This window comes from Hordeum vulgare, chromosome 3H (assembly GCF_904849725.1).
Source record: "Hordeum vulgare subsp. vulgare chromosome 3H, MorexV3_pseudomolecules_assembly, whole genome shotgun sequence".
Lineage (NCBI taxonomy): Eukaryota > Viridiplantae > Streptophyta > Magnoliopsida > Poales > Poaceae > Hordeum > Hordeum vulgare.
Genome location: NC_058520.1, coordinates 434,668,062 through 434,740,150, shown reverse-complemented (window position 1 = coordinate 434,740,150; position 72,089 = coordinate 434,668,062). Strand labels below are relative to the sequence as shown.

Sequence of the window (72,089 nt, the reverse complement as noted above, 5' to 3'; positions counted from 1 at the left end):
TTGCCGAAGCATCGACGTGCAAGTCAATATTAATTATTACAACATGATCATCTCATACATCCAATATATCACATCATGTCTTTGGCCATATCACATCACAAGCATACCCTGCAAAAACAAGTTAGACATCCTCTAATTTGTTGTTGCATGTTTTACGTGGCTACTATGGGTATCTAGTATGATCGCATCTTACTTACGCAAACACCACAACGGTGATTTGCAAATTGCTATTAAACCTCGCTCCAAGGACTGCCTCCATCAAATCCAATTCAACTAAAGTTGAAGAAACATGCACCCGCCAGACATCTTTATGCAACGAGTTGCATGTTAGTCGATGAAACCAGTCTCTTGTAAGCGTACGAGTAATGTCGGTCCGGGCCGCTTCAATCCAACAATACCGCCAAATCGAGAAAATACTAAGGAGGGCAGCAAATCGAACATCAACGCCCACAAAACCTTTTGTGTTCTACTCGAGATAACATCTACACATAAACCTAGCTCATGATGCCACTGCTGGGGCAGGATGCATGGGAAACAAAAAATTTCCTACGCACACGAAGACCTATCATGGTGATGTTCATCTACGAGAGGGAGATTTCATCCACATACCCTTGTAGATCACTAAGAGGGAAGCATTAAGAAACGCGGTTGATGTAGTTGTACAACTTCGTGATTCAAATCACCGTCGTCCCATGATCGTTCCATGATTCGTTCCGATCTAGCGCCAAACGGACGGCACCTCCGCGTTCTACACACGTACAGCTCGATGATGATCTCGGCCTTCTTGATCCAGCAAGAGAGACGGAGAATTAGATGAGTTCTCCGGAAGCGTGATGGCGTGCCGGTGTTGGTGATGATTGACTCCGTAACAGCAGACCTTCCCTTGCAACGGCACTAGAAGAATGCTGCTAGCACTCTCCGGTAATCGAAACTAGAAGAATGTTGTTGACGGCCCACCAGCGCGTGGGATCGTAGCAGTTTTCGAGGGTAGAGTATTCAACCCAAATTTGTTGGTTCGCCAGACAGGAGGTGAGAGGATACTCTCAAGTATTAGTAGTTGAATCTATCAGATTCAAGCACACCTGAAAGATTAGTATCTGCAAGCAAAGTATCAGTAGCAAAGTAGCAAAAGTAACAAGCGACAGTAGTAGCAACAGTAGCAGCAGAGCAAGACAAGTAACAGCAGCAGTAGGACAAACTCGTAGCCAATGGGTGGGTGATTTGTATGGATGATATTCATCATGCAACAGTTATAACACGGTGAGATATGTGGCTAGCTCCCATTCGTCAATGTGATGTAGGCATGCATTCTGTGTGTCGTCATACGTGCTTAGGGAAAAGAACATGCATGACATCTATTGTCCATCCCTCCCGTGGCAGCGGGGTCCAAAAGGGAACCACGGGATATTAAGGTTCTCCTTTCAATAAAGAACCGGACCAACGCATTAGCACTCGGTGAACACATGAACTCCTCAAACTATGGTCATCACAGGGAGTGATTCTAGTTATTGTCACTCCGAGGTTGCCGGATCATAACACAAAGTAGGTAACTACAACTTGCAAGATCGTATCTAAAACACACATATATTGGTGACAACATAATAATTTCAGATCTGAAATCATGGCACTCGGGCACTAGTGACAAGCATTAAGCATGGCAAAGTAGTAGCAACATCAATCTCAGAACATAGTGGATACTAGGGATCAATGCCCATCAAAACTAACTCGATTACATGATAGATCTCATCCTACTCATCACCGCCCAGTGAGCCTACGAATAGATTACTCACGAACGACGAAGAGCTTCATGGATTTGGAGAGGGAAGAAGGTTGATGATGACGATGGCGACGATTTCCCCTCTCCGGAGCCTAGAACGGACTCCAGATCTGCCCTCCACATGAAGAACAGGTTGTGGCGGCGCCTCCGTATCGTAAATGCGATGAAATCTTCTCTTTTTATTTTTTCTGGGACGAAAGTGAACTTATAGACCTGAGATTGGGGGCGGCAGAGCCGTGTGGGCCCCACAAGCTTGTCCACCGCCACCAGGAGGGTGGCGGTGGCGGGGCTTGTGGCCCACTGGCCCACCCCCTCAGGTGGATCTTCGCGCAGGTATTTTTCATATTTTCCAAAAATGCTCCCCGTAAATTTTCGGGACGTTTGGAGAACTTTGATTTCTACACAAAAATAACACCAAGGCAATTCTGCTGAAAACAGCGTCAGTCCAGGTTAGTTCCATTCAAATCATGCGAATTAGAGTCCAAAACAAGGGCAGAAGAGTTTGGAAAAGTAGATACGATGGAGACGTATCAACTCCCCCAAGCTTAAAACCTTGCTTGTCCTCAAGCAACTCAGTTGAGAAACTGAGAGAGAAAGAAAAACTTTGACAAACTCTGTTTGATCTTGTTGTTGCAACTATGTCTAACTCATAACTAGGATTTCAGCAAGATCACAAGTTAACCACATAAGCAAGTGACACAACGGTCTCACCTAAACTAATATCAATGGCATAATCATCTAACGAGAAAATAATAACGAGTTTCAAATACCAACAATTCAATCAAAACAAGCATGAAGCAATATGAATAGGTGGTATCTCGCTAGCTCTTTCTGAGACCGCAAAACATAAATGCATAGCACTTTCAAAGATCAAGGGCTCACTAAACATTGTAATTCATAGCAACGAAGATCCAGTCATAATCATACTCAATATCAATCATAAGCAAAGCATAAAAATGACAGAGGTGCTCTCTAATTGGTGCTTGTGAAAGAAGAGGATGACTCAATAGGAAAATAAATAGGCAGGCCCTTCGCAGGGGGAAGCATTGATTTGCAGAGGTGCCAGAGCTCAAGCTTTGAAAACAAAGATAATAATTTTGGGTGGCATGCTTTCATTGTCAAAGCAATGACCAAGAGTTCTCAATATCTTCCATGCTACTCATGCTATAGGCGGTTCCCAAACAGAAAATTAAAGTTTTAACTCCCCCACCACCAAACAATCACACTCCACGGCTAGCCGAATCATCGGGTACCGTCGATACTAACATCAATCCAGGGAGAGTCTTGTTTTATAGTTATGTTTTCGATTTAAGCGTGGAACTGGGCATTCCATTTACCGGCTCCTTTCTCGTGAATGACAGTGAATAAACACATGTTGAGAATAACACTCCTAGCATGGAAGATACCAATAGCCCCCTGTCACCACATGAGCGGTTCGGGCATGCAAAACAGATTATTTCTTGAATGTTTAGAGAGTGGCACATGCAAATTTACTTGGAACGGCAGGTTGATACCGCAAATAGGTAGGTATGGTGGACTCTCATGGAAAAAAATTTAGGTTTATTGAAGTGGATGCACAAGCAGTATTCCACTTAGTACAAGTGAAGGCTAGCAAATGACTGGGAATCGACCAACTAGAGAGCGACAATTGTTGTCAAGATGCAATGAGTTTGACTAACATTGAATGCAAGCATGAACAAGATATAAATCACCGTGAACACGAACATCATAGAGGCTATGTTGATTTTGTTTCAACTACATGCATGAACATGCGCCAAGTCAAGCCACTTGAAACATTCAAAGAAGAATACCATCCTATCATACTACATCATAGTCATCTCAAAATCTATGTTGGCATTCAAGACAAACCATTATAAGCTCTCAGCTAAATAAGCATGGCATCAGAAACTATGATCTCTAAGTTGTCATTGCAAACATGGTTTTCTCACAACAAAGTTGAATCTAGGTCGACAAGCTAGTCATATTTACAAAAACAAAATAGATAGAGTTCATACCAGCTTTTCAGTCTGAGTCACTTCATCATATATTATCATTATTGCCTTTCACTTGCACGATCGAACGATGTGAACAATAATAATAGTGCTTGTGCATTGGACTAAGCTGAATCTACAGGCAAACACAAAGGAGAAGACAAAGTAATATGGCTCTTTGAAAGCTAAATAGGTATGCATGCAAGAACCACTAAACATTGTAACCAACATCTTCTACCTTGACCCAAAGAAAAAGAAAACTATTTACACGAGAAAGCTCCCAACAAGCAAAAGAAGAAAGAAAAATCTTCTTGGGTTTTCTCAAAAGGACACAAAACAAGAAAACAAAAATAAACTAACATGGATAATACAGTGGCAAAGTGTAAACACCGGCTAACAAAGTGAAAGCATAAGCATGAATGTAAGGACGGTGAGAAAACGTACTCCCCCAAGCTTAGGCTTTTGTCCTAGCTTGATCTACTCCCATGGTGGGAAATAACCAGCTCCAGGATACTCCGGAGCAGACTGTGGATGCCACTGCTGTGTGAGCTCCTCTGGCTCCCACTGATAAACTGGCGCCTGGTACTCGACCGGAGGCTCGGGCACGGGCGCCTGTGGTTGGGCCAAGCCCCAATCTGCGTAGATGTATGAGGGAATAATAGTGTACCTGCCTGCATGAAGATCGAACAAAGAAGGAGCAGGCAAAGTAATAGTCACTCGAGTACCCTGACTAAATACTAGGTTATAAATCATCCGTCTACTAGCATCTCTATCCAGAAAATCATGGCGAACCATGCTGTCATAATCCAGATATTTCTCAGGGAGAAGCATCTCTCCTTCCTCTCCCAGTGTAACGAGTATCTCAAAGTGTCTGGCAAGACGGGTAGCATAGATACCTCCATAGACGACACCCTTGGAACGGTTGGTGTTCAACCGCTGGGCCACTATAGCACCGAGGTTGTAAGTCTTATCGTTATAAAGGCCTTCGTGAAAAACCGCAAGGTCTCGAGAACTAAGTGATCTAGCCTCCCCACGGCCAATCAAACATTTTCCCACAAATAGTGAGAAGTACCGAAGCACAGGAAAATGTATGCTAGCAATTCTAGCGCGAGACACTCCTCTCTCCTCTCCAACAACAATAGTACCAATGAAATCCTCCAATTCCCATGGAGGAGGGTCACGGATATCCCCAATATAAGGTAATTTGCATACATTGCAAAAATCTTGTAGTGTCATGTACTGGGGAACATCGTATATCATGAACTCAACCATGGGAGGATTATTCCTCGGATAAAAGTTGAAGCTTTGAACGAAAATATTGGTGAGGAGGAGGTATTGTGAGCACTTATCTTCAACGAACGTAGTAAGACCTGCGTTCTCCACCAAGTAATAAAAGTCTTCATAAAGTTCGGCGGCGCGCAAAAAATCATCACTTGGCCACTCGCACGCTCGAACTTCTGTGACTCGAGGGACTACGTACTTGGGGTGGTTCTTCTCATCCTCCTTGGGGTGATGGCTTGAAGAGCCTCTCAAGAACCTCCTCATCTTTTCCTTTTTCTAGCTCTGAAAAATTCTGAAATTTTTAGAGACTTCGAAAGAAAAGTGAATAAAGATTAACCCAACTTGTAGCAACTACTCCTACTAGTGCCTAGAGACCGTATCACGCGCTAAAACTATTTGGGACCAGCTAAAATCAACCTTCTAGCTCAAGAACAGGGTCACCAAGGTAGCAAGAATACGCGAAAGATAAAGCACTAGAGCAAAAACTAATTGGACCAATGGAGGAGTCACTTACCAAGGAGTAATTTCCCCAAAATGGTTCAGAAAATGGTGCTTTGAGCAAGGAGATCGAAAATCACAGCCAAATGAGCAAGAACACGGGTTTGAGCTGCGAAACAATTTTTCTGGAGGTGGAAGAAGAGGCTCGGAGCTGGAATGAGTGGAGGGGGTCCCTGTGGGCCCCACAAGCTTGCTCTCCGCCACCAGGGGGTGTCGGTGGCAGGGCTTGTGGCCCACTGGTCTGGCCCCCAAGCCAGCTCTCAGGCCCAGTAATTTTCAAAAATTCCAGAAAAAATCATACTAAATTTTGAGGACCATCGGAGAACTTTTATTTTCGAGGTATTTTTCTCCGGGACGCTAAAACAGAAAACAGGAAAAGCTAAACTAAATCTATCATTTTTCTTCTAAGCAACAGAAAATGAAAGCTCAAAACAGAGGTATGTGACTCTTTGATTCATCCATTTCATGGTCATCGAAAGAAATCCGTCAATGGGGTTGATCAAGTCCTCAAGACAAAACCTTCTCGAATCACAAGAGAGAGTGGAGAATTTTCGAATAGCCACTAAGTCACCTCAATGGGGATATGTATCTCCCCAACAAGCAAATCATACTTCATCTTGACACGAGGAATAGGGCATTCAAAGCTCCCAATAAGAATCGATGAAGTCTTTTCGATAGCATTGATGCAATGTACTTGATATCGTTTCTTCGGAAAGTGCACGGTATGCTCATTACCGTTGACATGGAAAGTGACATTGCCTTTGTTGAAATCTATAACAGCCCCTGCAGTGTTTAAAAAGGGTCTTCCGAGGATGACAGCCATGGCATCGTCCTCGGGAATATCCAAGATAACAAAGTTTGTTAAGATAGTGGTATTAGCAACCACAACAGGCACATCCTCGCAAATGTCGATAGGGAAGGCAGTTGATTTGTCGGCCATTTGCAGAGAAATTTCAGTGGGTGTTAACTTATCCAATTCAAGTCTACAATAAAGAGAGAGCGGCATAACACTAACACCGGCTCCAAGGTCACATGAGGCAGTTCTTATGTAGTTTCCTTTAATGAGCAAGGTATAGTGGGCACTCCGGGATCACCAAGTTTCTTAGGAGTTCCACCTTTGAAAGTGTAGTTAGCAAGCATGGTGGAGATCTCAAGATCTGGTATCTTCCGTTTATTAGTCACGATATCTTTCATATACTTGGCATACGGAGACATTTTGAGCATATCAGTTAACCACATCTGCAGAAAGATGGGTCTTATCATCTCAACGAAACGCTCAAAATCCTCATCATCCTTTCTTTTGGATGGCTTATGAGGAAAGGGCATAGATCTCTGAACCCATGGTTCCCTTTCTTTACCATGCTTCCTAGCAGTGAAGTCATTCTTATCGTATCTCTTAGGTTGTTGGTTATCAGGATTAACCGCAGGTTCAATATCCACATCCTCATCATTGCTAGGTTGAGCATCATTATGAACATCACTGTCCATTTTGTCACCAGGTTCATGTTCATCACCAGATTGTGTTTCTGCATCAGACGCATAAATATCATTAGGTTCTTTAGGTGTGACAGTATTTGGTGAACTGGCATGTAGGTTTCTATCATCCTTCTTCTTCTCCTTAGGATGACTGGGTGTATCAGCATTGATTCCTTGAGAATCTTGATCAATTCTCTTAGGATGACCTTCAGGATACAAAGGTTCCTGAGTCATTTTGCGTCCTCTAGTAATGACTCTGACAGAGTTCTCATTTAATTCATTGAGCAAGTCATTCTGAGCTTTAAGTGCTTGTTCTACCTGAGTACTAATCATAGAGGCATGTTTACTCAGAAGCTTCAGGTCGTTGACATTTCTACCTACACAAGCACTTAAATGGCTAAGCATACGAGTACTTTGTTCCAAATGTCTTCTAACATAATCATTGAAACTCTGTTGTTTGGCAACAAAGTTGACAAATTCATCAAAGCATAGGCTAGCAGGTTTGTCCAAAGGAATATCACTCTCATCAAACCTACGCAGAGAATTCACTTCTACTACCTGTATCGGGTTATCGAGACCATGGATCTCTTTGATGGGTGGTAGATTTTTGACATCTTCAAATCTAATGCCTTTCTCTTGCATAGATTTCTTGGCTTCTTGCATATCTTCGGGACTGAGGAATAGAATACCTCTTTTCTTAGGAGTTGGCTTAGGAGGTGGTTCGGGAATAGTCCAAGCATTATCGTTGATCAAGATGTTATTCAGTAGAGTCTCAGCTTGTTCTACAATTCGTTCCCTAAAAACACAACCGGCACAACTATCTAGGTGGTCTCTAGAGGCATCGGTAAGTCCGTTATAGAGGATATCAAGTATCTCGTTCTTCTTAAGTGGGTGATCAGGCAAAGCATTTTGTAGCTGGATGAGCGTCCCCCAAGCTTGTGGGAGACTCTCTTCTTGGAGTTGAGCAAAGTTGTATATTTCCTGCAAGGCAGCTTGCTTCTTATGGGCAGGGAAATATTTCTCACAGAATTTATAGACCATATCCTGGGGACTACTCACACATCCAGGAGCAAGAGAGGTGAACCAGGCTTTAACGTCATCCTTTAGAGAGAAAGGAAACAGCTTAAGGATATAGTAGTGGCGGATCTTCTCCTAAATAGTGAAAAGGGTGGCTATATCCTGTAGTTTGGCAAGATGGGCTACGACCGTCTCAGACTCATAACCATGAAAAGGATCAGATTCGACTAGAGAGATTATCTCAGGATCGACAAAGAATTCATAATCCTTATTGGTGATAAAGATAGGTGAAGTGGCAAACTTCGGGTCGTATATCATCCTAGCTTTCAGAGATTTTTCGTTCCACTTGAGAAGTAATTTCTCACCGTCATAGGCATCCTTACACGCAAAAAAATCCTTAGCTATCTCTCCCTCCATAACGTAACCCTCAGGTATATCAGGCAATTCATATCTAGGAGAGCTAGATCTAGCAGGAGCAAAAGAAGGTTCTATCTCAATAGTATCGGCAGTTTCAGAAGCATCACGAGCATTGGCAGTAACTCTAGCAATATGAGCAACAAGGAACACCCCTAGTGGAACATCAGGCAAAGTAGCATCTCTAGCAGTATCAAGCATAGCATCATCAGGCATAGCATCTCTAGCAGTATCAAGCATAGCATCTCTAGCAGTATCAGACAAAGCAACATCAGGCATAGTATCAAGCATAGCATCTCTAGCAGTAGCATCGTAAGCATCATCAAGCACAGGCGACATATCAAGATTTCTAGCAGGAGGTGATGTCGCAAACTTACTCATAACTGAAGGTGAATCAAGTGCTGAGCTAGATGGCAGTTCATTACCTCCCCTCGTAGTTGAGGGCAAGACTTTGGTTTTTGGATCCTTCAGATTCTTCATAGTGATCAGCAGATGTGAATCACAAGTAACTCAGAGAATATAGCAATACCTCCCTGGCAACGGCGCAAGAAAAATGCTGACTCCGTAACAGCAGACCTTCCCTTGCAACGGCACCAGAAGAATGCTACTAGCACTCTCCGGCAGTCGAAACTAGAAGAATGTTGTTGACGGCACACCAGCGCGTGGGATCGTAGCAGTTTTCGAGGGTAGAGTATTCAACCCAAATTTGTTGGTTCGCCAAAGAGGAGGTGGGAGGATACTCGCAAGTATTAGCAGTTGAATTTATCAGATTCAACCACACCTGAAAGATTAGTATCTGCAAGCAAAGTATCAGTAGCAAAGTAGCAACAGTAACAAGCGACAGTAGTAGCAACAGTAGCAGCAGAGCAAGACAAGTAACAACAGCAGTAGGACCAACTCGTAGGCAATGGGTCAGTGATTTGTTTGGATGATATTCATCATGCAACAGTTATAACACTGAGAGATATGTGGCTATCTCCCGTTTGTCAATGTGATGTGTGCATGCATTCCGTGTGTCATCATACGTTCTTAAGGAAAAGAACTTGCATGACATCTATTGTCCATCCCTCCCGTGGCAGTGGGGTCCAAAAGGAAACTACGGGATATTAAGGTTCTCCTTTTAATAAAGAACCGGACCAACGCATTAGCACTCGGTGAACACATGAACTCCTCAAACTATGGTCATCACCGGGAGTGGTTCCGGTTATTGTCAATCCGGGGTTGCTGGATCATAACACATAGTAGGTAACTACAACTTGCAAGATCGGATCTAAAACACACATATATTGGTGACAACATAATAATTTCAGATCTGAAATCATGGCACTCAGGCTCTAGTGACAAGCATTAAGCAAGGAAAAGTAGTAGCAACATCAATCTCAGAACATAGTGGATACTAGGGATCAATCCCCATCAAAACTAACTCGATTACATGATAATCTCATCCTACTCATCACCGCCCAGCGAGCCTACGAATAGATTACTCACGAACGACGAAGAGCTTCATGGAATTGGAGAGGGAAGAAGATTGATGATGACGATGGCGACGATTTCCCCTCTCCGGAGCCCAAAACGGACTCCAGATATGCCCTCCAGTTGAAGAACAGATTGCGGCAGCGCCTCCATATCATAAACGCGACGAAATCTTCTCTTTTTATTTTTTCTGGGACGAAAGTGAACTTATAGACCTGAGATTGGGGCGGCAGAGCTGTGTGGGCCTCACAAGCTTGCCCACCGCCACCAGGGGGTGGCGGCGGCAGGGCTTGTGGCTTACTGGCCCACCCCCTCAGGTGGATCTTTGCGCAGGTATTTTTCATATTTTCCAAAAATGCTCCCCGTAAATTTTCAGGACGTTTGGAGAACTTTGATTTCTGCACAAAAATAACACCAAGGCAATTCTGCTGAAAACAGCTTGAGTCCAGGTTAGTTCCATTCAAATCATGCAAATTAGAGTCCAAAATAAGGGCAAAAGAGTTTGGAAAAGTAGATACGATGGAGACGTATCAATGATCTATTCCTGCAGGGCTCCGCCCGAGCTCCGCAGAAATCTAATCTAGAGGAAGAATTACGAGCTGTAGGTTTGAGTTGCACGTGGCAAAGTTGTGTCTCAAACATCCCTAAACCTCATGTATATATATGAGGAGCCAAGGGGTGGGGCATGCCCTTAGGGCGCCGGCCAAGAAGGCCTCCTTGGGTCGACCGACTTGGGAAAGGGAGGAGTCCTTCTCCAATCCCACTTGGATTAGGACTCCTTCCTTATTTTCCTTATATGAGGAGCCAAGTTTTGTTTTGAGCCTCATGGTTATCAATGACTTGACAACCATTGCATTTATAGTACAGAACAAAAACATTAATTACAAACTTGGAAATTAATAATAACATTTACTATTGCCTCCAGGGCATATTTCCAACAGACATCTGTAGCAAGTCTCGTGTGTAAAAAAATAACAGGGGAGAGGTGCTCAGGGACTAACCTTATCAGAGATGTACCATTTCGCATTGCTGTCGCCCACTAATACGTCCATTTTGCATCAAGATTTTATGTTGTTATTTATCGCTTTATGGCTGTTATTACACTTCACAATACAATACTTATGCCTTTTCTCTCTTATTTTACAAGGTTCACATGAAGAGGGAGAATGCCGGCACCTGGAATTCTGGCCTGAAAAAGGAGCAAGTTTGAGATACCTATTCTGCGCAACTCCAAAAGCCATGAAAATCAACAAGGAATTATTTTGGAATTTATAAAAAATACTGGGCGGAAGAAGTACCGGAGGGGAGCCACCAGCAGGCCACGAGCCTGCTAGGCGCGGCCTACCCCCTGTTCGCGCCTAGGGGGCTTGTGGGCTCCCTGTTGGCCCTCTGGCTCCCATCTTTTGCTATAAGGAGGGTTTTGTTCCAGAAAAAATCAGGAGGAGGATTTCGGGAGGAATCGCCGCCGCCACGAGGCGGAACTTGAGCAGAACCAATCTAGAGCTCCCGCAGGGTTGTCCTGCCGGGGAAACTTCCCTCCGAGAGGGGGAAATCGCGCCATCATCATCACCAACACTCCTCTCATCGGAGGGGACTCATCACCATCAAGATCTTCATCAGCACCATATCATCTCCAAACCCTATTTCATCTCTTGTAACCAATCTCCGTCTCGCGACTCCGATTGGTACTTGTAAGGTTGCTAGTAGTGTTAATTACTCTTTGTAGTTGATGCTAGTTGGATTACTCGGTGGAACATTATATGTCCAGATCCTTGATGCTATTCAATACCTCTCTGGTCATGAATATAATTATACTTTGTGAGTAGTCACTTTTGTTCCCGAGGACATGGGATAAGTCTTGCTATAAGTAGTCATGTGAATTTGGTATTCGTTCGATATTTCGATGTGTTGTATGTTGTTTTTCCTCTAGTGGTGTTATGTGAATGTCGACTACATAACACTTCACCATTATTTGGGCCTAGAGGAAGGCATTGGGAAGTAGTAAGTAGATGATGGGTTGCTAGAGTGACAGAAGCTTAAACCCTAGTTTATGCGTTGCTTCGTAAGGGGCTGATTTGGATCCACTAGTTTAATGCTATGGTTAGACTTTGTCTTAATGCTTCTTTCGTAGTTGTGGATGCTTGCAAAAGGGGTTAATCATAAGTGGGATGTTTGTCCAAGTAAGGGCAGCACCCAAGCACCGGTCCACCCACATATCAAACTATCAAAGTAGCGAACGTGAATCATATGAACATGATGAAAACTAGCTTGACAGAAATTCCCATGTGTCCTCGGGAGCGCTTTACCTCCTATAAGAGTTTGTCCAGGCTTGTACCTTGCTACAAAAGGGATTGGGCCACTTTTCTGTACCTTTGTTACTATTGTTACTTGCTACTTGTTACGAATCATCTCATGACACAACTATCTGTTACCGATAATTTCAGTGCTTGCGGAGAATACCTTGCTGAAAACCACTTGTCAGATCCTTCTGCTTCTCGTTGGGTTCGACACTCTTACTTATCGAAAGAACTATGATAGATACCCTACACTTGTGGGCCATCAAGACTCTTTTCTGGCGCCGTTGCCGGGGAGTGAAGCGCCTTTGGTAAGTGGAATTTGGTAATGAAACATTTAAATAGTGTGCTGAAATTTATTGTCACTTGTCACTATGGAAACTAATCCTTTGTGGAGCTTGTTCGGGGTATCTTCACCTCGAAGGGAAGCAGAAGGAGTTTCTCCTCAACCTGCTGCACCTACTGAAAATATTTTTTATGAAATTCCTTTGGGTATGCTTGAGAAACTGCTGGCTAATCCTTTTACAGGAGATGGAACATCACATCCCGACTTGCATCTAATCTATGTAGCTGAAGTTTGTGGTTTATTTAAGCTTGCAGGTTTTCCCGAGGATGAGGTCAAGAAGAAGATCGTTCCCTTTTCTTTGGGGGATAAAGAATTGACATGGTATAGGCTATGTGATGATACTGGATCATGGAACTACAACCGATTGAAATTGGAATTTCATCAAAAGTTTTATCCTATGCATCTCGTACATCGTGATCAGAATTATATCTATAATTTTTGGCCTCGTGACAGAGAAAGTATCGCTCAAGCTTGGGGGAGGCTTAAGTCTATGTCATATTCATGCCCCAACCATGAGCTCTAGAGAGAAGTTATTATTCAGGACTTTTATGCTCGGCTTTCTCATGATAATCGCACCATGCTTGACACTTCTTGTAGCGACTCTTTTATGAAGAGAGATAGTGACTTCAAATGGAATTTATTGGAAAGAATTAAACGCAACTCTGAAGATTGGGAGTTTCATGAAGGTAAGGAGTCAGGTATGAATCTTAAGTTCGATTGCGTTAAATCCTTTGTTGAAACAAATACTTTTTGTGATTTTAGCGCTAAATATGGACTTGACTCTGAGATAGTAGCTTCATTTTGTGAATCATTTGCTGCTCATATTGATCTTCCTAAAGAGAAGTGGTTTAAATATCATACTCCCTTAGAAGTCAATGTAGTTAAACCCAATCCAGTTGAAGAGAAAGTCATTGCTTATAATGATCCTATTGTTCCTAGTGCTTACATTGAGAGACCACCTTTCCCTGTTAGAATAAAGGATCATTTGAAAGCTTCAACTGTGATACGTAGGGGCTACATTATAACACCTACACCCCTGAGCAAATTAGAGTTGAACCTAGCATTGCTATTATCAAAGATCTCCTGTCCTTTAATGTTGATGGCCATGATATTCACTTCTATGAAGATGCTGCTAGAATTACTAAACCTCATGCTAGAGACAAACATAGGCCTGTTGTTGGCACGCCTGTTGTTTCTGTCAAGATAGGAGATCATTTTTATCATGGTTTATGTGACGTGGGTGCTAGTGTTAGTGCAATACCTCAAGTTTATATGATGAAATTAAAGACGAGATTGCACCTGTCGAGATGGAACCTATTGATGTCACTATTCAGCTTGCCAATAGAGATAATATCTGCCCTTTGGGAATAGTTAGAGATGTCGAAGTCTTGTGTGGTAAAACTAAGTATCCTGCTGATTTCGTCGTTCTTGCTACCACACAAGATAGCTTTTGTCCCATCATATTTGGCAAACCTTTCCTCAATACTGTCAATGCTCATATTGACTCTGAGAAGCAAACTGTCACTGTTGGCTTTGAAGGTGTGTCACATGAGTTCAGTTTCTCCAAGTTTGGTAGCCAACCTCATGAAAAAGAGTTGCCTAGTAAGGATGAAATTATTGCCCTAGCTTCTATTGTTGTGCCTCCTACTGATCCTTTAGAGCAATACTTGCTTGAGCACGAAAATGATATGCATATGGATGAAAGGAATGAGATAGATAGAGTTATCTTTGAACAACATCCTATCCTTAAGAATAATTTGCCTGTTGAACTTCTTGGAGATCCACCCCCACCAAAGGGTGATCCTGTGTTCAAGCTTAAACAGTTGCCCGATACTCTTAAGTATGCTTATCTTGATGAAAAAGAGATACATCATGTTATTATTAGTGCTAGCCTTTCACAGCATGAAGAAAAGAAATTATTGAAAACTCTGAGAAAGCACCGTGCTGCTATTGGATATACTCTTGATGATCTTAAGGGCATTAGTCCCACTCTATGCCAGCACAAAATTAAAACCGATCCTGATTCCAAATCAGTTGCTGATCATCAACGGAGATCAAATCCTAAGATGAAAGAGGTAGTAAGAAAAGAAATACTAAAGCTCCTGGAAGCATGTATTATCTATCCTGTTGCTCATAGTGATTGGGTTAGTCCGGTGCATTGCGTCCCTAAGAAGGGAGGTATTACCGTTGTCCCTAATGATAAAGATGAATTGATCCCAGAGAAGATTATTACTGGCTATAGGATGGTGATTGATTTTAGGAAATTGAATAAAGCCACTAGGAAAGATCATTACCCTTTGCCTTTTATCGACCAAATGCTAGAAATATTGTCTAAACACACACACTTCTGCTTTCTAGATGGTTATTCTGGTTTCTCCCAAATACCTGTTGCACAATCTGATTAGGAGAAAACCACTTTCACCTGCCCTTTCGGTACCTTTGCTTACAGACGTATGCCTTTTGGCTTATGTAATGCACCTGCTACCTTTCAAAGATGTATGATGGCTATATTCTCTGACTTTTGTGAAAAGATTGTTGAGGTTTTCATGGATGACTTCTCCGTTTACGGGTCTTCTTTTGATGATTGTCTCGGCAACCTTGATCGACTTTTGCAGAGATGTAAAGATACCAATCTTGTCTTGAATTGGGAGAAGTGCCACGTTATGGTTAATGAAGGCATCGTCTTAGGACATAAAATTTCTAAAAGAGGTATTGAAGTCGATAAGGCTAAAGTTGATGCGATCGAGAAAATGCCATGCCCTACAGATATCAAAGGTATAAGAAGTTTCCTTGGTCATGTTGGTTTCTGTAGAAGGTTCATTAAGGACTTTTCTAAGATTTCTAGGCCTCTTACCAATCTCTTGCAAAAGGATATTCCTTTTGTTCTTGATGATGATTGTGAGCAAGCCCTCGAAATACTTAAGAAGGCCTTGATAACTACGCCTATCGTTCAACCACCTGATTGGAACTTACCTTTTGAAATCATGTGTGATGCTAGTGATTATGTTGTTGGTGCTGTTCTAGGACAAAGAGTTGATAAGAAGTTGAATGTTATTCACTATGCTAGGAAAACTCTAGACAGTGCCCAAAGAAACTATGCTACTCCTGAAAAGGAATTTTTAGCAGTCGTGTTTGCATGTGAAAGGTTCAGATCTTACATAGTTGATTCCAAGGTTACTATTCACACTGATCATGCTGCTATTAAGTACCTCATGGAGAAGAAAGATGCTAAACCTAGACTTATCAGATGGGTTCTCTTGCTACAAGAATTTGATTTGCATGTTGTTGATAGGAAGGGTGTTGAGAACCCCATAGCAGATAACTTGTCTAGGTTGGAGAATGTTCTTGATGACCCACAACCTATTGATGATAGCTTTCCTGATGAGCAATTGAATGTCATCAATGCTTGACGTAGTACACCGTGGTATGCTGATTATGCAAACTATATCGTTGCCAAATATATACCACCTAGTTTCACATACCAGCAAAAGAAGAAATTCTTCTTTGATTTCAGACATTACTTTTGGGATGATCCTCACATTTGTAAAGAAGTAGTAGATGGTGTTATTAGACGTTGTGTACGTGAGCATGAACAGGGACAGATCCTACATAAGTGTCACTCCGAAGCTTACGGAGGACACCATGCGGGAGATAGAACTGCACACAAGGTATTGCAATCAGGTTTCTATTAGCCCACTATCTTCAAGGACGCCCGTAAGTTTGTCTTGTCTTGTGACGAATGCCAAAGAATAGGTAATATCAGTAAACGTTAGGAAATGCCTATGAATTATTCACTTGTCATTGAACCATTTGATGTTTGGGGTTTTGATTATATGGGACCTTTTCCAAAGTCCAAGGGGTATACTCATATCCTAGTTGTTGTTGATTACGTTACTAAGTGGGTAGAAGCTATCCCAACAAGTACTACTGATCACAACACCTCTGTTAGGATGCTTAAAGAAGTTATTTTCGCTAGATTTGGAGTCCCTAGATATCTAATGACTGATGGTGGTTCACATTTCATTCATGGTGCTTTCCGTAAAATGCTTGCTAAGTATGATGTCAATCACAGAATTACATCTCCCTATCATCCTCAGTCTAGTGGTCAATTAGAGCTAAGCAATACAGAGATTAAACTAATTATGCAAAAGACTGTCAATAGGTCTAGAAAGAATTGGTCTAAGAAGCTTGATGATGCACTGTGGGCTTATAGAACTGCTTATAAGAATCCCATGGGCATGTCTTCATATAAAATGGTTTACGGTAAAGCATGTCATTTACCTCTTGAGCTAGAGCATAAGGCTTATTGGGCAATCAAAGAGCTCAACTTTGATTTCAAACTTGCTGGTGAGAAGAGGTTATTTGATATTAGCTCACTTGATGAATAGAGAACTCAGGCATATGAAAATGCCAAGTTGTTCAAAGAAAAAGTTAAGAGGTGGCATGATAAAAGGATACAAAAACGTGAGTTCAATGTAGGTGATTATGTCTTGATATACAATTGTCGTTTAAGATTGTTTGCAGGCAAGCTTCTCTCCAAATGGGAAGGTCCTTATATTGTTGAGGAAGTATATCGTTCTGGTGCCATCAAGATCAACAACACGGAAGGTAATTTTCCAATAGTGGTAAATGGGCAAAGAATCGAGCATTATATCTCAAGTACTCCCATAAATGTTGAAAGCAATATTATCAATACCATAACTCCGGAGGAGTACATAAGGGATATTTATCAGCCTATTTCAGACTCCGAAAACGAACAGATTTAGAGCAAGATGTCTTCTCAAGATTCAGAAGGGGAGAGCTATGTGGCCGATTACCTTGCTAACCCTAAGGTCTATGGGGACTCGGATCATTATGGTTGGACAACTGATGAGGAAGAAGATTATGATCCCAAGGGGAAGGAAGGAACAAGTTCCAATGAAGAGGAGTCTCCTTTACCCCAATCTGGATGCACACATGTGGAGTTCAAGAAGTCAAGCCTCCCTGACTCAAAGAAGAAGCTTAAGATTTTGTTTACCCCTTCTCGTCTTTTGCAGGAGAGTAAGCAAGAATTATGCCAAAGGGTGTTCAGGCTTGAAGAGGAAATTAATGATTTGAAGGAGAAGAATTTTGTGCTCAAGAGGAAATTAAACAAGTTCAAGAACTTTGCAACAACCCCACCACCATCACCTCCGAAGGAAGACAACTAAGCACGGGTATGGGCCATCCCCTTGGCTTGTGCCAAGCTTGGGGGAGTTGCCCCGATATCATATCACCATCACATCTTTTGCCTTTACCTTTTCTTAGTTCGATCCTTTTTGGTTTTATCTTTCTCTAGTAGAATAAAGTTCTTAGTGTTCTAAGCTCGAGTTTTGCTTTGTGTCACCCCCGATGTATTCGAGTTCGCGAGTCATATAATAAAGAGTGTTTTTGTTAAGGGCCTTGCTTCATGCCATGATCTAAAGAAAGAATGATGAAAGAACAAAAGCATGAAAGATCATGTAATGATCTTATGGGAAGTGATGGCTTCACAAAATAAGAAGTATGTTGATTGAAACTTGTTAAGGGTGGACAAACGTAGACCTTGGTCATTGCTGCAATTAATAAGAAGTAATAAAGAAAGAGAGGTTCACATATAAATATATCATCTTGGACACCATCTATGATTGTGAACATTCATTAAACTATTACATGATTAGAAGTAGATGTTGGACAAGGAAGAGAACATAATGAATTATGTTTGCTTGGTTCCGAACAATGTTATATGACTAGAGATCCCTTAGCATGTGACGATTGCTTCCACCTCTTATCAGCCAAAACTTCTACACTAAGTAGAGATACTACTTGTGCATCCATAAACCTTCAACCCAGTTTTGCCGTGAGAGTCCACCATACCTACCTATGGATTGAATAAGATCCCTCAAGTAAGTTGTCATCGGTGCAAGCAATAAAAATTGCTCCCTAAATATGTATGATCTATTAGTGTCTGGAAAATAAGCTTTGTATGAACATGTGATGAGGAAGACATAAAAGCGACAGACTGCATAATAAAGATCTTCATCACAGGAGGCAATATAAAGTGATGTTCCTTCACACTAAGAGGTCACACGTCCAAACCTCAAAAGCGCATGACAACCTCTGCTTCCCTTTACGAAGGGCCTATCTTGTACCTTTACTTTTTGTCCTTAAAAGTGTCATGGTGATCGACACCAATTCCTCATTTCGCCTTTATCTTGGCTAACGTCACGTGCTAGGGAAAGATCTATATTCATATGTCAACTTGGAAGTAAGTACTCATGAATTATTATTGTTGACATTACCCTTGAGGTAAGTAGTTGAGAGGCGAAACTATAAGCCCCTATCTTTCTCTGTGTCCAACTGAAACTTTGATCTCATGAGTACCACGTGAGTTTTAGCAATTGTAGAAGACGAGAGGATGATTGAGTATGTGGATTTGCTTTACAAGCTCTTATTTGACTCTTTCCGACGTTATGATATATTGCAATTGCTTCAATGACTAAAGGCTATTGGTTGTTAATTCTCAATAAGTTTCTTGATCCATACTTTACTTTGTGATGGAATTATCACTTTAGCATAAGAGATTATATGATGATATTGTTGTTCTAATTATGATCGTGATGCCTGCATGTCCCTATCTTGTTTGTTCGACACCTCTATCTCTAAACATGTGGGCATATTTATTGATCTCGGCTTCTGCTTGAGGACAAGCGAGGTCTAAGCTTGGGGGAGTTGATACGTCCAATTTGCATCATGCTTTTATGTTGTTATTTACAGCTTTATGGGCTGTTATTACACTTCACGGTACAATACTTATGCCTTTTCTCTCTTATTTTACAAGGTTTACATGAAGAGGGAGAATGCCGGCAGCTGGAATTCTGGCCTAAAAAAGGAGCAAGTTTGAGATACCTATTATGTGCAACTCCAAAAGCCATGAAAATCAACGAGGAACTATTTTGGAATTTATAAAAAATACTAGGCGGAAGAAGTACCACAGGGGAGCCACCAGGAGGCCACAAGCATGCTAGTCCCGGCCTACCCCCCTGGCCGCGCCTAGGGGGCTTGTGGGCTCCCTGTTGGCCCTCTGGCTCCCATCTTTTGCTATAAGGAGGGTTTTGTTCCAGAAAAAATCAGGAGGAGGCTCTCGGGAGGAATCGCCGCCGCCACGAGGCGGAACTTGAGCAGAACCAATCTATAGCTCTGACAGGGTTGTCCTGCCGGGGAAACTTCCCTCCCGGAGGGGGAAATCGTCGCCATCGTCATCACCAACACTCCTCTCATCGGAGGGGACTCATCACCATCAAGATCTTCATCAGCACCATATCATCTCCAAACCCTATTTCATCTCTTGTAACCAATCTCCGTCTCGCGACTCCGATTGGTACTTGTAAGGTTGCTAGTAGTGTTAATTACTCTTTGTAGTTGATGCTAGTTGGATTACTCGGTGGAACATTATATGTCCAGATCCTTGATGCTATTCAATACCTCTCTGGTCATGAATATAATTATACTTTGTGAGTAGTCACTTTTGTTCCCGAGGACATGGGATAAGTCTTGCTATAAGTAGTCATGTGAATTTGGTATTCGTTCGATATTTCGATGTGTTGTATGTTGTTTTTCCTCTAGTGGTGTTATGTGAACGTCGACTACATAACACTTCACCATTATTTGGGCCTAGAGGAAGGCATTGGGAAGTAGTAATTAGATGATGGGTTGCTAGAGTGACAGAAGCTTAAACCCTAGTTTATGCGTTGCTTCGTAAGGGGCTGATTTGGATCCACTAGTTTAATGCTATGGTTAGACTTTGTCTTAATGCTTCTTTCGTAGTTGTGGATGCTTGCAAAAGGGGTTAATCATAAGTGGGATGTTTGTCCAAGTAAGGGCAGCACCCAAGCACCGGTCCACCCACATATCAAACTATCAAAGTAGCGAACGTGAATCATATGAACATGATGAAAACTAGCTTGACAGAAATTCCCATGTGTCCTCGGGAGCGCTTTACCTCCTATAAGAGTTTGTCCAGGCTTGTCCCTTGCTACAAAAGGGATTGGGCCACTTTTCTGTACCTTTGTTACTATTGTTACTTGCTACTTGCTACGAATCATCTCATCACACAACTATCTGTTACCGATAATTTCAGTGCTTGCAGAGAATACCTTGCTGAAAACCACTTGTCAGATCCTCGTTGGGTTCGACACTCTTACTTATCGAAAGGACTACGATAGATCCCCTACACTTGTGGGTCATCACCCGCTGCTTCGTGTGACCGACAAATCCTTCTATCATCACACACGTTGCTTTATCAATGTGTTTCCTTGCCGTCAAAGTGGTTCTCGTTTTTGTGAGTTCACGCCTGATACGTCTCAAACGTATCTATAATTTTTTATGGTTTCATGCTGTTATCTTGTCATCTTTGGATGTTTTATGTACCTTTTATATCTTTTTTGGGTCTAACTTATTAATTTAGTGCCAAGTGTCAGTTCCTGTTTTTTCTATGTTTTTGGCTCTTTTCAGATCTGATTTTGGAACGGAGTCCAAACGGAATAAAATCCCTGAAATGATTTTTTCCCGAACGGAAGAAGATCAGGGGGCCTATGGTCCAAGCCAGGAGGGCTCCAGGGAGCCCACAAGCCCCCACTCCGCCACCAGGGGGGAGGCGGCGGTGGCAAGGCTTGTGGCCTCCCTGGCTCCCCCCTGACCTAGATCTTTGGCCTATATATTCCCTAAAATACAGCAAAAAATCAGGGGAGCCTCGAAAATACTTTTCCGCCGCCGCAAGCTTCCGTTTCCACGAGATCTCATCTGGAGAGCCTTCCCGGCGCCTTGTCGGAGGGGACTTTGGAGTTGGACGGCTTCTTCATCATCATAATGGCCCCTCCAATGACTTGTGAGTAGTTCACTTCAGACCTACGGGTCCGTAGTTAGTAGCTAGATGGCCTTTTCTCTCTCTTGGATCTTCAATACAAAGTTCTCCATGATCTTCATGGAGATCTATCCGATGTAATCTTCTTTGGCGGTGTGTTTGTCGAGATCTGATGAATTGTGGATTTGTGATCAGATTATCTATGATATATATTTGAGTCTTTGCTGATTTCTTATATGCATGATTTGATATCCTTGTAAGTCTCTCTGAGTCTTGGGTTTTGTTTGGCCAACTAGATCTATGATTCTTGCAATGGGAGAAGTGCTTGGTTTTGGGTTCTTACCATGTGGTTACCTTTCCAGTGACAATAGGGGCAGCAAGGCACACATTGAGTGGTTGCCATCAAGGGTAACAAGGTGGGCTCTGTCGTTGATATGAGATTGTCCATCTACATCATGTCATCTTGCTTAAGGCGTTACTCTGTTCTTTTGGAGTTAATACACTAGATGCATGCTGGATAGCGGTTGACGTGTGGAGTAATAGTAGTAGATGCAGAAATTATCGGTCTACTTGTTTTGGACGTGATGCCTATAGATTTATCATTGCCATAGATATCGTCATGACTTTGCGCGGTTCTATCAGTTGCTCGACAGTAATTTGTTCACCCACCGTCTACTGGCTTTCATGAGAGAAGCCACTAGTAAACACTACGGCCCCCGGGTCTATTCACAAATATCGTTTACACCTCCGCTTTTACTTTGCTTTGTTACTTTGTTGCTTTCAGTTCTCACTTGGCGAACAATCTATAAGGGATTGACAACCCCTTCATAGCGTTGGGAGCAGGTTCTTTGTGTTTGTGCAGGCTCTTGTGATACTCCTTCACTTGATCGATACCTTGGTTCTCAAACTGAGGGAAATACTTACCATCGCCACGCTACATCACCCTTTTCGCTTCGAGGGAACACCAATGCAAGGCTCCAAGGCCACGGGGGAAATCCTTTGCATATTTGCCTAGGAAGTCCCTTAAGGCGTAGCCGTAGCGGAAGGATTCCTGGTGCCGTCGACACACCTATTTCTGGCGCCATTGGAAGGTCTTCTGTTGCAGTAGCATAGCTGACATCAACGTCCATCTCCCTACTGTTATCGTCGGCTCCCACTGGTCATGCTCGCTGGCGCAGACCCTGGGCAATATCCTTGATACGTCCACTTTGCATCATGATTTCCTATTTATATTTATGTTATTCTTGTCCATTATTCCTCATTATGATACAATTCTTATGCCCTTTCTCTCTGAATTTGCAAGGTACATCAAAAAGAGGCAAATTGCCGGAAACTGGAATTCTCGACCGGAAAACCAAGACAAAGGCTGGAAAATCACTTAACTCCAAATGACTTAAAACTTCATGGAATTTGTTTAGAGAATATATAAGAATTATGGGGGCACAAATATGCCCGAGGGGGCCACCTGCTGGCCACAAGCTAACAAGGTGCACCTAGGGGGTGGGAGCACCGCCTTCTCGAGGTGAAAACCTAGGTAGATGCCTTTTTTCTCTCCAATAAAGCGATTCTGCCAAGGAAAATTCCCTCCGGGAGGGGGAGATCGAAACCATGAATATCACCAACGCTTCCCCCTTTGTTGGAGGACCAATCTTTATCAAGATCTTCACCAGCGCCATCTCATCTCAAACCCTTGTTCATCTCTTGTATTAAATCTTTGTCTCAAAACCTCAGATTGGTACGTGTGGGTTACTAATAGTGTTGATTAAATCTCGTAGTTGATGCTTGTTGGTTTACTTGGTGGAAGATATTATGTTTAGATCCTTAATTATCATTATTACACCTCTGATCTTGAACATGTTGATTATGTGTGAGTAGTTACTTTTGTTCTTGAGGACATGGGAGAAGTTTTGTTATAAGTAATCGTGTGAAGTTGGTATTCGTTTGATAATTTGATGATATGAGCGTTGTTGCTTCTCTTAATGGTGTCGTGTGAACATCGAGTACATGACACTTCACCATGTTATGGGCCTAAGGGAAGGCATTGTGGAGTAATCAGTATATGATCGGTTGCGAGAGTGACAGAAGGTCAAACCCTATTTTGTGCGTATCTTGCGAGAGGGGGTAATCATGAATCAGTATCTTGTTCAAGTATGAACAACACCTTAGCACCGGTCCACCCACATATAAAATTATCAAAGTAACAAACGTGAATCAACTAAACATGATGAGCACGACTATACACAAATTCCCATGTGTCCTTGGGAGTGCTTGCTTCATATAGGAGTACTTTCAGACCTGTTCTTTGCTATCAAAAGGTTTGGGATATCTTGCTACACACTTGTTACTATTGTTACTTGTCACTTGTTACGAATTATCTTACTACAAAACTATCTATCATTGTTACTCACAACACTTGCAGAAAATTCCTTGGTGAAACTGCTTATCATTTCCTTCTACTCCTCATTGGGTTCGACACTCTTACTTATTGCAAGGACTACGATTGATCCCCTGTAGTTATGGGTCATCAATCCCCCCTTGTCGCCATGTGGAGTGTTAGTGAGAAAGAAATGAAAGATTGATTGGAACAAGAAAAACACCAACTTCTCTTCCTTACCCCTAGATAGGTTCACCTCCCACGTGGCATTAATTTAGAGATGATGAACGGCTGGCATGAGGCCACTTGCGAGCTGTTGGGGATGTTACCTGCGGTGTAACCCGCCCTAGCTGGGTTGGGTCACTAAGGGGGCGGCTCATTCATTGGGCATACATGCCTTGGCCCAGGAGCCGGATGATGGTTCAGAAGCTATACAGAGGATAGACCGCCAAGGAGGTTTCCAGTCTTGGAAAACACGACAACTTAGAGATAAGGAAAGCTACAATTTGTAGCATAGCCAGGACTCTTGTAAATCCTAGGGCCTCGACCTGTATATAAAGGCGAGTCCCTGGGAAAGATAGGGCAAGTTAGAAATCATCGAGAGCCAGGTCAAGCGAGTTACGCCCTCCTTCTAATCGAAACCATCATCAATCTACACAAAGCAAGACGTAGGCTTTTACCTCCACACGAGGGGCCCAACCTGGGAAAATCTAAGTCTCACTTTCGCTCACCCCCTTTGAGTCGCCACCAAGGTGCGATGGCTCCATCTTTAAGTCCTTTCACGAGGACATCTGCCGTGACAAAACCACGACAGTTGGCGCCCACCGTGAGGCTAGCGCACGGTGGAGTTGAGTTCTCAAAGGGATCCCTAACAGGGTCAGAAAGCTATGCGGTCGGCATCATGACGAAGAGCCGCCACGGAAAGTACTACATCGACAACTCGCTGCGGGGGGCGAAAGCCGATTCAGTCGAATCTGGTTACAAAGTCCCCTTCAGCAAGGTCAACATCTTCATCGGCATGATTGGAAGACCTGTGCCTGAGCCGGACATCTCGACCGACATCGTCGAGCCGGCCAGGTACGTCCTCCCCATCACACGACAGGACAAGAGACACCATGTTTTTGTTGGTTTTACGCAGGGAGCCAGCGTACAAGACGAACCGGTGATCCAGGAGGTCACCCCTGTCAATTCTGACGACGAGTCATCCATGGGCGAGACAGATTCAATTCATCCCCTTCACGAAGGACAACTCGGGGGGCTGTCACTGGCAATGGACCCCGAGATCCTTGAGAGATCCCATCGACAAATCGTCATCTATATGGAAGGGGCGGCACAGCCTCAGCAAAACCCGGCCGGAACAATGAGACCGGCGAGATGCCAAAAACCCCGGCTCAAGCCATGGCGGATTTAACGGCGGAGGTCACCAAGCTCATGGCAACCGCTGTGACGCCCAAGAATCAAGAATCGATCAACGTCGAGATGGCAAAGCTGCAGGAGGCGATGTCCAAAGCCCAGCGAGACGTGGAAGCGGAAGCCGCCAGGATAGAGACGTAGCAGGCCATGATCGTAGCAGAGACGGAACGGCTGAACACCGAAGGCTGGCGGCTCGAAAGACAACAGCGCGCGTGCGACGCCATTCACCAAAGGAGACACCACGGGTGCATCCCGCCGACTTACATCCAACTCACCTCTTCGACACCCCCGCACCCCAGGGGCGGGTTTTCATTGACCCTTGCAAGCTGTTACGGGGGGAGGAGCGGTCCAACCACCTAACCCGCCGTCGCCTCAACCAATGAATGCCCACGCAACTCGCTTCCAGACACCACGAGGCCACTTCTCAAATCCAGTGGATAATGTGCTGGCAGCAATCCGCCACCTGGAGTCCCTCCCGATTTACGGAAACTCCCCGGCCGAGATAGAAGCAAGAAACGTCATCGAGATGTTGAAGACAGCAGTGGTCCAACATGCGCAATATTCATACAGCCTTGACCAGTTACACTCCACGCCCCAGGCGAGTCACACCAGGAGTCGCCACAAGGACCTACCTGCAGTGATCCACGGGAAACGACGTCTTCCTCAGACCAACCCACTTGGGATGACCGACACGCGAGCCCAAGACATTGTGGACGCAGTGCGAGCCACGCATCAGATGGAAACGGCAGTCGCGGCGGGTCAGGGTTATCTGACTTACACACAGACACCTCCCGCACCTCTCGATGCCGGACGCAAGCACATTGGGGTGTCATGTCTCATGCCCGCTCTATGCAATGACCGGATGCCGAAGGACTTCAAAGGACCCAGGAAGGTGCCCAATTACACGCTAGATCTCGAACCAGGGTCATGGATCGAGAGTTACGAACTTGCGATGGACATGCTCGACGTAAACGAGGCGGTTTGCGCCAAGTATTTCACTATGATGCTTGAAGGAACAGTGCATGCGTGGTTAAAAAACTTTCCACCTAACTCCATCAACACTTGGGCAGAGTTAAAGGAGCGCTTCATCAAGAATTTCAGAGGGACTTGCAAACGCCCGGTGACCATTGTCGACCTACAACACTGCGTCCAGCGGCCGGATGAGTCGGCCCATCATTGGACTCGGCAAGTCGTAGAAGTTATTCATTCATCAGATGGCATCTCGGCCGCTCAGATAGTGTTGATCCTGGAGAAAAACTGCCATTACGAGCCTCTGGTGCTGAAGCTGGGGCGACTTAAGCGTAAAGTGCAGGACATGGGCGAGTTGATGGATACCCTCACCAGATATGCCGAGTCAGATGACACCAAGGATCCTGGAGAGGACGACGACAAGGCTAGCACCGCCAGGAGGGGTGAGTCGTCGAAGGGACATTCTCAGTTTCAGGGCCAGGGAAACCACCATCATGGTGGGCAAGGCAAAAAGAGACAACAGGAAGGTCCCACAGATTTCGTTGCTAATATCAATACCGGCAACGGAAACCAACGCCAGAAGAAGCGGGGTTTCAGTGGGAAGAAGCCGCGCAATTATCATGAGATGCTGAAAGGCCCCTACCCGCAACATGCTACGGCCGAGGGACCGGCGACTCACTCTTGGGAGGATTGCTACGTGATGCAGGAGTTTTGAGCTGAGGCACTCAAGAAAGGCCAGGGAGGTGATCAGGGCAAGCGACAGGAACAGTTCAGCGCACCCGGGTCACGCTAGAGCCCGTTCGGCGGTTTTCCTGACCTGGGTCCTCAGGGCGGGTCACAACCCAATAGTGGACAGTACCAAGTTCACAACCAACAGCAGTACAACCTGCCGGGAGTGTTTCAGCAACCACTCCCGCAAGGGGATCTCTAATGACTGGATGATCGTGGCGGTTTCCAGAATAACCCCAAGCAACTGAACAGCGGGCAGTATCATGTGTTCACCACCAGCACCTGCAAACGGGATTAGAAGGTGAATCATAGAGCCTTCCGCGTGGTTGAGCCGACGCTCCCCAGGTACCTTCACTGGATACCTTTTGAAGGATGGAGGCAGCAGCACTAACATCCTATACTTTGATACCTTTTGAAGGATGAATATCTTGGAGAAAGACTTGATGCCATCGTCCACGGTCTTCCACGGCATCATTACCGGTAAGTCCGCGTATCCAATTGGGCGGATTAAACTTAACGTGGCTTTTGGCATAGAGTCCAATTACAGGAGCGAATCTCTCATGTTTGAGGTTGTCAAAATCAAGAGCCCCTACCACGCGTTGTTTGGAAGGCCGACTTACGCCCGATTCATGGCCCGCCCATGTTATGTTTATCTCAAGCTCAAGATTCATGGTCCTAAGGGACCTATTACAATTAGCGGGAACAGGAAGATAGCCCAAGAGTGTGAAGAGGGGGACGCAGCTTATGCCGAGTCGGCTTGCGTGGCCGAAGAGCTCATGTTTCACCAAGCCAATGTTGATCCGGCAGACATGACGCTGCTCAAGAGGCCAACAATCGAATCTGAGCAGCCCCTCAAGTTTAAGCCAACGGACGACACCAAGGTCATAGACTTCATGCCTCGCGACTCAACCAAGCAGTTCACTATTGGGACGGGTCTGGATCCCAAATAGGAAAGCGCGCTCATCGACTTCATCCGTGATAATCGGGACATCTTCCCATGGAAACCTTCTGACATGCAAGTGTACCGAGAGAATTCGCCGAGCACCATATTAATACTGACCCCAAAGTAAAAACAGTCCGACAGTACCTTCACAGGTTTAATGAGGAGCGACGTAAGGCCGTCAGAGAGGAAGTCGCCCAACTTTTGGCCGCCGGGTTCACCATCGAGGTTTTCCATTGTGAATGGTTGGATAACCCGGCCCTGGTGCTAAAAAAGAACGACACTTTCCTCATGTGCATCGACTACACTGACCTCAACAGAGCCTGTCCGAAGGATCCCTTCGCCCTACCCCACATTGATCAAATCATCGACTCAACAGCGGGTTGCGAGCGTTTGTGTTTCTTGGACACTTATTCAGGGTACCACCACTCAAGATGGCGGTGGCTGACCAGGAGAAAACATCCTTCATAACCCCCTTCGGAGCCTTCTGTTACGTGTCTATGCCGTTCGGGCTCAAGAGTGCGGGGGCGACTTATCAGTGTTGCATCCAAAATTGTTTGCATAACCAGATCGGTCGTAATGTCCATGCTTATGTGGACGACATCGTAGTCAGATCTCGGAAGAAAGAGTCACTCTTGGAGGATCTCAAGGAGACTTTTGACAACTTGCGCGTCTACCAGATGAGTCTTAACCCCACCAAGTGTGTGTTTGGTGTTCCTGCAGGAAAGTTATTGGGTTTTCTGGTGTCATAACGCGGCATTGAAGCTAACCCGGACAAAATCAAAGCGATTACTTCGCTAGGAAAGCCGGCTAATATTAACCAAGTCCAGCGCATGGCGGGTCGTATCGCGGCTCTAAGTCGCTTTATAAGTCGCCTTGGGGAGAAGGCCATCCCTCTCTATCAGCTGCTCAAGAAAACTGATCAGTTCGTATGGACGGACGAAGCCAACGAAGCCTTTGAAGCCTTAAAGCGACAATTGGTTAAGCCGCCAGTACTGGCGGCTTCGACGGACAAGGATCCTATGCTTTTGTACATCGCGGCCAATTCCAAGGCAGTGAGTGTGGTAGTGGTTGTCAAGCGGAAGGAAGAAGGAAAGGAATACCCGGTTCAGTGACCAGTGTATTTTATCAGCAAAGTCCTGACCCTCTCCAAACAACGCTACCCGCATTGGCAGAAGCTGGTCTTTGGGGGTGTTTATGGCGAGTCGGAAGTTGAAGCACTACTTCCAAGAACATCCCATCACGGTAGTCAGTTCTTCCCCCCTTGGCGACATTATGCAAAATCGAGAAGCAACGGGACGGATTGCTAAGTGGGCCGTCGAGTTGGGGCCTCATCATGTACGATATACTCCCCGCACGGCTATTAAGTCTCAAGCATTGGTGGACTTCATCAACGACTGGACCAAGTTGCAAATTCCACAGGATAGGCCCGATCATACCTATTGGACCATCTATTTCGACGGATCCAGGCAATTGGAAGGCTCGGGAGCTGGTGTGGTAATAACGTCGCCTCAGGGTGACAAGTTTTGCTATGTCCTCCGGCTCATGTTTCCATGTACCAACAATGCAACAGAGTATGAAGCCTTGCTCCATGGATTGTGACTCGTCAAAGATATGAGCCTCACGCGAGTCATATGTTTAGGCGACTTAGATTTGGTGGCACAGCGGGTTTCTGGCACCTGGGATTCTAGAGATCCCTTGATGGAGGCCTACAAACGAGCTATGTCGGATGTGGCGGGTCACTTTCATGGTTATCAAGTGGATCACATCGACCGGCGACTCAATGAAGTAGCAGATGTTCTTTCCCGTCTCGGTTCACAGCGTAAGCCGGTTCCCCCCAATGTCTTTTCGGATGTATTACATAACCCTTCGGTGAGGTTACCCTCAGAGGTAGATTTGGCGGTGCCAGACCCCGAGTCTCAACTTGTGGCGGCTCTTCGTGCCACTCCGGATTGGGCGATTCCCTACATGGCGTATCTTATACGAGGCGAGTTACCCACGGATGAGTTCTTGGCTCATCAAATCGTCCGACGGTGCAAATCCATGGTCATACACAACGGCGAGTTGCACAAGCGAAGCACGTGAGGGGTATTTCAAAGGTGTGTCTCTTCTGAGGAAGGATCTATGATCCTCAATGAGATTCATGCAGGCGACTGTGGTCATCGTGTCGGGTCACGATCTTCGGTTTCTAAGGCCTTTAGACATGGGTTCTATTGGCTGACGGCTCATGCAGACGCAGAAGAGATAGTTCGCCGATGTGATGGTTGCCAGAAATTTGGACATCGGATGCACGTGCCCGCTCAGGAGTTGCGAATGATACCAATCACTTGGCCGTTTGCATTCTGGGGGCTAGACATGGTTGGCCCTTTCAAGATGTCGTCCAATAAAAAGACTCACCTATTGGTGGCGGTTGACAAGTTTACTAAGTGGGTCGAGGCAGAGACCGTTAGTAGCTGTGATGCAGATACGACTGTCAAATTCTTGAAAAAATTGATTTTCTGGTTTGGATACCCTCATAGTATCATTACTCACAATGGTACTAATGTATCGAAGGGCGCAATGCAAGAGTTTTGCAGTCGAGAAAATATCTGGCTTGACGTTTCTGCAGTCGCACATCCCGAGTCTAATGGGCAGGCAGAAAGGACGAATCAGGAAATATTGTGGGGAATAAAGCCCCGGCTTATGGAGCCTTTGGAACGTACTCCAGGATGTTGGGTGGAAGAATTGCCCTCAGTATTATGGAGCATCAGGACCACTCCAAATCACTCCACGGGTTTTACTCCTTTCTTTCTGGTCTACAGGGCAGAGGCGGTGTTGCCAAGTGACATCAGACACGATTCACCGCGAGTCGCTACCTATGTGGAAGAATACAATGAGTTGGCATGACATGATTTGTTGGATGCTTTGGAGGAAGAGCGTGACTTGGTGCATCACGGTCGGCGATCTACCAACAAGGCTTGCGACGTTACCACAGCCACCGTGTCAAGAGCCGGACTTTCCAAGAGGGCAACTTAGTGCTCCGACTGATTCAGGATCACACTGGTCTGCATAAGTTATCACCTCCATGGGAAGGACCGTTTGTCATCAGCAAGAATCTCCGGAACGACTCATACTATTTGGTGGATCTTCGCCCAGATAGGCCAACTATAGAGGTTGAGACAACTCGCCCCTAGAATATAGCCCACCTACGGCCTTACTACACCTAGAGCCATGGCCTCCTTTCTTTTTTACAAATCTTAGAACTTGTAATCTTTTATTTATAAAGCAATAAAGCCGGTACCCACGAACTTCAGGGTCCTTTGCCGTTTCAGCTTCTGGAAAGCATGAGTCTTTATTGTTCTATGATTCGTCCAAACATGGACGCTATCAAGGCCAAAGAGCATAAGTCGCCATGCTGCACTTATTTCAAAACTGGGCCCTGGTAAGCCAAAGAGGACCAGTCGCCACGTTGCACGGTTCAAACATAGGCGCCTTATATGATTTTGAGAATTAAGCTGGCTTACTTTGGGGCTACAAGTTCCCAAGTCGTTTTGCAGTAAGAGCGTACACACTTCTGCAATCCTACGTCCAACTTTTCCTAATCATAGGTCACTTGGGGGCTTCCACTCACTGAGTTCAGCCTGAATACCCTCTTGGTTAGCGAAAAATTACCGCATTACAAACGGTTATACTGGACTATGTGTTGGACAAGTCGCCACATGGACCTATGTACTCTCAACGAGTCAATCCATTATTTAGACCCTGAACTCGCCTTGGTTAAAACATAAAAGGTACCGGCCGGAGCCACACATGGAAAATAGAGAAACCATTGGTTCACTGAACCTGCTTCACTGAAGCTTGACTCGCACTTGATCAGCCGGTCTAAACAATATGGGCTATTGCAAAAGCCTTCATGGGTAACACTACAGTTTTGCAAACTCGTCTTATCCTGTCGTAGCTCATTGAGCCGACGAATTTTCTATCTTGGTGGCACTGGCACAAGGTTTCATAAAACCCTTGTATAACTCGCCACGAATCATTCAGTCGGCTTTTGTTCATGACTCGCCGTAACTCATTGGGCCGTTTTTGAACTATTATTTGCCATAACCCAGGGGGCTGACTTATGGTCTGCCATAACTCACCCACGGGGCTGGCTTATGTTCATAAGACACACAGGTTGAAGATTTTTTATGTCGAACTATGACACTTCCTAGCTTACTAAGCACAAGGATTATAAAAGTCGATTCATGATTCGCAGAAAGAATAAATTATCCAGCAGTGTCAAGCAAAAGGCATGGGCGGAAGACTGTTTTCTTACAATCCAGCAACCTATTACATAGCTCACACAGCCAAGTCAGGCGTCATCTCCCGATTAAAAGAAATCAGATTGTTTTTAAAGCAATGGTTACATCCCAAGAAGACTCAAGCTGCTTCTAGGTCGCCTTGCCTCGAGCTCTCTCCACCTTCCATTTGTAAGTCGCCCAGCTTCCAGTTACACTTGGCCAAGGCGACGAACTTATCTTCATCATCAAGGAAGGTAGACAGATCTGCTTCGAAGTCAAAGAGATTCTTGGGTCGGCGAGGAGACAGACTGGTAGTTTCATGCGATGGAGGAGTCACCCTCTTGTTATTACCATCATACGCAGCTTGGTATTTGTTTAAATCCAAGTTGGCTGCTAGTTGAGTCGCCGTAAAGCGGGACTCTTTGATTACTCGATGGTAGTCATCTTCGGAGAACTCTGACCCGTCGTCTTTCAGTTCAGGATAGCCAGCAGTTACCTCCTCTGGTTTCAGCTCGGGAGCATAGGCCAGGCACCGTCTTAGGGTATTCAGGACTCCCCTCCGGGCGGCTAATCTCTTCAGCTCCTCCACTTGAGGAGGCAATGTGGACAGGAAGCCAAGCATGCTCTTGATGGACTTAAATGGCTTTTTGTTGCCCATCACTGCTTTTATTGTCAGCACGCCTCCTATATACAACTGTTCGGTGAAGGTACACATTGCCTTTAGTTTCAGCATGCAGTCGTCTTGGAGATTGGCGGCTCATAGACCTACCCAGGATAAATCCGTGTTTGTTAGTATTGACAAAATAGACTGATTTTTCGATGAAGGAAATTGATCCTTACCAAACATGGCTTCAGTCATGTTGGAGATGTGTTTTTTCAAGCCGGAGATGTTGGGCGGCTTCCAGTTTCTCCTCGGCTTGCTCGGCCCGCTTCAGGAGGGTGGCTTGGTCAGCTTTGGCTTTCTTTTCAAGCTTCTGGTGATCAGCCTTCATTCTTTCCATTTCAACCAGGACCACCTAATACTTTTTCTCAGACTCAGATCGAGCATTCTGCTGTTCGCCTAACTTTTTCCTTAAATCAGCCACGGATGACTCGACCTGGGTCACAGATTCATGCAAAGCAAAAATTGGGGAGGCAAGTCTCAAAACTATTGCAAGCAATATTCGTGACACTTGGGGGCTAATGTATGATTCTATTCAAATTCATACAAAATACAAGACCCGGCTCATCTTTCAAAAAGATGAGCCGGCCCTTGGGGGCTACAGGTTGAAGTTTTCTTTAACAACAAGACCCAACTCATCTTTCAAAAGATGACCCGGCCCTTGGGGGCTACAGGTTGAAGTTTTCTTTAACAACAATACCCGGCTCATCTTTCAAAAGATGACCCGGCCCTTGGGGCTACAGGTTGAAGGTTTCTTTAACAACAAGACCCGGCTCATCTTTCAAAAGATGACCCGACCCTTGGGGGCTACATGTTGAAGTTTTCTTTAACAACAAGACCCGGCTCATCTTTCAAAAGTTGACCCGGCCCTCGGGGGCTATAGGTTGAAGTTTTTCTTTAACTACAAAGACCCGAGTCATCTTTCAAAAGATGACCCGGCCCTTGGGGGCTACAGGTAGACGTTTTTTTAAAACTACAAAGAGCTGTCTCATCTTTCAAAAGATGACCCGGCCCTTGGAGGCTACAGGTTCAAGATTTGAATATATACAAGACCCGACTCATCTTTCAAAAGATAACCCGATCCTTGGGGGCTATGGATGGATACGGGTCTAATATATATTGCAACAAAAATTACTTCATCAAGCAAGACTAGTCTATTGGAAGGCTAATGGGTGGAAGAGAATACATAATAGACGTACCTCATGTTTAACTCTCATCAGGTGGATCAAGATTTTATTCATTTCATAACTCATCTCCACGCGACTTGAGAAGCCAGAGCAGAGTTGGTCAAATTAGAGCTTCTCGTAATGAGGAAGCTTCAACTTACCAACATCTTGATCTGCGGAGGGATGAGATTCCTTTGAGGAGTGTATGGATATAACCACCGCTGCAGGTTTGGAGTAGCCAGTGCCAGTGATAATGACGGCCTCTAGATCCTCAGTCGCCTTGGAAGGGTTCGGCGGGTTAACATTGTCAGCAGTTTCCTTTAAGATGCCTGGCGAGTCATCCCGGACGTCAGGGATGTCATCCATAGGAACATCATGAGCCGCCACTTGGTCCTCATCAAGCTCTGGGACAGAGACGCTCGTGCCTAAGACTTCAGTCGTCTTAGGAGTGGAGCACAAGTCGCCGGTCTTTCTCTTCTTTGCTTGTGCTCTGAGATGAAGGCACCAAAATTAGGGCAAATATCATTATTGGGAAGAGAAAGAGTTAATGAAAGAACTCATCCTTGTACACGAATCATTGGCGGAAGGGCTGACATCGCTGAGTCGCCAGTTGAAGGAGGAGAGGTCTAAAAGAATAAAAGTTTGAAGACTGAGGGAGTTGTGAATCGCATTTTCCACAAGGAAGAGTGTGTTTAAACAAGAGTATACCTCGCTTGTGCGCTTCCGACCGGTTGTCTTTTCAGTCAACCCGGAAATTAAGTCGCCAGAGCGGCTCCGGATTTTACGCTTGGGAGTATATTTTGCCTTTCTTCAAAAGGAAATCATGATCCATATAAGCATTTGGGTGCGACATGGGAACTTCCCACAAATCCGCCGGGCTGGCCTAGGTGAAGAGGAAGGTGAGTCGGAAGAAATAGAAATTACCTCAACCGCATCATCTTGGCTTTCATAGTCATCACCCTACGTATAAAGGCACAGGGTATAAGCATGGGTCGGAACATAAGGGTGATAAGTAAAGGAGAAGTTTTTACCTCTGATTGTTCTTCGACGGCTTGTGACTCGCCGACAACGGATGAATCCTTGGCGGCGGCTTTGCCTTTGCTTGTTTTCTTCTTCTTCTTCGGTTGCGGCTTGGTTGTTTTCTGGGCGGTCACCTTGGGTCCCCTTCGCCAAAAGGGATCACTTTTCTGGTGGATAGAATAAAATGTCAAACCCGGAGCATTGGCACGTATATTTAAAAAGTAAAAGAAGGCGGCTTGGATAGTTACCGGTGGAGCCGGGTTGGAGCGACAGAAGGGCTTGAGCCCGATCTTCGCACAGTCTTCCAAAGACTCGCCGGTTAACTTATTGATTATCCCAACAATGTCTCTCTCTGCAAGTTTTTTATGATGGAAGCATTGCGGATGGTTCACGCTGCCATCATATTCACACATCAGACCATCCCGGCGACTCAAAGGAAGGATGTCCCATTCCACCCAGCAACGGAATAGATCAACACCGGGGAGCCCGTTATTGGTCAGTGATCGCAACTCGGAGAAGACTGGGATGGATTCCAATTCTTCTTCTTCTGTAAGCTTATCGGGCAGCTTGAAGTCCATGGACAGGCGATCTTCTCTATAACCCCGAAGTGGGTTCTCGCCAGGAGGAGAAGTGTCCCGATAGTAAAACCAAGACTCGGCCCAGCCTTTGGGATGGTTGGGCAGAAGGACATTTGGAAATCCCCGTTCGTGGCGCCTCTGGATGTTGACTCCACCAAGTTCATGATTGGGCCCGTTGGAAAATTCGGTCTGGCGATTCAGATGAAAGAAGTTCCAAAATAATGGAACTGTGGGCTCTCTTTGCAGGTATACCTCGTAGAATACTTGAAATTGGCACAGGTTACTCATAGAGTTGGGTCCCAGGTCTTGAGGATGAACATTGAGGAAATGAAGAGTGTCTTTGAAGAACTTCGACCCGGGCGGTTTGAAACCTCGTTTATAGGTGGTCAGTGAAGACGACTATTTCCCCTTCGGCAGGGTTGGGGATTACCTCGCCTGGGGCAGTTTGCCAACCGATGACTTCCTTACTGTCGATATGACCCAACTTGACAAACTTCTCAATAATAGTGGCATCAATCTTGGTTGGTAACCAATCGCATTTTGAGACGCCAACCATGACTACAAAAGGAGGAAACAAGGCGGCTCAGTAAGGACCATGAAATATGGTGACTCGACAGTTGGAGATCTACGATGTATCTGTGAAGACCTTATGACTCGTCCTTCGGTAGCTAAAGGTATCGATATGAAGGCATTCTAACTCGCCAGATGAGCAATTTATGGTAATAGGAGGGTATTATGACTCGCCCCTCGACCGACAAAAGGCGTAGCTATGGTGATAATCTAACTCGCCGTGGTGGAAGAAGGTGAGCGGCGACTCTCAAAGGATTTCTTCCTTAGGGATATTCCCGGGAAAGGGACAAACATGTTTCTCAAAACGGACAGTAAATTACAGATCTACGGATGGATCGAATTAAAAGGATAATACTTGGTAAAATGGAGAAGGCTATGAACACAAAGATGATGCAGTGCTATCATCTGGGTCTAAGGAGTAAAAACTCAAATGGTCGAGAAATGCAATGAGACTACCACAATTTGCTACTACACAGGACCTACCCACAAGAGTATTAAGCGGATCTGGAGCAAAGAAAGATGTTCGTTGCGTTTCAGAGCTAACCTACATGAGCAATGGAGTCCTCAGTCTAACCCTAATGGAGGATAGCGTTTACCTGAAAGAGGAGGACGACGCCGGAAGCGGACGCGGAGAGCTTCGCGCCTTCGACTGGCTCGAAGACGCCCAGGGTGCGGCGGCAGGCGATGAAGCTTCGGGGACCGGCAAGGAGGCCGAGGTGCTGGCACGAGGAAGAAGAAGGACGCGAGGAAGCCGAAGTGGGGGCAGGTAATAGAACCCCCACTCCTTCGTGCGACTATTTAAAAGGGCCGGAGCTAGAATCGAGGCGGCGGGCACGCGAAGAGAGGCGTCAAAACTGAAAATTTGCAATAATGGTGCCTAGATTTTCGGGATAAGTAAATGGCGGTGCAAACAATCCATTGGGTGGTTACGGCATTAAAATCCTGAAATTGAAGGGATAAGGCGATGTCATCAAAAACTGCATGGCGGCTGAGACAGTTCATGATGGACGGCAGCTTATCATCCGTCAAAAGATAGGAGTGATACAAGTCGCCCCAAAATGAGTGAAGGTTTATTGGCATGAATAAATCCAGGACAATCTGGGGCCTAATGTTGGGGATGTTACCTGCGGTGTAACCCGCCCTAGCTGGGCCGGGTCACTAAGGGGGCGACTCATTCATTGGGCATACATGCCTTGGCCCAGGAGCCGGATGGCGGTTTAGAAGCTATACAGAGGATAGACCGCCAAGGAGGTTTCCAGTCTTGGAAAACACGGGGACTTAGAGATAAGGAAAGCTACAATTTGTAGCTAGCCAGGACTCTTGTAAATCCTAGGGCCTCGACCAGTATATAAAGGCGAGTCCCTGGGAAAGATAGGTCAAGTTAGAAATCATCGAGAGCCAGGTCAGGCGAGTTACGCCCTCCTTGTAATCGAAACCATCATCAATCTACACAAAGCAGGACTTAAGCTTTTACCTTCACACGAGTGGCCAAACCTGGGTAAATCTGAGTCTCGCTTTCGCTCACCCCCTTTGAGTCGCCACCAAGGTGCGATGGCTCCATCTTTAAGTCCTTTCACGAAGACATCTGCCGTGACAAAACCACGACATGAGCCGTCTATCATGCAGGCTCACCATCTAGTGTTTCGGTTGTTTGTTGCGAAACACTTCTTTTCCATTTGGCTCATTTCTGGAGAAAGAAATCAGTTGCGTCCCTCACACTACATGCATACTTATAGGAAACACACATCACTATCCCTTTCAACCCTATGTCTAAGAGGTTCACGGGGACACACGCACCGCCGCCGCCTCCAGCCAGTCATTTTTGTCTTCCCCCTCTCCGTCTTCTACCTCTGTCGCATCTCCTATCGTGGCCCTCTTTCTTCTCGGTTCCAGCATTGCCAAATGCGGTTGTACAATTTGGATCACCCAACGTCGTCTCGCTGCATGTACCCATCATGTAGCCGGTGGTAGCATAAGAGAAGGCCGGTTTTAGCTTCTTATGCTTATGGGCGCATGCTCGCACCTCGACTCATCTCATGTTCCAGCAACACAAATAGCCAGTTATATCATAAGAGATGGGTCGTTCCAGCATATCATGCCTACAGTTGCAGCACCGAACAACTCCATCCATGCATCGTTTCCCATCTCCCAACGTGGCTAGTTACAGCTCCTCCTTCGATCGGTTCTAGCATCCACTCAAGCCGGTTATACCTTCCACCAATGCTAGTGGTGACAAATCTTGGCTCCAGAGCGATGCCCATTGTACCTTCTGGTATCGCTGGTTAAAACTCCAAGACAACGGGTTTCAGCATGCAGCGCCGCAGGTTGCAACACAACCTCACACGGCCGACGTGCTTCCAGCCCACCACACCTCCAGTTGTAGTACGCTACGTGTCTTTCCCGCGCTACACCAGTTGCAGCAAGGGCGTGGGGACAGGGAGGATGTGCTCCTTGCGGCAACGACACCGTTGGGGTGCATAGAGAGGAGAGGGGGACATGAAAAATCCAGGAAAACGCGAGAGGAATAGAGCGGTCAAACATTGGGAGAGAGAAAACATTGTGAGGAAGAATATGGGTCACGAATGGTCGTGGAGCTTCGGGACTGCATGGGGACAAAAAGAAAATAGATGGGGCTAGATAGAGCGGTGCGGAGGACGAGTGGCAGCAGATGGGCATACGGTTTCAATTCAGATCTACGACCCGCACGCGTCCGGGTTGCCCTGCTGACGATAAACATTTTCCTTGTTTGTTTGCCTTCTTACTCGTGTACACCTCTTTGTGTATATATATATATGATGTATGCACTCTAGTTTAGAATAAAAAAGAACTTGATGAGTATCACATGTGTGATGCGAACACATAACAACTTCGAACGTGTTTTACTATAAATTTAGTGAGATGAGAATAATAATTATTTTTTCGTATGACAAGTTTTTTTAATAACAATTATAATCGTAAAATACGTCAGGACGAGAGTGTTCCATGTCACGTGTGACAATTACCATTTGGCAACCATAAATCTCCACCCGATGACTGATCCGCGGTCGAGAATGAACACGATGCCTACCTTTGGTATCTGTTAGGATTTAATTAGTAGATTAAATAAAAGGGATAATCCTCCCATGTAATAATCTATGTCGGTTAGTAGAATGGCAACCGACATACCACACACCCCTTCACGAACGGATGCATCTCTTCATCGCGTCCCTTCTCCTTGTATAAATATGTTGAACATCAATGGAATAAGACAAGAGTTGATTCATTTCTTTCTCTCTCGCTCGCTTTACATCTCGAATCGAAACACGTTATCAACACTGCTCTCCAGCGAAAGCGGTTCCGACGAAAAGAAGGCAGAATGTGAGGAATAGATAATGCCTGGCGACTCTGTTTCTTCGCCTTCTTCGCGACAAAGGTCGTCGCCGCTGCTTCGTTGCTGGCTATCGCCTCATGGTTTGGGCGGACTCCGCCGCTTCCGACGTGGAGGTTGGAATCGGCGCCGCCTGGATCCCCGTCGCCATCACCAGAATGATGGGGGCCCTTGAATCAGCCCGCGCAGGCACCGGCGCCGCCGCATCCTGAAGTGCCCGCCTGGATTCCCGCCACTTCGGCCGCATCAAGGCCTCGCCACCTGGCTGCGCTCGCCCTCGCCCGTCCGTGCTGTGGCCGGCAACGCCAGGCCGTGACCGCCTCTGGCCACACCCTCCCAGCCGCCTGTGTCACGCGCCCGCGCCACGCGAGGAGGATGCCGAGAACCGCCGCCTCGCCAAGGCCGAGGCCGCCGCCCGCAAGGCCGAGAACCGCCGCCTCGCCAAGGTCGAGGTCGCCGCCCGCAAGGCCGAGGCCTCGCCCTTGCGACGCGCCCACCCGCACCGAGGTCGCGCGCCGCGCCACGCTCGCATGCGCCGAGGCCGCCCACCTCTCCCCGCACGCGTCGCGACGCGCCCGCCGCCCATCTGCACGTCCGCCGGTCGTGCGCTGCGCCTGCTTGCATCGTGTTGCGCTCGCACTAGCCCACCCGCACCATGGCCGGCAGCGTCGTGTTGTGGTCGTACTCCCGTGTGCCTCCCAGCGCCCGCACCGTGGCCGGCAAAGCCGTGCTGTAGTCGTGCTCCCACGCGACTCCCAGCGCCCGCACCGTGCTACTCGGCGCCCTGCGTCCCGTAGCCGCAGAATCCGGCCTCGACTGGCCGCCGCTCGGCTGCAGCCATGGCTCCTCGCGGTTTTGATATTCAGCAGTAGTTGGTGCCCATGGCGCAACAGCCAACGGTGCCCTCGTACGGGGAAAATCCCCACCAAGGGAATGGATGGGTGATTCCTATACCCATACGGGAGAGGAGAAAGGAAGAAGCAACCTTATCTCTTCATAGTTTGCACTTTAGTCCTTGCGGCTTTGCCTATTCTTGAATAGGCCAAAACTTGTGTTAGTTATGATTTTACGGTTAATTCTAGCAGAGATTTTATTACTATTTAAACTGTTAAATCTGGTACATATAATTATGTGCCATTTTATGTTGAGTACTAATATACTCAAGATCCTAAATTGATCTTATGTATCTCCATGTTCGCTACATGTCGAGATTAATACGTTTATTTGCAATTGGGATTTTTGTTTTCTTGGAAATAAAAATCAATTCATTTTAATTGAGCATTTGGCCTGATACAAGCATGAATTGATATGCAAAATTCCAAGTGTTTTTTTTTAAATTGATGTTTTGGGATCATAAGGTAGTGTGTAGATCTACTGCACCATTTGCATATTATTCACCATTACTGTGAGGTCTTCATCTTGTCAATTTTACAAGATGATTACCTTCAAAGTGCTCTTCCAAATATTAATATTAGATGTGGCTACCTCAAGAAATCATAAGTTAATATTGGCATCTACTGCAAAATTTTGCAGACTATCGATTATTACTGCAAGGTCTACATCATGTCATTCTGACATATGATTATCTTTAAAGTGATTTTCTTAAATATAGCATAACATAAGGTAATAGAATTATGAACATCTACTGACAAAAGCCAGACTATGTTTTCCATTACTGCGAGATCTACACCATATTGGTGATTATCTTCAAAGTGTTATTCTATATCAATTGAGGTCTACACATATGGCTATATGGCATCGGTCGTACTAAAATTTGCTCCTCTGAAGCAATTGTTGTTGTTCACTAAAATGATTTACTATCATAGTAATTTCATGCATGATTATTGCATGTTGAATGGTATTATCTACCAATATCAATTATCCAAACCACATTTTGTTTGAATATGTCATAGAGAATTATGCAAATATTTGCATACTCTAATGATTACCTTCTATTACATTGGTAAAATACATGGCAACGGAGCCTACGCCACTATTTTTAATTATAGTGTCATCCATCCATCTAGATGGATGCCATAATTTATAGCGAGTGTCTCAAACACTATTGGTTGTTATTTTCATAGTGACCCAGCAATGTTAAAATTGCAAAGTCTATGTTTTGGCCGTGACTCTAAAGTCACACTTTTCTCACGAATGAAGCCCAAAATATTAGCAACGATTTTATCGCATGCACTATATTGAAGGTTTACACCCCATGTTCACCAAGCATCACCTTGGCGGATTGTGCTCAACAAGATCATTTCATCCATATATTTTATTTTACTCCTAGAAGTAAATAAAATAAATGCATTAGCATTTTTTTAAGTAATGCATGATTGTCATTTCCAAATATAGTAAATGCATGATTTGGTGGGAGTATTTATTGTAAGATGATTCATGACATCAGTCATTGTATCCACATGCGGCATTTGTGGCCACTATAACTCCACCTTCGGAATATGTGCCATGGCTATTCTCTTAATAGCTAATTATGTCCATATGTATTTCGTCTGTCACCAACTTCACTTAGTTCTCAAACTAAGTACATAATGGGCGAATATTTATTCACCTTGAATATTTCCCTTAAGAAAACATGCTGCCATGAGCATATTTCGAATGATCACCCAATAATTTTTCAAGGCATCAAGTCTACCGCACCTTACAATTTTGGTAATTATACAATCAACTTGAAATTGAGATTTTGTGATCAGATATTTTTCATATTTGAATCCGATTGAATATCCCATAATACACTTTACATCCTCTTATGATGGCATTACCATTTTCATGGTAAAGAAACATATTATTTCTTAAATCATCATATTCACCCAACGGGTGCTATAAAATTATTTGAAAATATTTGCTAGTATTGAGAAGCAAGTCAATGGTCACAAAATAGAACCATGAGGAATTCAAAGTAAAGTGGAGGCTAAAGACAACCAATGACAGAATTACCTTTTAATTGGGAATTGATCATTTCCAGATGAAAAAAAGATAACTCTCAAGTTTGTCAAATGTGTGATTACATAAATATCGTACATATGATTACTAAACCCTCAAACATATGGTCAAACCATACTACGAATTTATTAAAAGGCAAATAAGTTCATTGGGATATTTGAAAAATTGCAAACGTACGACCAATAACTATTCTGGTAAATGATGTTCTCAAATCTTCATCAGAAGGAGAACCAAAAATATAATGCAATAAAAGAATGATCAATTCGTTTGCGCCTATGATATGTTTGCATAATTCATTTTTCAGTAATATGGGAGACGTCATGTAATATCCCGATTATTCCCAAAAATATTGTTTGCATATAGTTGTACTACTACATGTAATGTAATGTCCAACATCCTATTTCTTGGACATCATGTTTGATAAATTTTGAATGTATGAATCAATTCATACTTAGTTTTGTTGCGTACAAAATAATTTTCTAATTCTTACAAAATATTTGGTTATAAGCCTTACAATCCTGGTTTGGGGTTGATTAGAAAATTATGGACAATTCTGTTGGTCACAACTTAACAAGTTGCAAAATTTCCCAAATCATCAGATTTTATGTGCACCACATGTGTGATAGGGGAAATTAATTTAAGGCACTCTCACCTTACAATTCTATATGAGCAACTCATTCTTCCTTGAACACATTCAGAAAATATGTGGATTACTCAACCATTATGTGGTATATATTATATAGATACTTCATGGTACTCATGGAAATATTTATAAAATGATTTCCAGTGTGTCTCTTGTCACACAAACCATGAATGAAATAACTAAATTAATTGCTTAAATTCTCAAAGTAAGAGCAAGTTATCCTAAGCAAGGGATAAATCCAATTGAATGGACAACTTCGTTGAACTCATTTCACAAGCAATGTCTGATTATACATAATACATTATGTAATACACATAATGGTTTAGTTCAATATCTTAACAAAGATAATGAAACTAATAATATGACCAAACTTATAGAATCGTAATTTACTAGCCTCATGCTAGACAAATACGACATTAGACACTGTAAGTATGATATAAATCATACCAACTGCATAGCATACTACTTTCCCCTTGTAGTAATTACGTGAAAATCAACAAAGTATTTCCTATCTGCGATAATTCGGTTACATACCGATATCACCACTCCAGCATACATCAATGGACTCTCACAGAAAATTAGGGATCTATGTGAGGAATAACAATTTATTCGTCAATCAAAATTATTCATAGCCCGTATGCTGATTGCATCAGCAATAAGGACATTTCTGGCATTAGGGGGAGATAAGTATCACAAAGAATGTCAATAAATAAATTAGAAATGTTATTCACATTCAGTCCTTATATCCACGTACTCAAAGGATCTAAACTAAAAGTTTAGAATTACATATTTGCAACTCATTGCAAATCTGCCACATACGTTTACTAATAACAAAGGTGTCACCCAATTTTATATTCTTGCAGTAAAGTGTCAGAAAGAGTGGAGGTACCTGATAAACCACTCTTCTCCCCAAATGAGAGCAATAGGGGGAGAAATCTAACCACACGAGATATAATCTCGCATATGCTTCCGCGGAAACAGAGGAAATCAAATCCTCAACCCAGTAAATGTAATTCAACATCAAGTTGAAAGACACCTCACGGGATGCTCATAATCCAAAGCCCGACATAAATGTGCACAAATGTTTTGGTGTCGGGACATCGAAACACCTTGACTCCATTGTTGTAGGAAATCACAAGGAGTTCAAAGGAATAAATACATTTTCACAAATTTCATTGATTCCTCCAGAATCATATAACATAAGTCTACATTTGTCGACATATATTTCTTCTGAAAATTGCTAAAACCTTTTGGGCCCTGAACCAAAATCCATGGTAGAGTGCCTCTTGTACTCATATTGGTTCACATAAAAGGAATCAAGTAATGAAGAATAGCACCCGCTCTACAAACGAGTGGTATTTACCACAGTAATACCTACTCCTCATAAGTATCTTCCATATGGAATACTAAAAACTTCTCATTCATAGACAAAGTCAGTGAGGTGGTGAGAAAGCGAGGTTTGTAGCAAAAGGGTTCACGCAGAGACCTGACATCAAATTATGATGTAACATACCTTCTTGGTATGAGTGGAACTATGTTTCGATAATAAATACCATTGGCAGTATAAATAATATTATCCATGCAGTTGATGGATGAAGTGGCTACATACTCATATGAGACTCATTTCGGAAATATATATTAAAGTCCCTGAAGGGCTTACAATTCCAAATCCAAAATAAATCGCAACATATTTGTGTAAAATTTCAGAAGACACTCTATGGCTTGATATAGTCGAAAATCATATGGTACTACTGACTAAATGATTTTTCTTCTTCCGAAGGATTACTCAATGATGATTGTTTATGTGTTAACAAAGGAATACCAAATTTGAATTCCTTATATCACCTCAGTGTATATCGATGATTTCATCATCAATGTCTCTACAAGACCTAAACATACATAAAATCATCTCAAGACGAAAAATTTGGATTCAACCAAATTAAGCATAAGTTTACAACTTGAGCATTATATCAAGAATACGTATCAGTCTACATATATCCAAAACATATACGAGAAATTCAGTGTGGATACATCATAACAACAAAAGATATGTATGGTCATACTACCTTTGATAAGGTACAAATCCATTCATACCTAGGGGTGATAATGAAGTGATACTAGGACCTGAAGTTCTATATTTCACTAATGTCAAAGCACCCATATACTTGCAAACTACGTCAGGCCTGACACTATATTTGCTATCTTTATTCAGAGTGCAACTCCCAACAAAAGGTATATGGTTGATATAAGTACTATCATCTTACATCTGAAGATTACAATAAATCTTGGATATTTTCATCAGGAAATAGAAGATATGACCATGATATGATGTAATGATATTGGCTTTTTATTTGATCCCAATGACGCCATATCAATGACTGAATTTGCTGGAATAGCCTTCACATGGAAGTCATATAAATAAATTTTAATGGTTATTTCCAATTATCATTCTAACATAATTGCTTTATCTAAAGGCATTGCAAAATATGCATAACTTAGTAGAATGGTTAACCACACTCAAAATCATGTGGTTGAGATTCATGAGAATCACATAACTTGATTTATCAAGATACTTCCACTTATGTTACTCAATACCTATAGGTTATATGAAGAGCAATATCATAAATCACATTGTTCGGAAATTACTTATCCTCACGAATTATAGGAAATTGAGGAAATAATTTGCAAACAAAATATTATTATAATCCAACAGTTTATACACAATCTCATGTTCATGTCAATGGTAATCGTATGAGACATCCTCCATATTTGTAAAGTTCAGGGGGAGTAATCTCCCAAACTATAACCTATTGGCAATCATCAGATTGCATATATTGTACTCTTTTTCCCTTGATGAGTTTTCCCTAACGGTTTCTCATAAAAGGTTTGTAACGAGATAATATAAACACAAGTATCTATATATGTCATATTATTTTCTTCTTATATTTTTCTCACTGGGTTTTAAAGGAGTTTTCAATGGCATGTATGATTGCACTTTTTCCCTTATGAGTTTTCTCTCAAGTTTCTCATAATGGTTTTTAGTGAGGCAATATCTTCTCAAAGATCATATGTCATACTTTCTATTTTCCCTGCTAGGGTTTTTAAAGGAAGTATTCAAGACATATTAATTGTTCTCTAAACTTATCAATGAGTTTTCTCCTTCTTCAAAGGTTTTTTCATATGAGTTACCAAGAGACAATAATCACTATATGTTGCATCATTTTCTCCTTATCATTTCCCAATGGGTTTAGAGGAGTTTTAGCAACATATCATACACACTACTCCTTGCATTTTTCCCCACAGGATTTTTGGAAGAGAGATGATTTCAAAGATGTTTGATCGCAAATACAAGGAAGGATTAGGGGGGTGTTAGGATTTAATTAGTAGATTAAATAAAAAAGATAATCCTCTCATGTAATAATCTATGTCGGTTAGTAGAATGGCAACCAACATACCACGCACCCCTTTACGAACGGACGCATCTCTTCATCACGTCTCTTCTCCTTGTATAAATATGTTGGCGAAACGGGACCTAGGAAATTAGGAATCACGTCCTCGACGGATCAGGGACTTAGCTTGAATGGCCGAAGTCGGTCAAGGACGTACTACTGACACCGCATGTCTCATGGAAACGAAACAAGAGGATCGTATCAGTCCACGCCCCGATGAAGGTCCAGACCGAGCCCGCTCGCGTACTGCATGCGTCCACCGCGGGAGCCCTTCCCCGGTCTACACGCTCGACTCTCCAGTCCACCGCACGCGCACGTCATTTCTACTACCCCTTTTGAACCAGTCCTCCTTCAGTAGCTCTTCGCCACGCACGCGCTGCACGCTATAAATCGCCGCGCGCACAAGGCACCGCGCATCCTGTCTATCACTCGAGCAAGCCAACTGTTCACTCCGCCCGCAGCTGCGCACATACGTTCACGGAGCTAGCGCACACATGGGCAACGCCGTGCCGCGCAATATGCGCCACGAGGGGACGCCGGCTGTTCCACTTCCATCCGGACGCGCGAGCTCGGCGGCACGCATGCATGGCGGGAAGGTGGCGCGGGCCGCCGGGGACCGACGCGGGGCCGAGGGGCAGCAGGCGGGCGGCAGCGGCAGCGGGTCCGCCGTCGTGATGACGGTGAAGGTGGTGGTCACGAGGAAGGAGGCGGCGAAGCTGATCGCGCGGCTGGAGGAGCAGAGCGCGAGGGCGCGCAAGGCCAGGATCGCCGAGCTCACGGGCCAGCTCAGGGCGGGGGACGGCGGCGGCGGCGGAAGGAGCTCGGTGACGTGCGGGGCCTCGCGGGCGCCGAGGCTCGCCGCGATACAGGAGAGCTAGCTCCGCGTATTTGCATGTCCTGGCCTGGGCTCACGCGCAGTAGCCACCGGCGGACTTGTCTGTAGTTTACGAGTTTTAGTACGTACGCAGTGTCTTAAACACTGGTCACTCGCCACTCGGCCCTGTGCTCTGTTCAGTTGTTGCATATAGTTGTAGTTGGAAGAGGTGGCAACTTAGCTAAGATCACGACAGTTCATTTTTCTTACTGGTGCCGTTCTATACACAAACACGATCAAGCCCATCTCGCCCCATTAGCTTGGCCCCAAAGCTCGCACCATTGCGATAAGAACGCCCATGCATTCTTATTCTTGGCCGTGCGGCGGCCGTCTTCTTAACAGGAAAAGAGGCAAGCAGGCGACTCGGTCGCCCAGCCACTGAAGACTGAACTAGTGCCATCCGAGCGGAAGCCGGAAGGAAAGCAACCCGACGGCCCGAATGCGGCCAATCTCGCATCGACGATGCGTTCGCCGCGCCACTTACGGCATGCCCGTGCATCATTCTGTCCAGAGGAATGACGCGCCGTGACTGCACGGCGCACGCGTCACCGCCCGGTGCAGTCCGCCACGATCTGTCGATCGCCCACGCGATTTTCTCGCATTTTTCTGCCTTGTCTTTAACCTCCACCAATCGGCGATGCAAGCGACTTTTACCTCTGAATTTCCACCACACCTTTGAACTTGGCCACGTAGAATGATTGTGTTCTGGACTTCCCAGTGACCCAATGGCTGGATTCCGTGAAAGCCAGGGGCTGAGGGGGCTTTGGCCACTTGATAAAATACGGTCGCCACCTGACCTCAGTGAAGAGATTCTTACCTCCATGACCTGAGGCCGCTATCAGACCGTCGCCATTGCAGACCGGCTCAAAGTTATCGTGCGTGAATTAAGAAGGCAACGTCAGGCCTATCCAAGACCGTTTCGGACAAGGTAAAGAGAGGAAGCAAAAGCGAAACTGAGACATGGGCACATGAAATAGTGCCCACGCCGCGCTAAGTAGCCATAGGAGGAGTTCACTTGATTTGGTCAGAAATTTAGCACAGCGACTTGCCAAGCAATCTTGTGCAAACTCCACGACGTATTCAAAAGTAGAAGCCTAGAAGGTGGTGTGACCATCAACTATAAAATAGGTGATCCCACTGACGTGCCACTCAGTACACATGCATACATACATGAAGATATGAAGATACTACCATATATAAATATTTTGCAGTTACATAAGTTCTTATATCATTAATCCAAATATTCATGAAACAAAATACCACTATATTACAACCAAAATCGAGTTTTTTTTTACAAAAAGCAACAGGGGTTGCATTTCTATGGATGTAGAAGAGCACACTAGAGCATTTACAGATGGACTTGGGCAATTCCGGCCCTCTAAACCCAGCGACTCGATCGGGCGCGTCCGCAGCTGGACGACCCCTCATTTGACCTGTTGGACAAGCACACACCTCAAATGTGAATTGTCAAATCCATGCACGTGGATCATAGAACACAAATTTAACTGTTCAACAACGTGACAAAGCAAAATAAATCATAAATAATTCAAACATTCCAAAACAGAATTCAAGTTTGAGCATGACAGATCACTCGTCGGATGCCATCCATGGGGCCTCCGTCACTTGTCATCGCCGTTCTCGCCACCTCGTGCTCCCTGTGTTCATTGATCTTCTTTTTCACCCCACAAATCAGTTATTTGCATGCTCATGAGGATTTCATCTGTCAACATGATCTTAGCATCCTCCGCGTCTCAAGCAAGTTGCGAGCTCACCTTCTCATGCACCATCTCTCCAAATGTCTGGGCCTTCTCGAGCTCTCGTTTGATCGTCGTCTCTTTCTTCTCCAAGTCATCTTCTCCTCTCAATTTGCGGTTTATTATTTGCCCTCTCCCGGTCCCAATCCATCATCTAATTTTGTACATCCAACATGAGCTTGTACCTCTTTCTTTCTTATTCACCCTTACGGGAAAGAATGCTCATCCATGTGGAGGACATTTTTGTCACCGCGACATCTGTTGGAAATATGCCCTCGAGGCAATAGTATTGTATTATTTATTTCCATGTTTATAATTAAGAGTTTCTATTATGTGTTATAACTGCTAAGATTCTGGAATATATGATTCAGCGGGAAACTCATTAGAACGCGTGGAATGATAAATGGTAAAATCCGATTCCTAGTCTCGCCTCTAGAACTAGAACTAGCTCAAGTGTTGTATGCTTGTTATGTTTCCCGGATCTTGGGATCCCATTAAGTAATGATAGTCCCAAAACAACATTGGGAATATGACGTTAGAAGAACAATCATACAAAATTGACCCAACTTGGTTGTTATACTTTAAGATAATATCATGACAAGTCAATCGATATAACATGGAGAGTTAACATATGCTTTAGTTCCTTATACAATGAGTATCGTAGTCACTTCTTACCATATGGTAGACTTTAGGGTTGCTCAAACGTCATATGTAACACGGTGATTATAATGACAACTTGCAGGTTCATCGAAAACTTTTGCAAGGGGCTAGATTTCTCAAGAGTGGGATTTGTTCATATGACGATGAAGAGATATTCTTAGGGCCCTCTCGGCGTGACGACATCCATCATGGTCTAGCCAGACACGTGTGACTAGGACACATGGATGTCGGAACATGTCAATGAGAAAGAAAAACAACATCGGTAATGAGGAGATCGGTATAGTGAGAATGAGAATGACTCAAGAGGATAATGATAAATCACACCTCGGGTTTTGTAAAGTATCGCAAAACAAAGGAAATAGCACATGATAACCAAAGGTTCACTCGTGTATTCATAGGTATCAATATGGATGTCCATGGTTCCGTTCGACATCGTCCCTGTTCGACATGGCGTCATCGATATTTCAGTGTCGGCATCTTTGCGTGCATTCTGGTCATCAACGCCATCTGGAGTAGCTCTGTTCCATGTGGTGTGCCGTTATCCATAATGTCATGGCTAGAATTGCCAATGCTCGCACATTTACCACGACGTCTCCTGCATCGGCATTTGCGCGGCTGTTTGTCTCCTTCATCATCCCTGGGAGTATCTACCATTTAGACGTCATAGGTGGAGGTGGTTGCCCAATTGTCGATATTGGTGGTGGTTATCGATGATGTGGTATACGACATGTCTTCAACATCTTCAGCCATGTCGTGCACCTCTTCGGAGGCATAGTACAATACATAAGTTAAGTCATCGACAGTAGTGACTAGGTGGGTGGAGGGTGGGGAAAACATTCTCGCTCTCCTAGGTTTATCTATGATTCGACCGTTGACCAAGGTTTGATCGTTCGAGCTTCTGAATTAAATCTATCATCTCATTCAGGAGCGTGAGGTTGGCCTCGCCCATCTCTTGAGAGTAGGCGGGGCTCACCTGAAGTTTTCCCAAGGTGCCACTTGACATAATCTCAGGATTTCCCCTAGTCAGGCTTGATGCATAATCCATTAGTGCAGAGCTCGAATCTAATCTTGAAGCCAGATCTGAGGAGCCGATTGTTCCACGACCTCGGTTCAAGATTGTAAATGGCGCCAAGGCAGCATCGTTTGTAGGCTCCTTGGGCTGGTATGTGTGGCATCTCGACTCAGAGCAACCAGAACACCCCGTATTCCAGCCCACATCTAGTCTTTTGGAATACAACACTACTTGGCATAGAACAAATCAGCTCTTTATTACAAATAATCGAGGTACAAGGGTTCGGGAATTACAAAGGATTACATCGGCACGACAACATTAGCTTGCTAAGGTAGCTCTATGCTAGCAGCAAAACAACTCGTAGCACTGGAATAACTTCTAGCAGCGGAACAATGATGACGGTGATGGACACCACTCCACAGGGACTCTGGATGGGACATGTCCTAGAGTTCAAACTCGGGATCCTCGACAATAAATCAATCACCGCATCACCTGCAATTTGACATGATGTGCTAGGTGAGCACTTGGCAATAAAAGCATGTATACACTTATCCCATGTTCCAATACTATTACGTGGTAAAGATGAAAACCAAGCTTTAGCTTTTTCTCTTAGTGAAAAAGGAAACCGTTTTATTTCACAATATCATTATCCATATCCTTTTCTTTTGAATATCACAAAGTTAAACAATTGTACTCAGATGTTAAGCGGGATCCTCATTAGGACTTCCCAAAAATTGCTCTTTAATGACAAGATTTAGTAGTGCATCATTAATATCAAAAGCATCAACACTAGTTGCGGGTGGTATAGGAGTACTAATAAAATCATCATTATTATTATTTGAGAAGTCACACAACTTAGTAGTATCTTGAGACATGGTGATCGAGCAAGCTAAGTAACAAGCAAGACAAGCAAACTAGAGAGCGAAGATGCAATCTAATCACGAGCTAAGCAAGCAAAGATAAATATTTTCGTATTTTTACTTTTTATGAGACAAACTAAATATACCATCAAATAAAAAGAGGAACAAGTGAATGAAATTTTATGTGGAGTTACTTGGTAGTTGGTGATGATATTTCCTAGCAACGGCGCGAGAAATTTTATGTGGAATTTCTTGATACTTGTAATCTGCATTGGGTTTTCTGTGAAGAGGAACGGGTTATGAAACCAAGGTTTATCAAATGAATATGTATATCAACAACAAATGTCTTCTGCGGTGCTAAGGGAGTCCGAGACTGAGGGTCCTCGGGCTGCCTATCTATCCTCATGGGTTGGACTCCCGGGCCTGTTCGATCATCATTAGGAGTATCAAAATCAAGATGGACTCTTCCGAAGACTTGGCATACGATCCAAGGCCGCTGTGGCACCCCGCCTGATTACCACTGTAGCCAGACGGTCGCCACACATACCAGCCGAGGAAATCATTCTCGCATGCACGTTTACAACTCGTATCATGAACACAGACATTTCTATTAATAGATATAAGTGTCTTACATGGGATATTAAAAGGGTGAAGGCAGCGAAGAAGCTCTATCTAAGGCAGCATGGTCTTAGTGCGGCTCCACTCCACAGGGATCTGACTAGGTTACTCCTCTAGCCTGCGAACACTCCAACTCCTTGACGACGAACGACGGATCCTTATGTGAACATGGCCACGTTAAAGGCCGCTGAGTACTTTTGAATGTACTCGCAAGCAAACCAAACTAACATATACACTAATCAATGCAATTCATGGTATTCAAGCATGCATTTGTTATTAGAGCAATATTAGTTATTATGGCATTTCTTACCTATCTAGCAGGATTAAATATCATGATATAATAGGATTATTCAGCAAGATAACTACTAAAGTAAATACGATAAGGTAAAGCATATTAAGTAACTAAATTATACTATGAATATTCTCATGATCCAATCTGAATGTGATCCAAATCAAATCCAACTCATGTGGTCATCCAACCACTCATATCATAGCCATCCCATGGCTAACATATCATATTCGTGACATCATCTGATGTCTGCACAAGACGAGTTCTTCCATCATTATTATCACTGATATGGTTGACCACCTACTGATGTATGGACGGGCTCTCCAATACCGTGCACGCGGATATTCGAATAGATTTTACACTCTGTAGAGATTGCATACTTTACCCACACCATGGAGCATCTGACCTCCTGATCCCATTCAGGCGAACTAGTGTTGCACCAACGAAACTTGCCTGACCCGTGACTCTCCCATCGTACCACCGGCATTTGTCCTCCCCCGGAGTCCTTCCATGGGTGGCCTTGTGTCCTCTTGACACCTACCACCGTCGTGGCCAAACTAAACTGTCCCAAACGGGGACTCCCGGGTTAAACAATCAACTCGGCTCACAAGGCTATCACCGCCTATCTGATCAGGGTAGCGCGCGTGCATAACTCTCCATCTTTGGAGGTACCGGTGAAAGAGCATGCAATCAGACCAAGTCAAGGCCATCCCATACCGGCAGATGTGGCTGCATGGATAAGCCCGGACAGGTGACTCTAGATCAACCGACTAGATTTAGTGTTAGCCAGTATTTCACAAGCATGGTTTTTATCACAGTAACTTGAGATGGCAGTAGCTAAGTGAAAGTGCGTTATATCGACTAGAGGGGGGGTGAATAGGAGATTTTTAGAATTTCATCACTGAGGAAATTCCTTTTGAGGAAATTCCTCACTGATGACTAACTTACAGCGGAAACAGTAAAGGATCAGGAGTGCAAAGTTTCACAACATCAGTTTTTCAGTGTGAGGAATGTGAAAACAGATTGCACAGTGAGCAAGCACGCAGAAAACAGATGAGGATTAACTAGCGTGAAGAATTTGGGGTTGAGGAATTTCAGAGAAAGTCTTCAGCAAAGTCTTCAAACAATGACAGTGAAAGTCATCAACACATAATCTGAGGAATGTAAGGAGTTGAGGAATTAGAACCCGTTTCACAGCGAAGACAGCAGTTGATGACCCAGTTCCAACTGTTGTGACATTTGTACATCTGGTTTGGAGCGGCTTGGTATTGAAACCAAAAGACACACAGTCCCTACCGTATTCTCCTTGGGTTAAGAACACACAGTCGTCGCCCAACACTCGTGGTAAGTCTTGAGGGCAGACTTCCAAGCCCTCACAAACTTGGTCACCCGGCGATCCACAATTGACTACTGGATTGCTCTAGACCATGACGCCTAACCATCTCGAGGATGCACATTCCTCAAAGGTAAAAGGCTTCAGTCCCACACAGGAACAACTTCTTCAGTGATGCTCAATCACTTGGTTCTAGGTTTGTGGTTTGGTGTTTGGGGTATTTCCTCACTGATGAATTACTCTCGAAGACTCTGAGGAATTGGGTTGCTCTTATACAAGTGTCAATTTCCAACGGAGCAGCCAACCAGCTAATGGTTGTGGGGGGCGGCTATTTACAGCCTGGGAGCATCCAGACATGATTTGACACTAATGCCCTTAAATATTATGACCGTTGGTATGGACAAGACCAATGATGTGGCGTGGCTATCGAAACGGTCGGAACCCTCAACTGTGAGAGTCCTCATGTCACTCGTATTCCTCACTTGAGGCTTTTGGTAGGATTTGGCTTGGGTTGAGCATCATGAGGAAATTCATTCCAAAGTGTAACTTCGACCCCCTTTAACAGTACGGTGTTCCTATTACTCAAGTGTGAAGAAAATAAAACAGAAAGAGTAAATCTTCATGCTTCAAAGTCTTCAGAATGGTTTTCTTCAGGACACACGAATTCCTCAATTTCAATATCTTCATGAGGAATATCAAGTTCATCGCAGATTCTGCGCGATTCAATTCTTAAGCTTCAGACCAATTTCTTCAACCGAAGATATACATTTTTAGGGGTCGATATTCATCAAATATTTCAAACTCCTCAGTGACTTATAGATCCTGTGTACACTCATGAACACATTAGATACTTAACCTATAAGTCTTCAAACCACCAAAATCACTAAGGGGCACTAGATGCACTTACAATCTCCCCCTTTTTGGTGGTTGATGACAATTAGGTTAAGTCTTCAACAGGGATAAAAACATGAAGTGTAAATACTCATTTGAGGAATTTGAAATCAAGATTCAGAGAGACTCCCCCTGAAGATGTGCATATCTTGAGGATTTTGCTTTTCACAGCAAATGCACATTGATGATTTATATCATGGAGATCTCCCCCTGAGTCTTGTAAATCATGCATACATATGACATATAGTATGAAGAAATTGAGGATGCCTGATGACAAATGGTATCTGACGAATTTCAGCATGCGTGCATTAAAATTTTGAGGAATAAGCATGCGAAGAAAAACGTTCAAAAGCGTCAGAGTACCATCGGGCTTAAGTTACAACTCATTACATAAAAACTTCAGAAGAGCCAAGAGTTTGTAACTTAAATATAGTTCATAAGCCCCAAAATATCCCGCTTGAAGACTAAATCTCAAGTTTCTCCCCCTTTGTCATCAAGTGACAAAAAGGGACAAACTGAGGACTAACGCCCGTGAAGACTTCACTACTTGGCGGTTGATGAAGATGCGTGGTGCTTCTTGGGAGTAGTCTTCTTCCTTGGACCGGTGGCAGTGTCGTGTTGTTCTTCATCAGATTCAGCAGTGCGGAATGAAGAAAAGGAGCTGTCTTCAAGGTCTGGAACTGGAATTGGCCTGAACTTCTTCTTGGGCGGCCACGACCAGTCAAAGTCACGCTCGAACTCCAATTCTTCAAGTTCTGTCTGAGTCTTCAGATGAGCAAGTGTAGCCCAGGTGCGATCAAAAACCTCATGCAGATAGTGATGGTTAAGCTTCATAGAGTTCTGTGTTTCAGTGAGGGTTTTCACAATGGCGCCGAACTGGCGTTTGACCCACTTGTGATTGCGATCCACCTTTTGGTGAAGACTGAGGAGAAACTCTCTTGTATTCAGCACGCGAGGAGCAACAGGGCTTGGAGGGTGAGTCTCAGTATCATCCCATGACGAATAAGCTTCCCGCTCTCTGAACTGGCCATCAAGGGGCCTACGGCCTTCATCAATCACTGATTTGCCTTTTCCTTCAACTGACTCGAAAGTCTTCTTGTTGACCCTGATAGGAGGCATATAACCAACATGGTTGTTGAAATCAGCGTGGAAGTTGATGCCTGTCCTTGTCCTGATGAATCTCATGATCCATGGGGCATATATCTTGTGATCAAATGGACACATGGCATTGTCGGCCAAAGTCCTCAAGAAGAAATCATGTATGTTGATAGGAATACCATGGATGATGTTGAAGAGGATATTCTTCATGATGCCTACGACATCTTCTTCATCATCATGGCCTTTGATCGGCGCAAGAACATTGCAGAGGATTCTGTAAACTGACCTTGGTGTATATTTGAGCTCATGGACGAGGAAGGTTTTTCTCGGTGGTTGCCCTTTAGCCAAAGGCTTCATGAGGACTTCCATCATCCCGTTGGGCAGCGCAAGCTCACCGTAAAGCTTCACGGCCTCCTCTGAGGGAATTGATACTGGCAGTTCACGCAGTAGCTCAGTAGCAGGAGCCTTGTAGTGAGTGTTTTGCGTCATCCAGTCAAACACCCACGTGTTAATGTCTTCAGGATCGCCATATCTGTGAAGAGTGGCATAAAATTGAAGAATGAGCTCACTGTTCCAATCAGAGATGTCTGAGCACATTGGGAGTAGTCCAGCTTCATGAAGGACGTTGAGGACTGGAGCCAGGCATGGTATTGCTTCAAGTTCAACATGAGGAATATGCCTGTGCTGGAATATCTTATTTCTTCCACACAGCACAGAGGCATAGTAATTCAGCTGTGTACTCGTCCAAAACTTTAGATGCCTGATTTGAGGCTTATCATAGGGATTTTCTCCAATGAAGTACATGTGTTCTTCAAAGAAGTTCTCCTTTTGAAACTGTGGTCGCTTGGAGAATGGCTGACGCTGCATTGGCTGAAGATTTTGCTGAGGAACTGGAGGGGAGACAACAATTGCAGTCTCTGGGTTGAGCACGACGAAAGCATTGTCTTGGTCTGGTGCATTTTCCTCAGCATTGTCCTCAGCGTGAGGAATTTCATCAGCTTGGGCTTCAGGCTGAGGAGCTTGCTCATGTTGTGCTTCATGTTGAGGAATGGGATCTGGCTGGGCATCAGGCTGAGGAGTTTCATCAACTGGAGCATCCTGTTGAGGGTTCTGCTCCGGAGGAGGAATAGGTTCATTCTGAGCCTGAGTGTGAAGATCTTGCTCAGGAGGAGGAGTTGGGTCAGCCTGGTCCTCAACTTGAGGATTTTTCTCAGGACTCTGAATTTCATCAGCTTGAGGAATTTCACTTTGCTCTTCCTCAGCTTGCTTGGTGAAGAGGCAGATTCATCAGCTGGTGCAGCTGATCCTTGTGCTGTGTCTTCCTGGGGAATGGAGGGCTGAGGACTGTCGTCACTATGAATTTCTTCACCAGTGTGTTCCTCAGATGCAGCATCCTTCATTTCCTCATCTGGCCCTTTCTCCTGGTCTTCAAAGGTGACCATTTCATAAGATGGAGCGACGTTGAGAGGCACAGGGTCCAGTGGAGCATTTTCTTCAAGCGCTTTGAGGCGCTTGGCCTTAGTGTTTTCTTCTGCTGAGGAGGCCTTTCTCTTTTTTGCTTCGTTCTCAACAGCCCTTGTCTTCCTCGCGTCTGATGCAGACAGAGTCACCTTCTTCACCTTTGAAGCTTTTGGTGAAGGTGTTTTCTCAACAGATTCATCAGCTGGCTTTGAAGAACCAGCTGGAACAGAGTCATCTGCTGGCTTTGAAGCAGCAGCTGGATCAGGGGCAGTCTCACCAGCTGTAGCAGATTCAGCAGCTGGATTTTCCGTGGTGATTTCTTCAATTGCCGGTACGTCCACACGGCTTTCTTGAGGTATTTCCTCAGCTTGAGGAGTTTCATCAGCCTGAGGAGTTTAATCAGCTGGTTCTTCAATCAGAGGCTGAGGACTTGGTACTGGAGGGGCAGCCTTCTTGTTGTAGTCGTCAACAGCTTTAGTGGAAAATTTGATAAAACTGCTTTTGAGAAACTGACGATCAGATAGCTTGGAGTACTTATCTGTCAAAGTCTTCAACTCAGCCTGTGTTGACACCAGTGCATCAGGTGTCAGGTTGAGGAGATTCTGCTTGAGGAATTTCTCCTTCTTGAGCTTAGCAACTTTGGCCTGTTTGGCTTGCTGCTCCTTCCATTTGGCCTCGTTGATGAATGTGGCCACCATGTGGCTGATGCCAGGGGGAAGTTTCAAATCATCAAGCAGAGTGTTGGGGTCCTCATACCAGATGTTTATGTAGTCTAGGAGGACTTTGGTGTCCATGGCCAGAGGAATGGCGCTACGAGAAGCTTGAGCTACCCTCTCCTGCTTGTTTCTTATTATAGCTTGCAGGGTTTCATCATCATATTCATCACTACCCTCTGATGCAGAAGGAACTGTGATGATTTTGCTGGGACTTGGTTTTGTTCCTCTTTCAGCAGACACCTGCGTCTTCATCGGAGGTGGTGAAGACTTTGTCTCCGAGCTGGTTGCAGCTGGGAGTGAGGAGCTGGAGGTAGCGGGTAGTGGCTTCATGACCGACTTCAGTTCTGGTTTTGAAACCTGTGGTGGCGCTAAGGATTTTGGTGCTGAGGGTTTTGTAACTGATGCCAGAGCTGGTTTCTCTTGAGGCTTTGGAGCCTTTGGTTTTGACGGCACAGACTTTTGTTGAGGAATTGCTGAACTAGAGGTCTCAGCGGCAGAGGAAGTAGCTACAATTAAAGCTGCAGCAGATGATTCATTGAATTTCCTCACAGCAGCTTCTGCCTGCTTCTTAAGTTTAGCCAAGTGCTTGTCCTTTTCATCAGATAGTCATCAAGGGTCTTGAGGCTTGAGGGATGTGCTACTTGATGTTCCTCAAGTGGAGCCCGTTTGCCACGAGGCTTCAGTGCGAATTTCTTCGCATATTTGGGAGTGACAAATCTGTATTCCTTCAACTCCTTAGCCCATCGGCGTTCTATCTTCTGAAGCCGAATCTTTCTCTTGGCCATTGTTTCATTTTCATCAGGTGTGCAATAGTCCAAGTAAATATCCTCAGGGATATCCAAAGCTGTATTCTGCTCAAGTTTCTTGCCTCCCTTCTGTTTCCTGTCATCCTCCATTTTCTTCAGCTGAGGATTTTGCTGATGAGATTGAACTCTTGAGGATTCTGATGAGACTTGAAGATTTTCTTCAAGAAACGCTGCAAATGAGTCAATGTGATGAGAACCGAGAGATTCATCAGCTGACATGTGTGTACCTGTGAACAGAGTATAGTTGCGAGGAATTTGGAGAGGTTATATGCGTTCTCAGATTTGAAGAAAATGAAAAAGTTTGACAGTTGAGGAATTTAACCAGTGGTTGAGGAATTTGCCTAAGCATACTGTTCTTGGGTTCCAGAGTTGTACAGATCCGAAAATTCGCACAATTGAGGAATCTCGTGAAAATCTTAGATGCTTAGTGAAGTTCATCAATAGTGTGGTGATAGGCAGTGTTCGAGGAATCAGATGCGTATTGATTCTTGAGGAAAAACAGATTTCACATCTGAGATGTAAAATAGTAGATCTAACTTGCTGTAAAAATAGGGTTTTTATTTACCCTAGATGGCGCGCATGAAGAACAGAGAAGAGTTGCAGGGAGAAGCTCTTCGGTGCGTGTCCAATGCGCCCTAACCCGGCAGCAGAGGACGTCTACGGCGGCGGCGGACGAAGATGGTCCGACTCTGGCGTGATTTCGGCGACGGAAAAGTCGAGGCTGTGAAGCTCTTCTTCACCGGCGACGAGACTTCCAGCGGTGGCGCTAGGGTTCGGGGCTTTTGCTGTAGCAGGAGAGCGATGGAGCAAAGAAGTGTTTGCCGAGGGGGATAAGGACATATGTATAGCCAGGCAGTTACTCTTGGCATGAAGAAATCGGACCAAATAGCCCCTGCCTCTACGTCTCCGCAGGACACGTGTAGCTCCCGAGCAAGGCGGTGGAGATAGTGAAGGTCGTGGTTATCCGAACGTGGGAAGTGGGGTTCAGTTACTGTGCATTAAAGAAACATTTTTGAAGATTTGAGGATTTTGTTACAAAATCATCAGCTAACAAGGATGCGGTGAGGATTTTGAACAAAGTTTCAAGTAGAAAGCATATGAAGAATTGAATAGACTGGATGAGAATAGCATAGAGGGAAAGTAGGGTCCGATCACATTCACTTAGATGAAATATCAACTTGAAGAAATAGCTATAAGTGAATGATGTCGAGGACTTGAAATCACAGTCTATCTAGATAAACGAAAGTCATCAAGTGTTTTTGAAGATTTGACTAATCTTGAGGATTTTGTGATAAATCATCACAATGAAGAACAACTGTTTTGAAGAAAAACAAGTTTTGAGGAAATGGAACTTTGAAGAAAATCAACTTGAGGAATTTCATGTTGGGCGGTGGCGTGACCCACCATATAAGAAAGTTGATTACAGACGCCGCGTACAATTGTCATAGGGCCCTGAGAATCAATTTCTTCGTTTATTTCTTCACATTCAGAGTGATATTCTTCATCAGTTGAAGAAAATCGATTCATCATGTGTTGCACATCTAAGTCATCAATTTTGCATAAGTGTTAGGATGTGTGCATGTTTTACAAAACATTTGAAGATTCTAAGATATTTAGCTCACACAGCAACTTCAAAACCTTTTCTCATCCAAGGGCTTAGTGAAGATATCTGTCAGTTGATCATCAGTCTTCACATGGTCGATGAGGATATTGCCCTTGAGGACATGGTCCCGAAGAAAATGATGACGAATCTGGATGTGCTTAGTCTTCGAGTGCTGTACTGGGTTGTATGCAATCTTGATTGCACTCTCATTGTCGCAGTAGAGAGGCACATTCTTCATGTTGATGCTGTAGTCCTTGAGGGTTTGCTTCATCCATAGTAGTTGAGCACAACATGAACCAACATCAATGTACTAAGCTTCGGCAGTGGAGAGTGATACGCAGTTCTGCTTCTCTGAGGACCAGAAAACTAGTGATCTTCCGAGGATATGGCATGCGCTAGAAGTTGACTTGCGATCCACACGGTCACCAGCATAGTCAGAATCAGAATACCCTACCAAATGAAGATTTGAGCCCTTGGGATACCATAATCCTAGTGTTGGTGTGTGAGCTAAGTACCGAAGAATATGCTTCACAGCCTTATGGTGTGATTCCTTCGGTTTTGCTTGAAAACATGCACACATGCAAACACTAAGCATTATATCTGGCCTAGATGCACATAGATACAATAAAGAGCCAATCATAGAGCGATATACGTGCTGATCGAATTCTTTACCATTTTCATCAGTGCCGAGGTGGCCGTTGGTAGGCATTGGAGTCTTGGCACCTTTGCATTCATGCATGTCGAATTTCCTCAGAACATCCTTGAGGTATTTCTCCTGTGATATGAAGATTCCATTGCGTTGTTGACGAATTTGAAGACCTAAGAAGAATTTCAGCTCCCCCATCATAGACATCTGATATTCTTCACTCATCATGTAAGCAAATTCATCACTGTATCATTTGTCAGTACAGCCAAATATGATATCATCGACATATATTTGGCACACAAATAGCTCATTATCATAGGATTTAGTGAATAGAGTTGGATCGAGTGAACTAGGTTTGAAGCCTTTCTTCATGATGAATTCCTTCAATGTATCATACCATGCCCGAGGGGCTTGGTTGAGACCATAGAGCGCCTTTTTGAGTTTGAAGACTTTGTCTGGATTCTTTGGATCCTCAAAACCTGGGGGCTGAGCAACATATTCTTCTTCCTCAAGCTTACCATTGAGGAATGCACTTTTCACATCCATTTGATATAAGATGATGTTATGATGATTAGCATAAGCAAGTAGTATTCGAATAGCTTCAAGTCTAGCAATAGGTGCAAAAGTTTCCTCGAAATCTATTCCTTCAACCTGGGTGTAGCCTTGGGCTACGAGTCGTGCCTTATTCCTCACCACTTGACCATCCTCATCTTGCTTGTTTCGGAAAATCCACTTGGTTTCGATGATGTTGTGCTTGCGAGGATATGGTCGTTTGACTAGCTCCCATACATCATTCAGCTTGAATCGAAGAAGTTCTTCTTGCATAGCTAGGATCCATGCCGGTTCCAAGAAAGCCTCAGCAACTTTTGAGGGTTCTGTGATAGATACAAAGGAAAAATGCCCACAAAAGTTAACTAAGTGTGAAGCTTTTGAGCGAGTGAGAGGACATGGCGCGTTGATGTCATTGAGGATTTTGTCAAGTTCTACTTCATTTGCATTCCTCGGATGAGCTGGTTGAGGATTTCGTCTGGGCTGAGGAAGTGGTTCTGGAGCAATTTCCTCAGGAGCACCTTCTTGATTTTCATCAGTGATGGGGATGGTTTCTTCATCAATTTCCTCAGTGGGAACAATGTCTTCAGTAGGCTTGAGCTTTATTGCTTCCTCAGGAGACAACTTATCTGGATCAGAAGGCAATTGCTCTCTTTGCGAGCCATTAGTTTCATCGAACCGCACATCTACAGTCTCAACAACTTTGTTGTGATAGTTGTTGAAGACTCTGTAGGTGTGCGAGTCCTTTCCATAACCGAGCATAAAACCCTCATGTGCCTTAGGTGCAAATTTTGAGCTATGGTGAGGATCTCTAACCCAACATTTTGCACCGAAGACTTTGAAATAACTTACATTGGGTTTCTTATCAGTGAGGAGTTCATATGAGGTTTTCTTGAGGAATTTTTGAAGATATACCGTGTTGAGGATATGGCATGCAGTGTTGATTGCTTCAGGCCAAAAGCGACGAGGAGTCTAATATTCTTCAAGCATAGTTCTTGCCATCTCAACCAGAGTCCTGTTCTTCCTTTCGACGACACCGTTCTGCTGAGGAGTATAAGGAGCAGATAATTCGTGAGTAATACCAAGTTCATCAAGATAATCATCAAGAGCAGTGTTTTTGAACTCTGTTTCATTATCACTCCTGATATGTTTGATCTTGATGCCAAAGTTCGTCGAGGCCCTTGAAGAAAATCGTTTGAAGATTTCCTGCATTTTAGTTTTATATACGATGATATGCACCCATGTATATGTGAAATAATCATCAACTATGACGAAGCCATATAAAGATGCTGCATTGGTTAGTGTGGCATAGTGAGTAGGTCCAAATAGATCCATATGAAGCAATTCGAAGGGACGTGTAGTGGTCATGAGAGTCTTCAAATTCGAAGGGACATGTAGTGGTCATGAGAGTATTCAAGGGATGCTTGGATCTGGTCATTTTCCCAGATTCACATGCACCGCAGAGATGATCCTTGAGGAATTTGACTGATTCGATGCCGATGACATGCTTCCTCTTCACGAGCGTGTGCAAATTCCTCATGCCTGCATGACCTAGTCTTCGGTGCCACAGCCATCCTTCTGAGGTTTTTGCTAGTAAGCAAGTGGTTGGTTGAGGACCTGTAGAGAAATCAACAATGTACAAATCCCCTCTTCTTACACCTTCGAAGACTTTGGATCTGTCAGATTCCATGATGACTACACATCTATATCTACCAAAGATAACAATCATATCAAGGTCCCAAAGCATCGAGACTGACATGAGGTTAAAACCAAGGGATTCAACAAGCATCACTTTGTCCATATGCCTATCCTTGGAAATAGTCATTTTGCCAAGTCCCAATACCTTGCTTTTACCTTTGTCAGCATATGTGATTTGCTTCAGAGGTGATGGAGTTAGCGGCATATTCATCAACAAGCTTTTATCACCAGTCATGTGATGTGTGCAGCAACTATCAAGAACCCACTCAGTAGTCTTGGGTTTGTCATCCTGCAGATGAATTAGTACAGCTTACCATCTCATATGCTTCATATTTGAAGAATATGATATCAATTTCATCAGATAAAAATTTCATCACAACAGAAATATAAGGACGTGTGAAATATTTCTATTTCATCAATATTGGCTTGCGTCCTATCAAGCATTTCCTCAGGTCTCCAGCAAATTCTTCAGATGATGATTTTCATCTGGAGACCTGTCCTGCAGAAGTGATTAGTTCGATTTCCTTACCACCCACATCTGAAGGGGTGGTGAAGCATTCATCATCCTTCGAGCACCATATGAGAAAGGTGGCATTGAAGCTAATGCACTTCTCTTAACAGTAGGGGGGGGGGTTAAAGTACTCATATGAATATGTAGAGAACTGGTTTGACGACTTATGAACATAATGATTTGAAGAGTAAGGCTCATATTCATATTCCTTGTAGTTTCCCTGCATGTTAGAAGTATTAGCACGGGAACGAGCATAATTTGACCAGATGAGGATTTTGATCCTCTTGAAGACTTTGGTCCTCCTGAGGATTTTGATCTAGGGTTCAGATTCTTCATTGGTGGTGTCATGAGGACATTCACCTGAAGATTTTCAAGACAACCTTTGGGAACCCAGATTTTCCTCAAAGGAGGGCCATTCCTGCAGTTAGTTCCAACATATCGAGCAAATACTTCACCAGATTGATTTTTGCACAGTTTATAGTTGGAGTCAAATGACTCATCAGAGGAATAGGATAATTCACATGAAAAGCCAGTTAAATTGGATGGATCGAAAAGAGGCCCAGTAGCAGCAACCCATGAGGTTTTGGGATACTGCTTAGGTTTCCAATAAGATCCATCAGCATTCAATTTCCTCTCAAAGGCAATTCCTTCTTTCCTCGGGTTCCTGTTCAAGATCTGCTTTTGAGCACATCACAAAGGGTTTGATGTCCTTTGAGGCTTTTGTATATGCCTGCCACATACAATTCCTTCAACCCTACATTTTCATCAGTAACGTTTGTGTTTTCCTCAAGTGAGGAAATAGACACTACAGGTGCATTTGAAGAATTTGTAGCAATAGAAGCATTTGATGATTCTGGTGAAGAATTAGCAGTTTCGCGTTCAATGCATTTAAGACATGGAGGAATGAATTCATCTTGAGCAGCGCTGATCTGTTGAGCTAGTAATGAATCATTTTCCATACGAAGATCATCATGAGAAATCCTCAGCTTCTCTAGATCAAGCTTCCTTTGAAGAAATTCATAGGAAAGTTTCTCATGATCAGCGAGGAGTGTATCATAACGATCTTGAAGATTATCAAATCTAGACTGAAGACTTTTCACATCTTCAGGGAGGATTTGGGTAAGATTCATTTCATCATTCAACAGATCATCACTTCTATCTAGCAGTTTCTGAAGCTTTTCCAGGGCAGTTTGTTGTTTAGTGGCAATGATAGCAAGTTTACTGTAACTGGGTTTTTTATAATCATCAGGTTCACAGTCACTTGAATCCGAGGAGGAAGCATCATTCAGTACCTTTGAACCTTTTGCCATGAAGCAATAGGTTGGAGCGAAGTCATCAACATAGTCATCAGTGTGGATGGTGTTATCATATTCTTCAAGGTTGAAGATTGACTTGCTGACGGAAGTGGTAGAAAGTGCAAGACTGGCCTGTCCGGATTCTAAGTCTTCATCAGAACCCTCTTCCTCATCACATTCCTCTGATTCTGCCTCGGAATCCATTTCCTTGCCAATAATTGCCCGAGCCTTTCTGAAACTAGTCTTCTTGTGCGATGATGACTTTGAAGATGAGGATTTTGAAGATTTCTTCTTCTTCTTCGAGTCATCAGAACTGTCATCCTTGTATTTCTTCTTCTTCGATTCCTTTCCCCAACGGGGACAGTCAGCAATGTAATGACCTGATTTCTTGCATTTGTGGAAGGTTCTTTTCTTGTAGTCCTCAGATGAAGATTCTGATTTCCTCATGTCTCTTCTCGAAGATTTACCGAACTGGCCACGTCGTGTAAACCTGTGGAATTTCCTCACAAGCATTGCAAGCTCCTGTCCAAATTCTTCAGGGTCACCAATGTTGTCATCTGAGTCTTCTCCTTCAGATGAGGAAATTGCTCTAGCCTTCAGTGCACGTGGTCTAGAATAGCTTGGTCCATATAGATCTTTCTTTTCTTCTTGCTGGAATTCATGAGTATTGAGCCTTTCGAGTATATCATCTGGATCAAGCATCTTGTAGTCTGGTCTGTCTTGAATCATCAGGACTAAAGTATCAAATGAAGAATCCAAAGATCTTAGCAGTTTCTGCACAACTTCGTGACCAGTGTTGTCTCGAGCTCCCAGTGCTTGCAGTTCATTTGATATGTCAGTGAGGCGATCAAAGGTATCTTGGCAACATTCATTGTCATGCCTCTTGAAGTGATTGAATAGATTGCGAAGAACATCAACACGAGAGTCACGCTGGGTTGATACTCCTTCATTTACTTTGCATAGTCTCTCCCAAATAAGTGTTGCAAAGCCCAAAGCACTCACTCTTCCAAACTGGCCTGGGCTCAGATGGCCACAGATGATATTCTTCGCTTGAGAATCAAGTTGCTTGAATTTCTTCACATCAGTAGCAGAGACACTAGCAGAGATGATGGGGACGCCATGTTCCACAATATACCAGAGATCATTATCAATAGCTTGTAGATGCATTTGCATCTTGTTCTTCCAGAAGGGTAAGTTCTTTCCTTCGAAGGTAGGACATGCTGCAATAACCTTAAACATGCCTGCAGTCGACATAACTAAAACTCCAGGTGGTTAAACCAAAATCACACAGAACAAGGGAGTACCTTGCTCTGATACCAATTGAAAGTGCGTTATATCGACTAGAGGGGGGTGAATAGGAGATTTTTAGAATTTCATCAACGCATAATCTGAGGAATGTAAGGAGTTGAGGAATTAGAACCCGTTTCATAGCGAAGACAGTAGTTGATGACCCAGTTCCAACTGCTGTGACAGTTGTACATCTGGTTTGGAGTGGCTTGGTATTGAAACCAAAAGACACACAATCCCGGGACACAGAGTCCCTACCGTATTCTCCTTGGGCTAAGAACACACAGTCCTCGCCCAACACTCGTGGTAAGTCTTCAGGGCAGACTTCCAAACCCTCACAAACTTGGTCACCCGGCGATCCACAATTGACTGCTGGATTGTTCTAGACCATAACGCCTAACCGTCTGGAGGATGCACAATCCTCAAAGGTAAAAGGCTTCAGTCCCACACAGGAACAACTTCTTCAGTGATGCTCAATCACTTGGTTCTAGGTTTGTGGTTTGGTGTTTGGGGTATTTCCTCACTGATGAATTACTCTCGAAGACTCTGAGGAATTGGGTTGCTCTTATGACAAGTGTCAGTTTCTAACGAAGCAGCCAACCAGCTAATGGTTGTGGGGGGCGGCTATTTATAGCCTCGGAGCATCCCTACATGATTTGAAACTAATGCCCTTAAATAATATGACCGTTGGTATGGATAAGACCAATGAAGTGGCGTGGCTATTGAAACGGTCGGAACCCTCAACTGTGAGAGTCCTCATGTCACTCGTATTCCTCACTTGAGGCTTTTGGTAGGATTTGGCTCGGGTTGAGCATCATGAGGAAATTCATTCCAAAGTGTAACTTCAACCCCCTTTAACAGTACGATGTTCCTATTACTCAAGTGTGAAGAAAATAAAACAGAAAGAGTAAATCTTCATGCTTCAAAGTCTTCAGAATGATTTTCTTCAGGACACACCGAATTCCTCAATTTCAATATCTTCATGAGGAGTATCAAGTTCATCGCAGATTCTTCGCGATTCAACTCTTCAGCTTCAGACCAATTTCTTCAACCGAAGATATACATTTTTAGGGGTCGATATTCATCAAATATTTCAAACTCCTCAGTGACTTATACATCCTGTGTACACTCATGAACACATTAGATACTTAACCTATAAGTCTTCAAACCACCAAAATCACTAAGGGGCACTAGATGCACTTACACTAAGCATGATAAAAACATAATCACATATCTCCATATAATATCACGACAAGTCATTAATGCAATGATAAGATGAGCAGTAGCAGGTAATATAAATGATAATATCGAAATGGCAGGGGTTTAATTATTTCTAGCACAAGCATATCTTTAATTAAACATGCACAAATAACACAGAGCAATGCTTTAGGGCATATATGAGAAATTAGGCTTGCCTCGGGTCGAAGAATACTTCGGGAAGAAGTGCGGAGAGTCCGCGGAAGGAATCGCCGGAAACCGTTCTCCCTCAGAGAGGGCTATTTAGAGGCAAGGGTAAAATGGTCATTTTAGGAATCTGAACACATAATGAGAATGATACCAACATGACGGGATTGACGAGACGAAGACGTGGGCGTTGGTTTCACCTGAATCGCTGTCACAGTTGCAAAGATACGAGGGTTTCTCTGTCACGGACCTATCTATAAACAAATATATTCATGGAAGGGTCCTTGACAGCACGGCTGGTCGCGCACTATATAAGAATACGTTTCCTAGCAGGGGAAACGTATTGCAGGGCGCGTCCACTTATCCGAGCTGGCGGGCCTCCTCTTGCCGACAGGTGGGGTCGGGGTCCACCTGTCGGGTCCTTCTCTCTCCTCCTTCCCTTCTCTTCTTCCTCCTCCCACCTCCTCCTCCCCGATGCCGCAGCAGACGCTAGGCTCCGGCAGCCATCTGGCACTCCGGTGGTCCAAGGATAGGGACGAGAGCTAGGATGGGATCATCAGTAACCGCCGCGTCTAGAGGTGAGTAATGCGGGCCTTGGGGATGGCAGGAGATGCGGTGACGAGTCGAGGAAGCGGGCGGATGCTCCGGTCGATTGGAGGGCTCCGGTGATGGATTCGACCAGGAGAGGATGCGGGAGTAAGCCAGAGCGAGAGGGAAGGGGTTTGGGAGAGGCGTAGGTCCTCGGGGAGGGCTCGCCCATGGCTATTTATAGTCGATCGATGCGAGGTGATATGCATGGCCACCCTGGCAGCCCTATCCCTGTTGGGAAACGTTGCATGGGAAACAAAAAAATTCCTACGCACACGAAGACCTATCATGGTGATGTTCATCTAGGAGAGGGAGATCGGATCCACATACCCTTGTAGATCGCTAAGCGGGAAGCGTTAATAAATGCGATTGACGTAGTGGTACAACTTCGTGATTCAAATCACCGTCATCCGCGTTCTGCACACGTACAACTCGATGACGATCTCCACCTTCTTGATCCAACACGAGATACGGGGAAGTAGATGAGTTCTCCCGCAGCGTGACGGCACGCCGGTGATGGTTATGATCTATTCCTGCAGGGCTCCGCCCGAGCTCCACAAAAAACCGATCTAGAGGAAGAACTACGAAGTAGAGGTTTGAGTTGCACGTGGCAATGTTGTGTCTCAAGAAACCCTAAAACCTCTAGTATATATAAGAGGAGGGGAGGGGCTAGCCTTGGGGCTCATGGGAGCCCCAAGGGCGCCGGTCGAGAGAGGAGAGGAGGACTCCAACTCCAATTCGGTTTGGGGAAGGAGGAGTCCTCCTCTTCCTTCCCACCTCCCTCTTTTTTTTTCTTTTGGTTTTTCTTTCCTATGGCCATAGCCCACTTGGACTGGTGCGCCACCCTTGGACTATTGGGCTGGTGCACCACCCTTGGGTTATTGGGCTCACTCCCGGGTGGGTGGGCCCCTCCCGGTGAAGACCCAGAACCCATTCATCACTCCCGGTACAGTGCCGGTAATGCCCGAAATATTTCCGGAGACGAAATGAAACCATCCTATATCTCAATCTTCGTTTTCGTACCATTCCGGAAACCCTCGTGACGTCTGTGATCTCACCCGGGACTCCGAACAACCTTCGGTCACCAACACCTATAACTCAACTATACCGAAACGTCACCGAACCTTAAGTGTGCAGACCTTGCGGGTTCGAGAACTATGCAGACATGACCTGAGACACTCCCCGGTCAATATCCAATATCGGGACCTGGATGTCCATATTTGATCCTACATATTCTACGAAGATCTTATCGGTTGAACCTCTGTGCCAAGGATTCATATAATCCCGTATACCATTCCCCTTGTCCGTGGGTATGTTGCTTGCCCGAGATTTGATCGTCGGTATCCCTATACCTATTTCAATCTCATTACCGGCAAGTCTCTTTACTCGTTTCGTAATATGAGATCTCGTGACTAACACTTTAGTCACATTGCTGGCAAGGCTTATATGTGATGTTGTATTACCGAGTGGGCCCCGAGATACCTCTCTGTCACACGGAGTGACAAATCCCAGTCTTGATCCATGCTAACTCAATGGACACCTTCGGAGATACCTGTAGAGCACCTTTATAGTCAACCAGTTGACGTTCGATACACACAAGGCATTCCTCCGGTGTCAGCGAGTTACATGATCTCATGGTCATAGGAATGAATACTTGACACGCAGAAAACAATAGCATCAAAATGACACGATCACATGCTATGTTTATTATTTGGATCTTGTCCACCACATCATTCTCCTAATGATGTGATCGAGTTATCAAGTGACAACACTTGCGTATGGTCAGAAAACATTAATCATCCTTGATCAACTGACTAGTCAACTAGAGGCTTACTAGGGACATTATTTTCTCTATATATCCACACATGTATCTATGCTTTCATTCAATACAATTATGGCATGGATAATAAACGATTATCTTGAAACAGGAAATATAATAATTACTATTTTATCATTGCCTCTAGGGAAAATTTCCAACAATCCCCACACTGGAGCTCGCGGTGAGCTGGCCGTGGACGCGAGCGTGGCCGACCTGACGAGCATTGAATGCGACGCAACGGCTTGGAGAAGAAGAGGCCAAGGGAGGGAAAGACGGCAATGCTCACGGATGGGACAGTGCCGCGGCGGCGACTACCGTGGCGTGAGGAGGAGGAAATAGGAGAGGTGAAGGTTCTGGAGCGTGTAAGGTGGACGTAACATATCTATTTGACACTCTCAGACAAGCAGAGGCCAGTTGGAGCTAGATGGTTGCTACGGCGACAGAAATATTCTATCGTCTCTTGAGCTTGCGTTGGTTTTTCCCTTGAAGAGGAAAGGGCGATGCATCACAGGAGCAGTAAGTATTTCCCTCAGTTTGAGAACCATGGTATCAATCCAGTTGGAGAATCGCGTCAAGTCCAGAGTACCTGCATAAACACAAAAGAGCTATCACCCAACGCTATAAAGGGGTTGTCAATTCCTTCAAGATTGATTGCAAAGTGAGATCTGAAGGCAGAAAGTGCAGCGAAGTAAAAGTGTAAGGCTGAAAATATGGTGTGAAGTAGACCCGGGGGCCAGAGTGTTAACTAGAGGCTTCTCTCAGAATAGAAAATATTATGGTGGGTGAACAAATTACTGTCGAGCAATTGATAGAACCGCGCAAAGTCATTACGATATCTAAGGCAATGATCATACATATAGGCATCACGTCCGAGACAAGTAAACCGATACTTTCTGCATCTACTACTATTACTCCACACATCGACCGCTGTCCAACAAACATCTAGTGTATTGAGTTCATGACGAACAGAGTAATGCCTTAAGCAAGATGACATGATATAGAGGGATAAACACAAACCGATGATGAAAACACCATCTTTTTACCCTTGATGGCAGCAACACGATGCGTGCCTCGCTACCCCTTCTGTCACTGGGTGAGGTCACCGCACGGTATGAACCCAAAACCAAGCACTTCTCCCATTGCAAGAATCATAGATCAAGTTGGCCAAACAAAACCCACAACTTGAAGAGAATTACAAGGATATGAAATCATTTATATAAGAGATCAGAAGAAACTCAAATAAGATTCATAGATAATCTGATCATAAATCCACAATTCATCTGATCTCGACAAACACACCGCAAAAGAAGATTACATCGGATAGATCTCGATGAAGATCATGGAGAACTTTGTATTGAAGATCCAAGAGAGAGAAGAAGCCATCTAGCTACTAGCTATGGACCCGAAGGTCTATGGTGAACTACTCAAGCATCATCGGAGAGGTCATGGTGTTGATGAAGAAGCCCTCCTTATCCGAATCCCCCCTCTGGCAGGGCACCAGAACGTGCCCCAGAAGTTGAAAATATGCCCTAGAGGTAATAATAAATTAGTTATTATTATATTTCTTTGTTCATGATAATCGTTTATTATCCATGCTATAATTGTATTGATTGGAAACACAATACTTGTGTGGATACGTAGACAAAACACTGTCCCTAGTAAGCCTCTAGTTGACTAGCTCGTTGATCAAACATGGTCAAGGTTTCCTGACCATAGGCAAGTGTTGTCACTTGATAACAGGACCACATCATTAGGAGAATCATGTGATGGACTAGACCCAAACTAATG

The 72,089-nt window shown here is 44.3% G+C and overlaps 2 protein-coding genes across 2 annotated transcripts; one reads left to right on the top strand and one right to left on the bottom strand.

Moving 5' to 3' along the window:
- Positions 1–39,188: 39,188 nt before the first annotated feature.
- On the bottom strand, positions 39,189–46,850 carry LOC123441830. Its single transcript, XM_045118041.1, has 2 exons — positions 46,760–46,850; positions 39,189–40,461 (listed from the first exon to the last, which is right to left on the bottom strand). Exons 1-2 carry the CDS (start codon positions 46,848–46,850, stop codon positions 39,653–39,655), a joined length of 900 nt encoding a protein of 299 aa, XP_044973976.1. The 3' UTR covers positions 39,189–39,652.
- A 111-nt stretch (positions 46,851–46,961) lies between these two features.
- On the top strand, positions 46,962–47,569 carry LOC123440103. The gene has a single exon (XM_045116683.1). It carries the CDS (start codon positions 47,024–47,026, stop codon positions 47,405–47,407), a length of 384 nt encoding a protein of 127 aa, XP_044972618.1. The 5' UTR covers positions 46,962–47,023; the 3' UTR covers positions 47,408–47,569.
- Positions 47,570–72,089: the final 24,520 nt, after the last annotated feature.

Excerpts from the sequence above, each read along its gene's own strand:
- LOC123441830 (XM_045118041.1), bottom strand. The coding sequence starts at position 46,850 with ATGACGTGCGCGTGCGGTGGACTGGAGAGTCGAGCGTGTAGACCGGGG. Across the intron at positions 40,462-46,759 it reads GCAGTACGCGAGCGGGCTCG|GTTGCTTCTTCCTTTCTCCT; the intron begins GTCTGGACCTTC and ends TGAAGAGATAAG.
- LOC123440103 (XM_045116683.1), top strand. The coding sequence starts at position 47,024 with ATGGGCAACGCCGTGCCGCGCAATATGCGCCACGAGGGGACGCCGGCT.